The 72,089-nt window shown below is 39.7% G+C and overlaps 3 protein-coding genes, 1 long non-coding RNA gene and 1 other non-coding gene across 11 annotated transcripts; 2 read left to right on the top strand and 3 right to left on the bottom strand.

The window, feature by feature from the left end:
* Nucleotides 1-5,910: 5,910 nt before the first annotated feature.
* LOC148852941 (basic form of pathogenesis-related protein 1-like) lies at nucleotides 5,911-6,588 on the bottom strand. The gene has a single exon (XM_088946529.1). It carries the CDS (start codon nucleotides 6,565-6,567, stop codon nucleotides 6,079-6,081), a length of 489 nt encoding a protein of 162 aa, XP_088802655.1. The 5' UTR covers nucleotides 6,568-6,588; the 3' UTR covers nucleotides 5,911-6,078.
* Nucleotides 6,589-27,172: 20,584 nt separating this feature from the next.
* On the top strand, nucleotides 27,173-27,279 carry LOC148852940 (small nucleolar RNA R71). The gene has a single exon (XR_016100160.1). It is a non-coding gene; the product is annotated as a small nucleolar RNA R71 (small nucleolar RNA).
* An 18,001-nt stretch (nucleotides 27,280-45,280) lies between these two features.
* LOC148852939 (basic form of pathogenesis-related protein 1-like) lies at nucleotides 45,281-45,958 on the bottom strand. Its single transcript, XM_088946526.1, has one exon. The coding sequence runs from the start codon at nucleotides 45,935-45,937 to the stop codon at nucleotides 45,449-45,451; it is 489 nt and encodes a 162-aa protein (XP_088802652.1). The 5' UTR covers nucleotides 45,938-45,958; the 3' UTR covers nucleotides 45,281-45,448.
* A 14,576-nt stretch (nucleotides 45,959-60,534) lies between these two features.
* Nucleotides 60,535-61,941, bottom strand: LOC148852938 (uncharacterized). 2 transcript variants are annotated; one of them, XR_016099542.1, is made up of 2 exons: nucleotides 61,266-61,941; nucleotides 60,535-61,145 (listed from the first exon to the last, which is right to left on the bottom strand). It is a non-coding gene; the product is annotated as an uncharacterized LOC148852938 (long non-coding RNA). The 2 variants fall into 2 exon arrangements; XR_016099543.1 differs by having other exon boundaries at nucleotides 60,535-61,151; nucleotides 61,266-61,910.
* Nucleotides 61,942-65,556: 3,615 nt separating this feature from the next.
* Nucleotides 65,557-71,594, top strand: LOC148852937 (tropomyosin). 6 transcript variants are annotated; one of them, XM_088943395.1, is made up of 13 exons: nucleotides 65,762-65,787; nucleotides 65,901-65,987; nucleotides 66,273-66,403; nucleotides 66,570-66,703; nucleotides 67,258-67,316; nucleotides 67,407-67,461; nucleotides 67,558-67,608; nucleotides 68,066-68,105; nucleotides 69,529-69,569; nucleotides 69,644-69,757; nucleotides 70,280-70,327; nucleotides 70,726-70,845; nucleotides 71,218-71,594. In XM_088943395.1, the coding sequence occupies exons 4-13, from the start codon at nucleotides 66,611-66,613 to the stop codon at nucleotides 71,284-71,286; spliced, it is 690 nt and encodes a 229-aa protein (XP_088799521.1). In that variant the 5' UTR covers nucleotides 65,762-65,787; nucleotides 65,901-65,987; nucleotides 66,273-66,403; nucleotides 66,570-66,610; the 3' UTR covers nucleotides 71,287-71,594. The 6 variants fall into 6 exon arrangements, with proteins under 6 accessions (XP_088799516.1, XP_088799519.1, XP_088799518.1 ...); XM_088943390.1 differs by lacking the exon at nucleotides 66,273-66,403 and having other exon boundaries at nucleotides 65,557-65,787; XM_088943392.1 differs by lacking the exons at nucleotides 66,273-66,403; nucleotides 70,280-70,327 and having other exon boundaries at nucleotides 65,619-65,787.
* The last annotated feature ends 495 nt before the right edge of the window (nucleotides 71,595-72,089 follow it).

Genomic DNA, 72,089 nt, shown 5'->3' with positions numbered 1-72,089 from the left:
ATGAGCTGCCTAGGGGCAGGATGCCTGGTGGCAAGCTGCCTAGTTCCGAGCTGCCTGGTGGTGAGCTGCCTGGTGGCGAGCTGCCTAGTGGCGAGTTGCACGGTGCCGAGCTGCATGGTGGCGAGCTGCCTAGTGCTGAGTTACCTTAATGAGGTGTCGGGCTGACCAAGTGCCGAGCTGACCAGGTGTTGAGCTATCGGATGACGAGCTAGATTGACGAGCTTCCTTGCTCTTTAGAGACCTGCAAGGAACCAAATGTTAGAGGACCCGGGGTGGCTAACCCTTCGGATCATTCAGCTCGTGGGCCAACTTCCAAGGATCGTGGGAGTGTTAGGATATGCATGCCCAATTTTTCAGTGAGCACGTCTTGCAGGTCGCCAGATCGGTGCCTGTGCTAGGCCGCTAGATCGTGCCAAGGCCAGGCTTCCAGCTTTTGCCAGGGCCAGGCTGCCAGCTCGTGCATGTGCCAGGCTGCCAGCTCGTGCCAGGGCCAGGCCGCCAGGTCACACCTGGGCTAGGCTGCCAGGTCACGCCAGTGCCAGGCTGCCAGGTCACTCCAGTGCCAGGCTGCCAGCTCGCACCAGGGCCAGGCCGCCTGGTCACACAAGTGCCAGGCTGCCAACTCATGCCAGGGCCAGGTCGTGCCAGGGCCAGGCCGCCAGGTGGGACACCATCAACTTGGCTAAGGCAAGTTGTTGCCAGAGTGGTTTTGGGTGTCACCTAGTTGTTCTGAGGTGCCATGTGTCACAATATCACTAGAGGGCCAAATCCGCCCTCATCAATAATCATAGGGGGCGTTTTACAACATGAATACTTTTGTTTTAATTTGTTTTTGAAATTGTTACATTAACGAAAAAAAAATACAAATTAGAAAATGTTTTTGAATTCTACTCTTGTTTTGGAAAAGAAAAACAAGCCACTTGCTGTTGGTATGTTGCGGTCAGAATGTAGGACAGGTCTCTGACTTCTTCTATTAAGTCGAGGTTGGTTCGCAAGTCTTCCTCATCGAATGTCTCGGCCCTTAAGGTTGACACTTCTATCTCTCTCGGTATCATAGCTTCGGTCCCATATGTCAGGTAAAAGGGTGTTTCACCTATCGCCGTCTTGGTGGTTATTTGTTAGGCCCACAACACACTAGGCAACTCGTCCACCCACAAACCTTTAGCTCGGGATACCCGAACTTTCGGGGACGGCTCGAGTAAATTCTTGGGGTTCATGGTGACACAAAGGGAGATTGAGGCAAATCCAGAGAAAATATAAGCCATCCTCGACATGCAATCATCCCGAACACACAAAGATGTGCAATGACTCATCGGTAGAATAGTCGCCCTTAGTAGGTTCATGTCCAAATCCACAGACCAGTGTCTACTCTTCTTCAAAGCCCTCAAACGAACGAAGGACTTCCAATGGACCGAGGAATGTTAACAGTCCTTTCTAGAACTGTAGCGGTACCTAAGCTCACCGCCTCTCCTCACCAAGTTGAGCCCAGGGGATGAGCTATTGCTCTACCTCTCGGTCGGGGATGAGGTCATCAACTAGGTATTGGTCAAGAAGGAAGACCGAGTACAAAGGCCGGAAAACTCAGGCCATACTTTCGGGCCCACAGTATTCGAGTGCTCACAGACCAACCGCTTAAGCAAGTCCTCCAAAGGCCGGAAGCATCTAACTGCTTGATCAAATGAAGCATGGAGCTAAGTGAGTTCGACATCAAATACGCACCCCGACCCACAATCAATGCTCAGTCCCTAGCCGACTTCATTGCTGAATGCACATTCACCACCGAGGATCCTACTCCACCGCTGCAAGTATGGACCATGCATGTGGATGGCTCATCCAATCCGCAAGGGAGTGTAGCCAGCCTTATTCTCCTTGGGCCAGATGACATGGTGCTAGAGCATTCCCTCAGGTTCGAGTTTAAAGCATCCAACAATGAAATTGAGTATGAGACCTTGATCACTGGGCAAGTTATCTACAGAAGGTGCAAGAGCTCATCCACCAACTTGAGCAGTCAACATCCAGCAGATTCCTCGAGCCGATGCGCTATCCAAGTTATCTAGCTCCCCGAGAACCGACCTCGGCAAGACAACACAGTTGGACACTCTGGCCTAGTCGAGCATTGCATAGAAAATTCTCCTCATCCTCCTGGTACAACACAACCCATCCTGGATGGACCCCGTAGCACAGTACCTCCGAAAATGCACACTTCCATAAGATCAGGTAAAAGCGAACAAGCTCAAGCATAGATCAGCCCAGTATTGCCTTATCCAAGGTCAACTCTACCACCGGTAACACACTCTCCCTACCTGAAATGCCTCTCCCCATCCAAAGCAGACTACATCCTTAGGGAGATCCATGAAGGTATCTGTGGAGACCATCCCGACGCTTGCATACTGGTGCACAAGGCACTCCGGAAAGGCTACTTCTGGCCGACAATGAAACAAGATGCAACACATGATCCTATCATGAAGATATAACCAGATGTAGACTTTCTAACATCTAGATTGGATTGGAAATTGGAATCAGTATACCCCTGAATCTGTAGTGAATTACCATCGAATACTAGGCAAAACTCTTTTGTCCTTTGAAGGTATTTTAGTATGTTTTTCACAGCGGTCCAATCCTCCTGCCCTAGGTTAGATTGGTATCTGCTTACAACATTCACTGCTTGATAAATGTCAGGATGAGTGCAAAGCATAGCATACATGATGCTCCCTAAGGATGAGGCATAGGGAACTGGAGGCCTAGAAACCCGTGTAGATCTTCTAAATTGGTTATTTTCTAGAGCTAATGGGACATCTCCCACTACCTCGGGGCTCTCTTCATCAAGAACAACTTCCTTATGATGATTATCCAAGCTGTAATCTTCCTCTAGGAATTGGGCATTATGATTACAAAACACCTTTTGTTCTTTTGGATCATAGAACAAGTAATCTACAAAGCCTTTGGGGTAACCTACAAATAGAGAATGGCTGGTCTTGGATTCCAATTTGTTAGCACTAGTTGTTTTAACATGTGCTAGACAACCTCAAATCTTCAAGTGTCTCACACTTGGTTTCTTACCGGTCCATAGCTTATATGGAGTCTTAGGAATGGATTTGGTTGGAACCCAGTTCAGCACGTAAATCGCGGTCTCTAATGCGAAACCCCAAAAGGATGTGGATAATTTTGAATGGACAAGAAGTGATCAAATCATATCTAATAAAGTCCAGTTTCTCCTCTCTGACACACCGTTTAATTGTGGTGTAGCAGGAGGTGCCAGTTGTGATACAATCCCATTTTCTTTTAAATAGTCCTTGAATTCATCAGAGAGATATTTGCCGCTTCGACCTGATTGAAGGGTCTTAATTTCTCTCCCAAACTGTTTCTCAACTTACTTGTCTGAACGCGACTGTTACTGCATGCGCAAAGCCTTAAAAATCGATGCGACGACCTTGAAAAGCAACAGGTAGGGCATTAATTGCTCTAGTCCAACCACCAATGCAGGTGCTTGAGGTTCACCCAGGCCCACAGGGTCAACCAATACAAAGATGACAACCGCTTGAACTGAGGGGAGAGGATTGGGCGGATGCTGAGTTGTGCAAATTGTCACATAGGAGGTTGACGGCAAGATATAAGTGGAGGCCCGAAAACGTGGGTTTTGCGGTGCATTCGCACTGAATTTTCACACGTCCATCTAACCCTTAGGACCACTACATATATATTCGGATGAACCCATTGATTAAACGATTGTGATGGGTTCATGTATATCTTTGTCACGTTGTAGAGTTGACTTGACTGGAGAGAGAAAAAAAAAAGAATTTCAGTATAATCCTAGGGTGGAATTAAGATTTTTAGGGTTGGACTGAATCTTTACCGTTAATTGATGTTAGATCTATGGGCAGGATGAGGTTTATAGGAGGTATTAATTGATCATTTTCATAATGAAATAGATTTCAAATTTGTCTTGGTGAAATATTTCGAACTTGTGAAGTAGCTAAAAGTCATTGCTTGAACGTTTCAAAGGTTCTTATCTATCCCCCTTTTTCTTTGTCTTGGTCTCCATTAGTTTCTCATATTCTAAGTTTACATTATTCAATGTATTTACTAACATCAAAGTTGGGTTTCTTATCATGCACAGTGCAATTTGTTCTTTAAAAAGACATTTCTGTAGAACTTAGATCTTGCTTCTAGCGGTTTAGGAATCAAATGATAGCACGGTATTTTAATAAATAGTCTTTTTCATATTGAAATATATTTCGAATTTGTGTTCTTTTATTTGGTGACTTGTCAATTTGCAAAAAGTCATCGCTTGAAGTGGTGGGTGTAATATGTGGCCAATTTCATTGAGTCAATCATTAAGGCAATGTTTGGTTTGAAGGAAAAGGTAAGAAAAGAAAGAAAAAGACGAAAAAGTTAATACAAAGTTTGTAAAAGTTTTTCTACCTTTCCCTATATTTTCCTTCAAATCAAAGTTGGGTTTCTTATCATGCACAGTGCAATTTGTTCTTTAAAAAGACTTTTCTGTAGAACTTAGATCTTGCTTCTAGCGGTTTAGGAATCAAATGTGACCAAAAAAGTCACATTAGATAACATCCTAATGGTCCATGTACAGTGGAAATTTTCTTAAGTGGACAACTTTGACTTGGACTAGAAAAGCTCAAATCGACAAACACAAAGACTATGTCAAGAGGAATGAAGCGCCACCGGAGAAGATGTCAATCTAGAAGGTGTAGACTAACCATGTTCATTCTATCCCTGTAAATCTAGAGGAAGTAGGATTATTTTCAAGAAAACTGCTTATGAACGCCAACCATATCCCAACTGCTAATTAAGGTTGGACCCTAATTATGAAAATAGAAATTCAGAAAATTTCAAGGTTTTTAAAATCGAATTGGTCAGGGTCTGGTTTTCGGTTCGAACGGTCAGACTGTTTAAACCAAACGGATGGCTCATTCTGACAAAAAAATAAAAAATAAAAACTGACCAAACCGTTGAACGGTTCAAACAGTTCGACCACCCAGATCAGCGGTTTACTGGCCAAATCAACGGTTTTTGGGAAAATAATGATTCTGAGGTAAAACGGAATTGACCGATTCTTGGGTTTTCCGGTTCGACCATCTGGTCCGATCCTGTTTTGAAAACCATGGAAAATTTAGAAAACAATGCCATAAATGAGTGAAAACCCACTTAGATAATAATAAGTTTGGGGTTTGTTGAGCAGTCATAATAGTTCATCCTTCTACTCTGGTAGCTAGGATGGGTTTTACTTTCATAGTGGATAAGGCCACGTCTCCATGGATTTTGAAAATTTGAGAATACTGGATGGGTTGGTAATCAATTTAGGGTTTAAGGTTTCATTAATTAATCTATAAGCAACCCAATTGAATTAAATTTCTGGATGGGCTAATCTCCAAGGAAGTTTTTAGTTAGAACCCTCCAACAGAAGCTTCAGACACTGCTTGGGTCTGATTCTTATGCAGAACAGAGATGAAGATGGATGGTTCTCTCCACTATAAATTCACCAGGCCAATTTCGAATGATAATTCTCACCCCAGAAGCCAGAATCCGATGTTTCTCTCTTATTTAATTTCTATCAAACCAAACACCGTACAGACTAGAAGGACAGATTTTTGTAATGACCAATCAAACAAAACTAATACAGCTTCACATCCAAACAATGTATATGGATTACCCATGAATCAAAATACATCAATTGATAGAATTTCAATAGAAACAAGATATCAAACCGGTTTTGGTAATTGCATTTAATTAAAATGAAGAAGAAACATTAAACTAGAATATAAATTCCAAATATTTCTGGTAGTTCATACTTCACCTCCCCTCAGTTCAGAACAAACCTGAATAGTTGAGAAATATGAACTTTTAGAAAATAATATTTTCATCCATAGTCAATTTATGTGCAAGCAATTATGATCAGAAAGTCATTCGTATTTCCTTCATTTTAAGTATTAAGGATTGATACAGAAGATCTTCTCTAAAATTCCTCTCCTTCCATCTAATCTGATCATCATTTGAAATTTATTATGATGGAAGCTACATATCTAGACCTCCATTTTATTTTGGATGTGCAGGTAAAGACTAGTAAGGACGCTGCCCTACATAGTTGCCTCGAGGAGCATAGTTGCAAATGACAAAGTCCCAGCCATTGTTGCAGTGAACCTTAGCACACCCAAGACGAACTGAGCTTCTCCAGACCACCTGAGTGTAGTGGCCGCAAACTTTTCCGGCAGCACAAGAGTTGGAGTTGTAGTTGTAGAACTGTTTTTCGTTTACCCACATCTTCACAGCATTGGTCCCCGACAAGCTAGGCATAGCAGCGGCGAGGTTCTCGCCATAGGGTCCATTGGAGTGCTTCATGGCACAGTCGCCAATCCTCTGATTGGCGTATCTCTGAGCGTAGCCCGCCAGCGTATTGTCCCATGTCATAGGGCCAACCCCCACTGCTCGACGAGCTTCGTTGTGGGCATTTATGTAGTCCTGTGGGGAGTCTTGAGCTTCAGAGACATGGAGCAAGGCTAGGCCAACCATCATAATGAAGAGGGACGATTTAGCCCTACACAACGCCATTTTCGATACTCACAGACTAGGGTAGAGATCGTTGATGAAAAAATATAAGCGTAGAGTAGAGTATTTATAGCCCAAAAGAGAGGAATATCCACATCAAGGATGTAACGAAGAATATTCAAAACATGGGCTTCTCGACAGATCTTATCCACTGAGCCACGGGGATATTTTTATTGTGACATAAGCAAGTTGACGTAATCAATGCAGAGTTACATGACGTCACAATACTCATCAAGGTCTTTGAGTCAATGAATTATCTATAAACTCCCTTAAATTAACGAAAAACTAGGTGCAGGTTCAATGCAGATTTCTGATTCCTACTATAGAGCTATAAACAACCCACATTCTATACACTACACTAGGGGTGTCAATTGGACTGCATTTGGTCCAATCCGATCTGGTCCAATGTGAGTCCATTATAAATGGAGCAGGTCCAATCCAATCCAATTAATGAATGTTTTGGACCAATTTGGACCGGTTTAATTCAATGTTTGAACCGTCCAATCTGTTCAAATTCATTTTGATTTAGATTGCTTTCAACCCAAACCCGGTCCATTGACACATATATTCTTATCTTGTATCAATGGACCAGATATTGGATTAATCTAACCCAATTCAATATAAATTTGTTACGGATGGACTAGGTCCAATCCAATCTAATAAATATTGTGGATCAAATTAGTCCAATCCAATATGTCTTGTTGGTCCGTCCAATCCGTCCAAATTGATTTTCTTGCCATCGAGTTATAGTTACTTTTTTTTTTGCCATAGAGTTATAGGCATTGGGCTGGCTCTCGGAGCCAGTGAAGAAGCTCCCTGCCGAACCAGCTTCAGTCATATTAAGCCTTATTTTAGCGTAGCCTTATCTTCTGTATGAGTCTTATCTTTTGTATGAGTCTTATTTCTTATGTTTTAGTTGGTTTTGGTTTTTGTTTTCATTATTCTTTTAGTAGTTTGTACCTATTGGTTAGCCGAGATCCTCGCAAGAGGGAGTGAACTCAAACTTTGTATATATTCTCTGCAATCGTGTGCTGAAACAGAATAGAAAGAAAATATTTTCCTTCAACCTGAAGTTTCTCATGGTATCAGAGCCAGGAACATTCGACTGTCGCACAACCTTCTGAGTTTGCAAATTTTGATCATTCCTGATCTCTGTTCGAGGAGCAGATCTTTGAGGATTTTGTAGAGCCCTCTTTACTTCCAAAGCTGGTATCTGTGATATTCGATCATTCCTGATCCCTGTTCATGGAGCATATCTCTGAGGATTGTGTAGAACTCTCTTTACTTCCGTTTGTCGAAACTGGTATATGTTATTCGCTGAAACCAAGAAGAAAAATTGCTTTGACTGATCAATCATGGCGGATGGAAGAGAGAAGCGGAATGAAGGTGAGGGCGGAAGCAGAAAGGTAGTCTCACCATACTACTTGACTGCCAACGACAACCCGGGTAATATAATTACCCAAGTTCAATTGAAAGGAGATAACTATGAAGAATGGGCTCGAGCAATGCGGATGGCGCTCCGAGCCAACAAGAAGATCGGATTTGTCGATGAGACTATATCTTAGCCCACAGATGATTCATCGGAATTGGAAGACTGGCGGACTGTAAACTCGATGCTGGTTTCATAGATCCTCAACACGATAGAGCCGAGCCTGCGTTCTACGATCACGTATATGGAGGCCGTGAAGTATCTATGAGATGACATCAAAGAACGGTTTTTAGTAGGCAATGGGCCAAGAATTCAGCAACTCAAGGCAGATCTCGCGAACAGCAAATAGGTCGGTCTCCCAATCATGACATATTATGGAAAACTGAAACAAATCTAGGAAGAACTTGCTAATTACGAGCAAATTCCAACATGCGTTTGTGCGGGCTGCAACTGCAACATTTTTGCAAAGCTGAAGAAGAGACAGGAAGAAGAAAGAGTCCATCAGTTTTTGATGGGCTTGGATGACACAGTATATGGAACAGTGCGTTCCAATATTCTGGGCACCGATCCGCTGCCAAACATGAACAAAGCCTATGCCATTATGATACAAGAGGAGCGGCTGAGAACCGTGACCTGCGGCAAACAAGAAAAAAGAGAGGCGATGAGCTTTGCTACGCAAGCACAAGGTGGCATAAAAAGAACGGGACACGACACAAAAGAGAAATCTGTAGTGTGTACAAACTACGGACGAACAGGACATGAGGCTGAGAGTTGCTTTCAACTAATCAGCTACCCGGACTAGTGGGGGGACCAACCAATATCTACTGGAAGTGGGAAAGCTCGAGGCCGAGGAACACAAGGCAAAACTGGTCATGGACGTGGAAGCGTACAGAGAGCAAATGCTGCGCAAGCGGTAGGGCAAACCTTTGAACCAATTCACGTGACAGAGGGAGATCGTACAACATTCGATGGATTGACTAATGAACAGTGGTCCACTTTTCTTAATCTCTTGAATTCTTGCAAACCCAGCACAAATGAGAAGTTGATAGGTATGAATTGGATAATTGATACAGGACCCTCTCACCATATGACCCGGAACTTGAGTCACTTGCATGATACCGAGACTGTGACTGGTTGTCAGGTTTGATTGCCCGATAGAAAGCATGTCATGGCAATACAGGAGCTTCCTCGTTCGTATTGTAACCTGATATCTGTGTCGCAATTATTAGAGGAGTGAAATTGTTATATCCAATTCACTAATAAGTTTTGTGTTATACAGGACCACACTTTGAGGATGGTGATTGGTGCTGGTGAACTACGCGGAGGGCTCTACAGCTTCAAAGGTGTGTACTCAAGCAAGGTTCACAAAGCAGAGGTCGAAGCATCATATGAGTTATGGCACAAGATAATGGGTCATCCCTCCGAGAAAGTAAGTAAACTTCTTCCTGATTTGAACATTAGATGTGGTAGCGGAAATAGGATTTGTGGTGTTTGTTCAAAAGCCAAACAGACAAGAAGTACGTTTGATTCTAGCGAAAATGATGCTAAAGGGACTTTTGATTTGATTCATTGCGATTTATGGGGTCCGTACTCTGTACGGGCGTCTTGTGGTGCCTCGTATTTTTTTACTATTGTTGATGATTTCTCGCGAGCCGTTTGGATTTTTCTACTTAATGACAAAAGTGAAGTGGGCAAAAAGCTGCGGAACTTCTTCACTATGGTTAAACACCAATATGACAAATTGGTGAAGATAGTTAGAAGCGATAATGGTACTGAATTTACTTGCTTGAAGGAATATTTTTCTGAGCAAGGTATAATACATCAGACCTCATGTGTTGAAACACCACAACCGAATGGACGTGTCGAGAGAAAGCATAGACATATACTGAATGTTGCCAGAGCCTTTAGATTTCAGGCTAATCTCCCTATTGAGTTTTGGGGAGAGTGTGTTATGACAGCTGGTTATCTGATCAACGGGACCCCCTCCACTCTCCTTTTGGGGAAATCACCGTATGAGATGCTGTATGGGTAGAAATCAAGCTACAAACATATACGAATGTTTGGGTGTTTGTGTTATGCGCGAAGCCTAAATCATACCAGGGATAAGTTTGCTAGTAGAGCCAGACGTTGTGTGTTTGTAAGATACCCCTTCGGCAAGAAGGGGTGGAGATTTTATGGCTTAAAAAACAATGAATATTTTGTCTCTAGGGATGTGGTGTTTTCAGAAACTGAGTTTCCTTATGCTATTGAAGAAAAACAAGTCAAACGCGGACACAATGATGGTAATCTTGATTAAAACCAGGTAGCAACTAAAGTAAATGATGAGGAGGATAGTGAAAGTAAAAGAGGCAGTACTCGTGAGGTCATAAGAGAGGCAGAGCAAAGCGACAGGTGTGAAAATAATGAAGGGGAGCATGATGTAAGGGGGGGGGTTCTATGGAAGTTATGAATGCAGGGAATGAGCAGCTTGGACGAGGCCATAGAGTGAAGCATCTTTCCACTCGTCTCAAGGACTACGTCATACACACCACATAGTGTTCCAACCATAGTCTGAGCCCTTCTACTAGTTCATCTCGCCAATCTCACTCCTCAGGTACTCCCTATCCTATAACACATTATGTGAATTGTGATAAATTTTCTTTGCAACATTGCTCTTTCTTAGCAGCTATCACAGCTAATCATGAGCCCTAGAGTTATTCAGAGGCTGTCAAGGACTCTCGTTGGAGAGAGACAATGAGAAAGAAAATTGAAGCTTTGGAGAACAATAGAACCTGTACAGTGGAGGACTTCCCGCTAGGGAAGAAGGCTCTCGGAAGTAAATGGGCCTACAAAATAAAGTACAACTTAGATGGCACAATAGAGCGGTACAAGACGCGTTTGGTGATATTCGGAAGCAAACAGGTTGAAGGGATAGACTACAATGAAACATTTGCGCCAGTGGCAAAGATGGTTACAGTTCGGTTATTCCTTGCAATTATTGTGGCTAAAAACTGGGAACCGCATTAGATGGATGTACAGAATGCGTCTCTTCATGGAGATTCGAAAGAAGAAGTGTATATGAAGATGCCTCCTGGATTTGCTTCAAGACTACCTGGAAAGGTGTGCAAGCTGCATAAGTCGCTTTATGGTATGAAGCAGGCCCCTCGTTGCTGGTTTGCTAAATTCACGACAGCCTTGAGATAGTATGGCTTTACCCAGTCACAATCTGATTACTCTTTGTTTACGCTTCGACGGAAGCAGATGGTCCTCTGATGATAAAACTGGAGAATTACAGGAGGCTAGTGGGTCGATTAATTTACTTGACCATTACCCGTCCTGAATTGTCCTATTGTGTGCATGTGCTCACTCAATTTATGCAGAACCCCCGTGAAGAACACTGGGAGGCGGCTTTACGTGTGGTGCGATATTTGAAAGGTAACCCGGGACAGGGAATTTTCCTTCCAGCTGACAGTGATCTTCGATTATATGCTTACTGTGATTCTGACTGGGCCGGGTGTCCACTGACATGACGCTCTCTCACCGAATACTTTGTTTTATTGGGCCAAGCACCTATCTCGTGGAATACAAAGAAGCAACTTACAGTGTCCAGATCATTAGCTGAGGCGGAATATATGTCTATGGCAACCGCTGCATGTGAATTGAAATGGTTAAAAGGGTTATTGCATTCATTAAGAGTTGGTCATCCTGACCCTATGCGATTATACTGTGATAATCAAGCAACCTTGCATATCGCTGCGAATCCGGTCTTCCATAAGAGGACTAAACACATTGAAGTAGACTGTCACTTTATCCGCAGTGAAATCCATAATGGGAATATAGGGCCTTCCTACGTCCGGACTTCTGAGCAACTTGCTGATATGTTTACAAAGTCCCTGGACAGGCAACAATTCGAACATCTTCTTGCCATGTTGGGCATTTCCCATTTACATGCTCCAACTTGAGGGGGGGTATTAAGCCTTATCTTAGCGTAGCCTTATCTTCTGTATGAGTCTTATCTCTTATGTTTTAGTTGGTTTTGGTTTCTGTTTTCATTATTCTTTTAGGAGTTTGCACCCATTGGTTAGCCGAGATCCTCGCAAAAGGGAGCGAACTCAGACTTTGTATATATTCTCTGCAATCATTTGCAGAAACAGGATAGAAAGAAAACTTTTTCCTTCAACCTGAAGTTTCTCAAGTCAAGTTTCTAACATACCCACCTCTACCGTATTTCACATACTTAATCTATGGTTAAGTATGATTACATTAACCGGGAAAATTCCTGATCAGTACCATGTAGTTTCGGCTTATTGCCACTTTGATCCTCAAACTTTAAAATGGTACAATTCAGTACCCAAAATTGAAAAACGTAACAATTCAGTACCTATCGCTAATTAGCTGTTAACCAGCCATAAAGTGGCATTTAAAAAAGACACAAATGCCCTTCAAGTGTTAATTTTCTTTATCAACCATCTAAATGTTGACAAAAAATTAATGGTCCCAAATCCTTGTCTTTTCCGTTCAAGAAAGTTAGGGTCACATTTGAGTGGACATTCTGGTGACCCCAAATCCTTGTCCCAAATGAATTGTCTAAAAACTCCCTTGACTTTGACTTTACTGAAAATCCGTCCAATAATTTCCCCAACATTTAGAAGCTTGCAAGAAATTGCCTATAAAGTTTTACAAATTACATGCTTCTAGTAAGTTATTTATCTGGTCTCTTAAATAGAAGAAGGAGCATACAACGAGTTCAAATTAGGCTGTCATAATACCGCACCCCACAATGTACCACATCACATTCCCACCATGTATTAAGAACATCTCTAGATGATAACATCATCATTTTTTATACTATCATCGACAGAAATGTACGTTGTGAGGTGCAGTCTTGTGGGGGCCGATTTGATCTCTGCACACAACCCCTAGAGATAATTTCTAAATGATAAAAATAAAATTGATTTATCTGAGGTGAGAAAATACCTTACATGCACCGCTTGATTTATTTTTGTTGATCAATTTATTCAAATTGTCCTATTTATAATCCATTGGTATACTTTGAACTCCGTGATATTATAAGCCCATTTGGAATGACCAAAGGTTTGATTGAGTTGGTTTAATAGAGTTGGTTTGGAGAAATTAGCTAGGCTGCCTTTTGGGTGTGCTTTCCTTTGTAAACGGGCTTTTAAATAAGCTACTTTTGAATAAGTGCTAATTTACGTACATTGAACACTTGTAGCTAAATAGCCTATATAGACCTTTTCTTTAACTTTTTTGCCCTCTTCCTTTTCTTTAACTTTATTGCCCTCTTCTAATAGGGCCTTTCGGCATGGTTTTCGAACCGCGGTTGAATCGGACGATCGGACCATTCGGCCCGGGAACCATCCAGACAACCAGTTTTGTTTTAATCCAAACCCAGTCCTTTGCCAAAAACCATTGAAACAATCAACAACATGTTAATCCAGGCGGTCAAACTGCTGACGCGTTCAATGATTTTTGGCCAATTTTTTATTTTTAATTATTTTTTATTTTTATTTTTGTTGTCCGAACAGGCAATCCATTCGAATCGGACGGTCTAACTGTCATGGCATTAATGTTCTAGAGATCTCGAGCTGGTAACGCATCTTTGGGACAAGTCAGTGAGCTCTCTTTGCAGGTTGCCATAGATTCTTACGGCTCGGCCGGTCTTTCAGGCAGGTCACTATTGGCTGGGAGACCTGTCAACTCGGCCCGACTGAGGTGGAGGTCAGTCAGGGTAAGGTGCTTCTAGTTAACTTGCCAAGCTAGTTTGCTTACTCAGCGTGAGGTGTAATCTGTAGGCCACGTGTAGCAATGTGATTTGAAGGACCAAATTACCCCTCATCAGCTACCCCCACTCCTGAGCCTACGTTAGCTCAGCGAAGGGAGTAGTTCTCAGAAGGTAATTTTTCCGACTGGCTCGTAGGTCACCCAACTCACTCTCTTGACCCGGTTTAAGATTGTAAGGGACTACAGTGGATTTCAAATTTCAAATTCCATGGAAGTGTGCACTTAGTAGGCACTTGGTACTACTGATTTTTTAGCTCGGCTAATCTCTTTTTTCTCTTTTTTAGATATGGCGAGTATGGAGTCGATGTTGGCAGCATCCAAGAAAAAGGCTCCGAGGAAGATATGGCAAGTATGCTCCACCTGTCATCAACCTCGAGGGAGGTCAGGATCCAATGAGTACTGATCAGTACACTACCAGTCTTGTTGTCTCTCAACCTCAGGTTGGCCAAGAGGAACGCGAGGCCGACCCATACATCTCGGATATTCCTCGCTTCGTTCCTCATGTTGATGTCTCTGTGCTCGATCGTGTCACCAATCCTTACATAGCTCTTCGAATGGCAAGGGGTATGTTGCTCCCCGAGGATGGACGATATTTTCGCAGTTTGAACCCAATTGACGTTGAAGCTCAACTGGCTCACTGTATTGTTCAAGTTTGTTTTCTTTCAAAGTTTCTGGTTTTTGTATCTGTGATTTCTGCTCTAGTCATGCCTTTCTTCTTTATGGTAGGCGAACGCCACCGGGCAAGTTTATTGGATTAGGTTCATGTGGGCCAGAGGGAGAGAGGCGAGTTGCAGGCCAATATTGACGCGTTGTAGGCCCAGACGCGTAACATCTAGCTTGGTGTAGAGAAAGACCGAGGAAGACCGTCAACAGTTCATCAAGCTGAGCGGAAAGATGCAACATGAGTTGGCCAAGGCCCGAGAGACTAACATCACCCATTTCTACACACCAGTCCTGAAACTTAACGTCTTCAAACTATTTGTCATTGTCTGAGATAAGGACCTTAGGTATGTCGAAACAATATCATGATCCAATCTTGATCGCACATCCCCAGGAGATAGAGATCGAACAGGGTAGGGCGGCAAAAGCAGAGAGAGAGAGAAAACTAGAAGTAGAAAGTAGAAGAACTGTGTGTGTTTTCCAGTTTGCCCTCCTCCTTTATATAGACCTTAAAGAGTTAATCTCCTAATATGATTAGGAATTTCTTGATCCAAACCTTTATTTGGATCTGGACTCTTTAAGGGATAAGACTTATTCCTTATCTCACCTGCAGATGAATAGCAGTTTCTCCTAATCCAATTAGAACTTTCCTAATCCAAATATTTGTTTGGATTTGGACTCTTTAAGTGGATAAGAGTTATCCTCTTATCCTTATCAGTTCATCCATACCTAGATTCGCCCCTATTTAATTAATCCAATTAACCCAATTTGAAATGAGATTTCGGCCCATTAAGCTTTCAGGCTCACTTCCTTTAACGTTGGCTAACTTGGCTCTCTTTGAATGGCATGGGACCTTATCATTGATCTCCAAATAAGCCACATGGGTTCAACCTAGCCTCTGTTATAAGGCCTAGTCGAATTCACTACTGAATACAGTGATCCCTTAAGTCCATCAGTATGGGCTCTGAATGGGCCCAACATTTACACTAAATGGTCATTGGGTCCAGCCATCTTATGAAGGCCCAAGGACTGTGTGCAGATGTGAGATTAGCCCATCCAGTTTTTTATCCCTAAATGATCTTACACTTAACCTCTCAGCCCATAATGATCAAACACAGCCCGCAAGAGAGGACCTCTCCTTCGGTTGCAAGGTATAGTATTGCACTCTCCACTCACATGGATCTCGGGAATTAAAACATTTTTGCAAACATTTTGTGAAACCGTAATATATATGTATATCTCTATATAAATATATTTTGCAAAAATAAATTTCAACAAGTTTGAAATCAATTGTCAGGAATTTAGGTTTCGATTAGAGAGAGTGCATTCCCAGATCATTCACTTTTTCTGACAAAGGGGCTGATCTTGTCACTATGATCACCCACTCCGGTGAATTCTCAAACTGTCCCAACATACCCAGGTTTTGACCCCATCTAAGAATCTCACTGATTGGCATATCAAAGACAGCCCAATCCAACACCTAGTGCAATACCATAATCGAGTCTAGGGGTCAGGTGTAACATTCCAGTTTATCCCATCAATCTCCAAGGTCCAGGGTAATACTGAAATTTGGTCTGGTTTAGGGTTTCAAGAAAACCCACACTACATGTACCTCAGGTCTCACCCTGGCAGTTGAGACAAACCACCCCAACCAACTTGGCGATGCATCAGTCTCAGCCTTGGCAAGATAAATCTACCCAGATTTATCCAACAGCTGTGAAGATTATAAACTAACACGAGTTTTATAAATGTTCAGTTTAAGGGTATTACACAGAAACACACCAATATAACATGAATCAAATATGTACTTTATTCATTTATAATAAATGTCATAATGTACATCAAGCTAATTGGAGCTAAGGGCATACATTGTCTAATAGCTCCCACTTGCACTTAGATCCAACCGGGTACAGGATGGAGTCCCATACTTTCCACATGTTTCTCAAACACTTTCTGCGTCAGTGTCTTAGTCAATGGGTTTGCTACATTAGTCCATATATGGATGTTCCAACTCCTAGAAGCTTGCATTAGTCCATATATGGATCGGTTAAGTTTACATACCATGTGTTCCTGACCAGCAACTATAAAACCTTGTGGTTGCTTCATATAGATATCTTCAGTAAAATTTCCATTCAGAAACGTGGTTTTGACATCTATTTGCCAAATATCATAGTCATGGTATACTGCTACAGCTAGCAGTATCCTAATGGATTTAAGCATGGCCACAGGCGAAAATGTTTCCTCATAATCGATTCCCTCTTTCTAAGTGTACCCTTTCGCCACAGGATGAGCGTTATAGGTCACAACTTTACCATCGAGGCCCTTCTTCCTCTTATAGATCCATTTGCAACCAATTGCCTTTACCCCAAAGGCGGATCTACTAGAGTCTAGACTCCTTTGGTCTCCATTGAGTCCATCTCAGCTCTCATGGCATCTATCCACTTCAAGAAATCTATGCTCAACATAGCTTCCGAATAAGTCATGGGATCCTCCTCACTGGTCATGGCTTCCACCATGTAACTTTCTTGGTCATAACCGTAACGAAATGGAGGCCTAGAAACCCGTATAGATCTTCTAGGTTGGTTATTTTCTAGAGCTAATGGGACATCTCCCGCTACCCCTGGGCTCTCTTCATCAAGAACAACTTCCTGATGATGATTATCCAGGATGTAATCTTCCTCTTGGAATTGGGCATTATGACTACAAAACACCTTTTGCCCTTTTAGATCATAGAACAAGTAATCCACAAAGCCTTTGGGGTGACCTACAAATAGGCAATGGCCGGTCTTGGATTCCAATTTGTGAGCACTATTTCTTTTAACATGTGCTAGACAACCTCAAATATTCAAGTGTCTCACACTTGGTTTCTTACCGGTCTATAGCTCATATGGAGTCCTAGGAATGGATTTGGTTGGAACCCAGTTCAGCACGTAAATCGCGGTCTCTAACACGAAACCCCAAGAGGATGTGGGTAATTTTGAATGGACAAGAAGTGATCAGATCATATCTAATAAAGTCCAATTTTTTCTCTCTGACACACCATTTAATTGTGGTGTAGCAGGACGAGCCAGTGTGACACAATCCCATTTTCTTTTAAGTAGTCCTTGAATTCGTCAGAGAGAGACTTGCTACTTCGATATGATTGAAGGGTCTTAATTTCTCTCCCTAACTACTTCTCGACTTATTGTCTGAACTCTTTGAACTTTTCAAATGATTCAGACTTATGTCTCATTAGGTACACATAACCATACTGAGAATAGTCAATGGTAAAGGTTATGAAATAAATGTGCTGGTTATGTGTCTTAACATTCATGGAACCACATACATCAGTCTCTATCCGGTCAAGTGTGCCTATAGATCTTTCAGGATTTTCCTTAAATGGTCGCTTCATCATCTTACCCTGAAGGCAACGTTCACAGGTTGGAAGATCTTCTACAGTTAGAAAATACAAAGGAACATCATTTACAAACCTTGTGATATGATCTATGTTGATGTGGCCAAGCCGGTAATGCCACAAGCATTTAGGATTAATCATATCATGAGTTTTCTTCTTAGGGAATGCCACAGCCGGTAATGCCACAGGCATGTAGGATGATCCTTTACCAACCATTCATCTTAGTCTCCAGATATTGAGGACATTTCCTCTTCCAGTGGTTGGTCTGTTTGCAAAAGTGACAGGCATCCGATGCTTTGTCCTTCTTTTGCTTTTTCGGTTTGCTAGTCTTCTTCTGAGGCTTTTTCTTTGACCTCCTATTCTTCTTACCCGAATTGCCACTTTCAACAAGCATGGCTATCGGTTTATCCTTCTTGATCAGTTCTTCAGCCCTCTGCAACATATTGTTGAGTTCCTGAAGGCTAACATTTAGCTTATTCATGTTTTAATTCATGATAAATTGATTGGAGGAGGGAGGCAAAGAATTTATGATGGCATCAACCTGGGTGACATGATCTAGCCCTGACCTGAGTGCCTCTAGTTTAGTAATGTAACCCATCATCTTGAGACAATGGTCATGAACCATCTGGCTCTCGGTCATTTTTGCAGTCATGAACAGTTTCTAGACCTTCTGACAAGTAGAATGACTCTTCTCTTCAAACATTATCCTCAGACTATCCAGGATATCCTTGGACACTTCGAATTGATTGAATTGTCTCTGTATCAGATTATCGAAGGAGGCTATAATGTAGCACCAGGAAGCCCTATCACCCGGATGATCTGGAGCAAAGTTCTTAGCAACCTTGTCCAAGTTTTCGAACGTTAATACCAGCATAAGGTTATGGTACCAGTCAGCATAATTTGGGCCCTTAAGTTTGTTATCATCCAATAGCTTGGAGAATTGTCTGTTTGCCATTTATTATAAAAGGTAAGGTAGATTATTAGTCCACATCTTGAATTGATTCATATTTTCTACATAGATATGGCTTTTAATCTATACTCCATTTCCATCTATTCATCTCTGACATTTCCCTCCTATCTCAGTGACGGAGACTGTGAACTATGTCTCTAAAATGAGGGAAACCACATACAGTGCATGGAGCCAACTGTTTCAGCTACATAACCCAGTACCTTTTGTAAAGAAATCATATCCACTCATCCAATGAGCTTTCTGATGTGTGGCTCATTGTGACACTAGCAAGTGCACTAGCCGTTCAAGTAATAAAGTAGTGAGTGAAGTATCGTTCCCACGAGGATTTAGGAAACAATTACCAATACTAAATTGAGCACTTCTTATCTGATCAACAAATAAATTGATGTGTGGCTCATTGTGACACTAGCAAGTGCACTAGCCGTTCAAGTAATAAAGTAGTGAGTGAAGTATCGTTCCCACGAGGATTTAGGAAACAATTACCAATACTAAATTGAACATTTCTTATCTGATCAACAAATAAATCAAAACTCTAATGAAAGCTAAGAAATCCTAAATTAAAATCTATCTAAATCATTGGCCCAATTGCCTTCAAATCAGGTTAGAAGAGTAAGTAGTAATTGTCAATCTCAGAATTCAGCAATCTATCAATTTGGATCATTCGAATGAATCATGATTGAGCCTTGGTTTGGTGAAACCCCAAGGTCATGAACAGCCTCTCTCAAGCGCATGTTCATCCTATGCATGAGTGACGGTTCTTCTATCTCTAGCAAGAATCTAATCCCCATGCATGCATTTCTTCAAACACTTCTAAGGCATCAATTCAAATCTGAATTGATCACCAACTGAATTGTGCAAGTTATCTCTAACCTTGCACTCAATTCACTTGCTCTTTTTGAACCTTATTTTCTTGCCTTTTTCCTTCCTTTTCTTGGATTGATTATCCCTGAACTTATTCTTAGCATTAAGCTATATTAAGGCAAAAATTAATAAAACCGGCATAAAAATCCATGCTAAAGTCCTCAAAAATTATAGATAAATTGTAAGTTCATCATAAATCAAAACTTTAATGAAAGTTAAAAAATCCTAAATTAAAATCTATCTAAATCATTGGCCCAATTGCCTTCAATTCAGGTTAGAAGAGTAAGCAGTAAATGTCAATCTCAGAATTCAGCAATCTACCAATTTGGATCATTCGAATAAATCATGATTGAGCCTTGGTTTGGTGAAACCCCAAGGTCATGAAGAGCTTCTCTCAAACGCATGTTCATCCTATGCATGAGTGACGGTTCTTCTATCTCTAGCAAGAATCTAATCCCCATGCATGCATTTCTTCAAACACTTCTAAGGCATCAATTCAAATCTGAACTGATCACCAACTGAATTGTGCAAGTTATCTCTAACCTTGCACTCAATTCAGTTCTTGAATAGTAGATCTGAATTCCTAGAGTCTCTCTCAAGCACTCTAGGAATTCCAAGCTGTAGATTAATTCGCCCAATCTGAAAATTGCAGATCTGAATTCTCTTTCAAGCAATTCAGATCTTGCAATCTCAGATCTGAGAATTCAGATCTGAGTTTTGAAGGTTAGTTGGCCGAATTACTCTACAATAACACACTTATTCAAGAAACTTCAAGTATAATTCATGACCATTTGAATGAATCAAAAAGAATTAGATTGCTGAACTGAAATTTTACAAGCTGAAATACATCAAGGAAGAATGGAAACAAGGAGAAAGAAGAAAGAAAAAATAACAAAGAAACTGAATTCAACTCAAAAGAGAATGAAACTACAAATGATTTATTACAAAAGGTCTTTGAATCACAAACCCTCAATTCGAACTCACCTTCTTCTTCTAGCTTGCTTGTCTTGAACTTCCTTCAGCCCTTCTTCTTCTTCTTCCTTGCGCCTAGCCTTCTTCTCTTCTCTTCTCTCAAGGTGGCCGAACCTCTAAGAGTGGGAGAGCCTTCCTCTCAAGCAATTGAACACCCTCTCCCCTCCTAGAGGCCTCCTTATATAGTTTTTCAAGGGGGCTCTTGCCCCTTCTTGAAGCCTCTAGAATGGGGTGTATTACACCCCTCATGAACCTTCTAGAGTGCTCCCTCCTTCTCTTCAAGAAACTTCTAGGAGTTGCCGCCCCTAGCTCCCTTTGGGCTGCTATTTGGGCTACAACTTAGCTTGCTTTTGAGCTCATGTGGGCTACACTCTAGTCTGTTATTTGGGCTAAAAATGGGCTGGGCCGAATTTTCCTTCTTGCTAGGCTTCTTCCCTTGGCTTTTCCAAAGAGTTAGCTTGCACTTCTTGGGCCGAATGAAAACTCCCTTGCTCTCATGGCTGGGCCGGGCTGAATTTGATAAATTTTGGGCTTTCTTTTCTTGCTTTTGCCTTCTTTTTATTGATTTGGCTCCCCCTGAAATCTTTTTTGCAATCAAGCTATATTAAGGCAAAATTTAATAAAACCGGCATAAAAATCCATGCAAAAACCTCATAAAATATAGATAAATTGTAGGTTCATCAAATACCCCCACACTTAAGCTTTTGCTTGTCCTCAAGCAAAGACATCAGCCATAAACTTAACATTCCCCCCTTCTGTTCTGACCATTTACTTGGTGAACTTTTTAAGATAGAAATGCATTGAGTAGTCGGGGAACTTTTGTAAGTGCTCAACTCTTATTCTTGTAAATTACCATTTAAGATATGTATCAGATCCAAGGAAAGGAGAATATGAATTTCATCATAGTCTAGCCTTCACTCCTAATTCATATATAAATCAGCTCCTTAATTGTCAAGGTTAATAATCAAATTTCACTAAGTTTCACATCTGTAATTAAATCTCAATGAGAGTTCAACTTTAGAGTGCCCCTTTGAACCTCGGTTGTCACCACAATTACTTATTTCTAAGGGTGAGTGCATCTTATGCTCCATCTCACCCTTTTCTTTCTTTTTTTTTTTTTTCGGTGTGAGTGCATTTTATGCTCCATCTCACACACTTTTCTCTCTCTTTTACTTTTCTTTTTTTTTTTTTTTTTTGTGTGAGTGCATCTTATGCTCCATCGCACATTGGTCACTTACTTGAGGTAGGTAAATAGGACTCATGTTCTGAGCTGCTAGTTTTACTATTCAGCTCAAAATAGTGGAGTCAATTTGGGCTTTTGTCCTTCTTTGCAATTATTGAACCTCAAGAATCAACACTTCAGATGTGCACTAGCTTTCTTGACCATTAACAATGAAATCAAGGGCTTCCATACACATGAAGGAAGTTAGGGCTAGTCATGCTGAAAGGCATATTCAGCTCCCCTTTTCTCCTGCATATATCAAATTGGGTCATTCACAAGAATAAAAACTTAACAAGTACATCAGTCTCCCTCAACTCATTGAATTCCTTCTTAAAAAAAATCATCAAATAAATAGTAATGAACTTGAGGGGTTCCAGTCTTTTTTTTGGTTATGTCATTGCCTGCATATGTGTGTTGGGGTGCATGGTTTCAGCCCCCATACCCTAGCCTCGGGCTCACTCCCCCACACTTGAGATGAACATTGTCCTCAATGTTCGTAGTGTTAGGGGATCACACTTGCTAGAGCAAACTGAAGAAAAGAAAATGATGAACTGAGTCCTTAAAGAATTGGAATTTTGAGAAAAAGATCTTTATTTTACTAACTAATATTCTAAAAAGATAAATGACAAAAAAGATTCCTTAACTTGTTCATGAGCAAGCATAAGAGATTATTGGTTATCAAGATAAACAATTGATGGAGGGGGTACAGTACCGCCCATTAAATATGGTTTCAGGCGCTGACCATTTACTTTAAACGTGCCCTGAACCGGGTGGGTGAGTTCTATAACCCCATGGGGAAAAACCTGTGAAATGGTAAAGGGTCCAGACCACCTGGATCTCAGCTTACCTGGAAACAAGCGGAGACGGGAATTATATAACAATACCTGTTGGCCTACATAAAAATCCCATCTCAGCGAGTTCTTATCATGCCAGTTTTTTATTCTTTCTTTATAAACTTTGGCATTCTCATAGGTGGTAAGTCTGAATTCATCCAATTCATTCAATTGCAACCGCCTTTTAGCCCCTATGGCCTGAATGTCAAAATTTAAGAATTTAAGAGCCCAATAGGCCTTGTGTTCCAATTCAACTGGTAATGGCATGCTTTACCAAAGACCAATCTGTAGGGGGACATGCCAATGGGTGTCTTAAATGCAGTTCTGTATGCCCATAATGCATCATCTAATTTGATGGACCAATCTTTTCTGGCGGATGCTATGGTCTTTTCCAGAATTCTTTTGAGTTCCCTGTTAGCCAACTCCACTTGGCCACTGGTTTGAGGGTGATAAGGGGTAGCTAATTTATGTGTAATTCCATATTTCTGCATTAACCTCTCAAATTGGCTATTGCAGAAGTGAGTTCCCCTATCACTAATTATAGATCGCGGAGTGCCAAATCGGGAGAATAGCTTCTTTAGGAAGTGTACCACCCTTCTTGAGTCATTTGTGGGTAAAACCATGGCTTCTACCCATTTGGATACATAGTCAACTGCAACGAGGATGTACTTATTCCCAAAAGAATTTGGGAAAGGTCCCATGAAATCTATACCCCAAACATCAAAGATTTCACAGATTAAAATATTGGAAAGGGGCATTTCATTCCGTCGGGAAATGTTTCCCGATCTTTGGCATTTGTCACATGTGGACACATACCGATGGGCATCTTTGAAAAGTGTGGGCCAATAAAAACCTGATTGCAAAACCTTGGCTGCAGTGCGACTAGCTCCAAAATGACCTCTTGCTTCTTTATCATGGAAAAATTGGAGTACCGACTCCATCTCCTCCTCGGGGACACATCTCCTTATGATCTGATTTGCACACAATTTATACAAAAAGGGTTCCTCCCACAGATAGTATTTTACATCAGAAAGGAATTTCTTTTTCTGTTGATATGAAAGGTTAGGAGGAAGGACTTGTGCAGCTAGATAATTAGCAAAATCAGCATACCAAGGATATGAGTATTTCTGTATTGAGTACAACTGCTCATCCGGAAATTCTTCTCGAATGTTGTTGGTTATCTCCTCTTTTGAGCTTACCGTGTCCAACCGGGAGAGATGGTCAGCAGCCAGGTTTGCAGCACCCTTCAGGTCTCTAATCTCAATGTCAAACTCTTGCAATAAAAGGATCCACCTGATCAGTCTTGGTTTTGAGTTTTGCTTGGTAAGCAAGTGCCTTAATGCCGAGTGATCTGTGTGGACAACAACCTTGGATAATATCAGATATGAACGAAACTTATCAAGTGCAAATATTACTGCTAGCAGCTCCTTTTCTGTGGTGGTGTAATTGAGTTGGGGTCCAGTCAAGGTTCTGCTAGCATAGTAAATTGGCTGAAAATGTTTGTTCATTCTTTGTCCTAAAACAGCTCCTATAGCAAAATCACTTGCATCACACATTAATTCAAATGGGAGGGTCCAATCTGGTGCTACCATGATAGGTGCAAGGATCAATTTGTCTTTCAAGATGTTAAAAGCATGAAGGCATTCAGTTGAGAATTCAAAAGGCACTTCTTTCTGAAGCAAGGTAGATAATGGCTTGGAAATTTTTGAGAAATCTTTAATAAACCTTCTATAGAATCCGACATGTCCTAAGAAACTTCTCAAAAAACGAACAGATGTTGGGGTTGGCAATTTTTCAATTGCCTCCACCTTGGCCTTGTCGACTTCTATACCTCTTTGAGAGATCTTGTGTCCAAGCACTATGCCTTCTTGCACCATAAAATGACATTTCTCCCAATTCAACACAAGATGTGTTTCTTTACATCTAGTAAGCACCTGTTCCAGATTATTCAAACATGCATCAAACGAAGAGCCAAAAACTGAAAAATCATCCATGAAGATCTCAATAAATTTTTCAACCATATCAGAAAATATAGACATCATACACCGCTGAAAGGTTGCTGGGGCATTGCATAACCTAAAGGGCATCCTTCCGTATGCAAAGGTTCCATATGGGCAAGTAAAAGTGGTCTTTTCTTGATCTTCTGGTGCAATTGGTATCTGGTTATATCCTGAATATCCATCCACGAAACAATAATATTCATGCCCGGCTAGCCTCTCCAACATTTGATCCATAAATGGGAGAGGGAAATGGTCCTTCCGGGTGGCTTCATTTAATTTTCTATAGTCAATACACACACACCATCCGATAACGGTTCTAGTAGGGATGAGTTCATTTTTCTCATTTGGAACAACAGTCGTACCCCCTTTTTTTGGCACAACTTGCACAGGGCTTACCCAAGAACTATCAGAAATAGGATAAATGATCCCAGCATCTAACAACTTAATTATTTCAGCCTTTACCACTTCTTTCATGTTGGGGTTCAGGCACCTTTGGGGCTGAACGGAAGGCTTGCTGTCCTCTTCCATCAAAATTCTGTGAGTGCAGATTGATGGATTAATGCCTTTGATATCTTCTACCTTCCAAGCTATAGCATTTTTGTGTTCCCGCAGCACTCTTAATAATTTTTCTCCTTGTAAGGGATTCAACGCTGCGGAAATTATCACGGGGAGATCTGATGGTTCCTCAAGGAAAGTATACTCTAAATGGGATGGTAATTGCTTCAGTTCAAGGGTGGGGGGTTCTTGGGGTGATGGCTTACCTGATGGTCTAAACAATTTGCCTAAGTTCTCTAATTTAAGAAACCCCTTTCCCTTGAATTGAGGCTTATCGTTCAGGTATGCTATCATGAGGTTTATTTTTTCATTTTCTCCTTCTTCAAGTTCTCCCTGCTGGAGGCAGAGTTCAAGAGGATCAGTTATTCTACTTACCTAGAAGCATTCATCAATTGTCAATTCAATGGCATCAATCATAAAACAAGAATCATCACTAGAGGGTGCATGTTTCATAGCATTAGACATTTTAAAAATTATCTCCTCATCTTGTATCCTAAGGCTGAGTTGTCCTTGTTGGACATCAATCATTGCTTTCCCGGTAGCCAGGAAAGGTCTCCCTAGGATAAGTGGAACCTCCACAACTTCTTGCATGTCTAACACAATGAAACCAACTGGAAAAATGAATTTGTCAACTTTAACTAACACATCTTCTATGATCCCCCTAGGATGTCTAATGGATCTATCAGCCAATTGTAATGCCACTCTAGTGGGTTGGGGTTCATTCAACCCCAATTTCTTGAAGATAGAATATGGCATTAAATTGATGCTAGCTCCCAGGTCACAAAAAGCTTTTTCAATTTTTAAACTGCCAATGGTACAAGGAATAGTGAAACTCCCTGGATCTTTTGAGTTTCTGAGGCAGCTTGTTCAGAAGGATAGCAGAACATTCCTCATTTAATGCAACTGTAGCCACATCTCCCAGTTTCCTTTTGTTTGCCAATAATTCCTTCAAAAACCTTGCATAATGTGGCATCTGGGCTAAAGCATCAGCAAAAGGAATATTAATATGTAAACTTTTAAATATTTCAAGAAACTTACCAAATTCCTTCTCCAATTTTTGTTGCTTCAGCCTGTTAGGGAATGGAACTTGTGGTTGTTGGTGCATCCCTTGTTGTGCTTCTGATTGTTCCGTCTTCTGTTGTCTGGTCCCAAGGCTTGTTTCTGCCTTGGGTTTAGCCCAATTCTTCTTTTCTACCTCAGGCAACTCTTTTCCACTTCTTAAGGTAATGGCTTGCACCTGCTCTCGTGGATTCACTTCAGTGTTGCTTGGAAGAGTTCCCGACAGTCTGGAAGAGATTAATTGTGCCAATTGCCCCACTTGGTTTTCCAGGTTTTTGATTGAGGCTTCCTGGTTCTGGAACCTAGTTTCTGCACCTGCTATAAATTTTGTCATCAGTTCCTCCAAATTGGATTTTGGTTCAGGCTGATGATAAGTCTGGTGGAACGGCTTGGAAATATGCTGATTTGGCCAGGACTGGTTTGAATGTCCCCTCCATCCTGGATGAAAAGTATGGTGACTCTGATAACCCTGCTGTCTTGACGAATTGCTGACATAGTCAACTTGTTCAGTAGATGGTCTGAACTGATTGCCAACTTGGCAGTCTGTACTGATGTGGCCTCCCCCACACAATTCACAATTAAGAGGCTGCACATGCATGGCAGCTATCTGCATTTCATCTATTTTCTTACCGAGTGCTCCTATTTGTGCAGCTAGTGCTGTATAAGTGTCAACATTATGCAAGCCTTGCTGCTTCCTAGTTTGAGTTCTTTCCGAATGCCATTGATAGTTGTTGGCTGCCATTTCCTCAATAAGTGCATGGGCAACCTCAGGAGTTTTATTATTTATGGATCCTCCGGCTGCAGCATCTAATATGGTCTTATTTGAGTCAGTAAGACCATTATAGAAAGTCTGCACTTGCAGCCAAATGGGGAGGCCATGGTGAGGAACTCTCCTTAACAGCTCCTTGTAACGTTCCCATGACTCATATAAAGATTCCCCCTCTTGCTGGAAAAAAGTAGTGATGTCATTCCTCATTTTAGCAGTTTTAGAAGGGGGAAAATATTTAGAGAGAAAACGGCTGGCCATTTCATCCCATGTGGCTATAGATCCTGCCGGTAATGAGTTCAACCAAGCTTTGGCTTTATCCTTCAAAGAAAATGGGAATAACCTCAGCCGGATGGCATCATCACTTACCCCATTGTGTTTGAAGGTGTCACAGATTTCCAAGAAGTTAGCAATATGGGCATTCGGATCCTCATGGGCCATACCACAAAACTGAACCGTGTTTTGTATCATTTGGATTATGGCCGGTTTAATTTCAAAGTTATTGGCAGCAATAGTTGGCCTGATAATGCTGGAGACAGTCCCGGTGAGGGTGGGCTTGGCATAATCCATCATAGTTCTTTGTTCAGCCATTTCTTGTGCTTCTTGTCTGACTTGCCTAGCAGCTCTCAAACGGACACGGAGAGTCCGTTCAATCTCCGGGTCGTAAAGGATCTCTTCCAGTTCAGGTCTGCTTGTCATAAACTATTAAAGTCAAAGCAATAAAAATGCCAATATTCACAAAAGAAAATAAATAACTAATCCTATCACACTGAAAATGTAAAGTGAATTATTGGAATACAAAAACCTACATCCTATCATGAATAAATGAATCCGATTATACTAAAAGCATATTTAAACCAATCATCTTATTCAAGGTTCCTTTATCTACATCCATCGATTGCAACATCTGAATTCAGACCCAATTTAGTTGAGTTCAGATCTACAAGTCTTTAGTATTGTTAGTCTAGAGAAATTAACAAATAATAATTCAGATCTGAGCTGTATATCTCATACACACTCATTGGTATACACTACAATATACATCCATTAAGGTTGGAATCAAATCTGTAATGCTTTAGGGCTGAAATCAGATTTGATCTGAAAAATAATTTAAAAGGATCTGAAATAAACTAAAACCAGTCCTGAGTTAGGCTTGGGTTAAAGATTTCAAACTCTACAATTGAAGCTCAAACCTGTATAGCTGATGCATATCAAACACTTGCTAAGACCAGAAAATTGGGTCTGCAATGTTTGGTATTGCAAGCTATTCGGTACATACAACTTTTGTAGAAATCTGAAATCAGGTCTGCTAACTGTTGCACTATAGCAGCCCTGCTACAGATCTGAATGCTAATAGAAATACTTGGAAAGTGCTAATTTTTCTTAAATATCTGAGGCATAACAATTATTCAATCCAAACATACACCTCCTTAGCTAATGTAGCTCAGTTACAAGTGGATAAAGCAAATGTTCAAGTCACCCAAAAATCCAAAATGTGCTCTGTATCAATTCAGTCTTCAACTATAGTTCAGATCTGTATCAGTTCAGATCTGAATTTTCTTTTTCATTCTTTGCTATCCAATTACCTTTGGGGTATGTCGGATTTATCATAGGGTGAGTTGGGGTGATGATGGCACCCAATTCACCTTAAACTTGTATCAGTTCAGGTCTGAGTTCATCTGAACTCAGATCTGAACTAAGCAGTTCTGCAATAGCAGAATTCAGATCTGAACTCAAGTCTGAGTTTGGATCTGAATTCTCAATTGCCTTACCTTCAGTTATTGCTACCAAATTGTTTTGGGGGAATAGCAGAAGTGCCCTAGGGTGAATTGGGGTGGTGAACTCAAATCTGAATTCTGATCCGAATTCTCAATTGCTCCTCTTGTTGTTCAAAAGATCTCCCCTTTTTTTTCATTTTATATATATATATATATATATATATATATATATATATATATATATATATATATATATATATATATTTTGTAATGAAAGAAAAAAAATAATAATAATAATAAAGTCTGAAACACAAGCAACTCTTTTCGGCTGAATGCTGCAGATCTGAAATCTGCTGATCTGAGTGCCGAATGCAACTCAGATCTGCAACACTCATGTTTTTGTGAATTTTTTTTTCTTTTTTTTTCTTTTTGAAGGGAACAACACCAAGATTGAATAGAAATCAAATATGCCTTTATTAAAATGAAACTGAAACCAGAAAAAGAAAGTAATCTACTTAAGAAAGAAGAGACATAACTACAGTAGTACAACAGTTGCAGTCCAAGCTGAAATGAAAAAGTTAGCAAATTAACCCAACTATGAATGCAATGCTGAATGAGATCAGATTAAGAATGCTCAATGTTTCCTAATATTGCTTCTATAAATCCGCGGCAACGGCGCCAAAAACATGATGTGTGGCTCATTGTGACACTAGCAAGTGCACTAGCCGTTCAAGTAATAAAGTAGTGAGTGAAGTATCGTTCCCATGAGAATTTAGGAAACAATTACCAATACTAAATTGAGCACTCCTTATCTGATCAACAAATAAATCAAAACTTTAATGAAAGCTAAAAAATCCTAAATTAAAATCTATCTAAATAATTGGCCCAATTGCCTTCAATTCAGGTTAGAAGAGTAAGCAGTAAATGTCAATCTCAGAACTCAGCAATCTACCAATTTGGATCATTCGAATAAATCATGATTGAGCCTTGGTTTGGTGAAACCCCAAGGTCATGAACAGCCTCTCTCAAGCGCATGTTCATCCTATGCATGAGTGACGGTTCTTCTATCTCTAGCAAGAATCTAATCCCCATGCATGCATTTCTTCAAACACTTCTAAGGCATCAATTCAAATCTGAACTGATCACCAACTGAATTGTGCAAGTTATCTCTAACCTTGCACTCAATTCAGTTCTTGAATAGTAGATCTGAATTCCTAGAGTCTCTCTCAAGCACTCTAGGAATTCCAAGCTGTAGATTAATTCGCCCAATCTGAAAATTGCAGATCTGAATTCTCTTTCAAGCAATTCAGATCTTGCAATCTCAGATCTGAGAATTCAGATCTGAGTTTTGAAGGTTAGTTGGCCGAATTACTCTACAATAACACACTTATTCAAGAAACTTCAAGTATAATTCATGACCATTTGAATGAATCAAAAAGAATTAGATTGCTGAACTGAAATTTTACAAGCTGAAATACATCAAGGAAGAATGGAAACAAGGAGAAAGAAGAAAGAAAAAATAACAAAGAAACTGAATTCAAATCAAAAGAGAATGAAAATACAAATGATTTAATACAAAAGGTCTTTGAATCACAAACCCTCAATTCGAACTCACCTTCTTCTTCTAGCTTGCTTGTCTTGAACTTCCTTCAGCCCTTCTTCTTCTTCTTCCTTGCGCCTAGCCTTCTTCTCTTCTCTTCTCTCAAGGTGGCCGAACCTCTAAGAGTGGGAGAGCCTTCCTCTCAAGCAATTGAACACCCTCTCCCCTCCTAGAGGCCTCCTTATATAGTTTTTCAAGGGGGCTCTTGCCCCTTCTTGAAGCCTCTAGAATGGGGTGTATTACACCCCTCATGAACCTTCTAGAGTGCTCCCTCCTTCTCTTCAAGAAACTTCTAGGAGTTGCCGCCCCTAGCTCCCTTTGGGATGCTATTTGGGCTACAACTTAGCTTGCTTTTGAGCTCATGTGGGCTACACTCTAGGCTGTTATTTGGGCTAAAAATGGGCTGGGCCGAATTTTCCTTCTTGCTAGGCTTCTTCCCTTGGGTTTTCCAAAGAGTTAGCTTGCACTTCTTGGGCCGAATGAAAACTCCCTTGCTCTCATGGCTGGGCCGGGTTGAACTTGATAAATTTTGGGCTTTCTTTTCTTGCTTTTGCCTTCTTTTTGTTGATTTGGCTCCCCCTGAAATCTTTCTTGCAATCAAACTAAATTAAGGCAAATTTTAATAAAACCGGCATAAAAATCCATGCAAAAACCTCATAAAATATAGATAAATTGTAGGTTCATCACTTTCCCTTTGGCCTCTATCAGACAAGGTTCATTACCATTTTAGGTTAAACCTTTCTGTCCAGTAGAAGCTTACCCATCATATTCGTGAACGCCAAGGTACCGTGAAAGAGTCTTCCATTTTAGGATAGGCCCCTCCCACATCGGTCTCTGACGCCCTATCATCTTATGAAACAATCCAACACATCCAACGACAAATGGATAGCCCAATTTTATGGTGCATCTCCCTTTAGAGAGTTCATCATATGAATCTCCCTATCACATGCACCTATATTTTTTAAGAGGGAATAAATAATTATGCCCTACTTTTATTTAGGTCAAACCAAAGTGGCTCCCACTGACTTTCATAAAGCCAGATTTAGATGGGCCCTAAACAGTTAGGGTTCCACACGGTTCCTCTTGGGGAGGAAGTTGATGTGGGGCCCATCATGCAGGGAGATCATCCAATGATCTTAAGGACACCATGTCAATGATATGCAATCAGCCATGGGGTGTTAAAGAGCCATTATCGAATCAGCATGGGCCAAGTGCTTATGGCCCATTGACGTAGCACCTCACACATCCATACATCACATGCACGAAATCCATAATTGATCCAATCAACTAAATAACTATAAAACCCATAAATAAATCCCATTTAACTCCATAATATTACCAATTAATATTATCTAAGTATATGGGTTGAACTGCAAAGAGCAATTCGACCCATATAGAATTTATCCTGAATTGGGATAAAGCAGTTTTAACAGATTAAAATCGGGTTTTACAGATGTGGGATGAATTGGACATTGCAATTAATCATCAATCCCTTGGCCCATGAAGGAAATTTTAAGGCTGAGAACATCCCCCATTGAACCACAGATTCGGTCCAACCAGTTTAGTCTAATCTAGTTTGAATGAGTCTAGGGCTTGATTTTTAATTCAAGAAGATGATCTGAAATTAAATAACTGATAAATGGCATTCAAGAATTATCAAGCAAACACAAGAGGGGGTAGTTCGTAAGGCTGCAACCCTACAAAACAAGAAATTATTTTGCAGATTTTAGTTTCCATTACTGCAATTCGCAAATCGCAGATTTCTTATCTGCGCAAGTCTTCTCCTACACATGAACCGGCTTCATCTTCCATGAAATAAAATAGAGAAAACTGAATTCTTTCTATTAATATTACATCAGAATCAAATCCAAAACATCCTGTATAAAAAATAAAAAAAAATTATTTATAGACCAAGAATGAATAGAATAAATCAGCAAGTGCGCAAATTTCTTGTGCCAATAAAAGAATTCAATATCCACCATACGGACAACCCAAATTTCAAGATATATAAATAGAATAGTTATAAATATATTAGAGAAAATAAAATATTTAATTTCAGATCAATCGCCCAAAACTGGGAACCGATTTCCCAGAAAAAAAGCTAAAGGGATGAGAACCTGGCTCTAATATCACTAAACTAGGAACAGTTCTAAATCCAGATCTAGTTTTATTTGGTTCAAGATTTGAACCTGGCTCTGATACCACTAAAGGGATAGAGATCCATCATATGGATGGCTAAACCCTAAAGGAAGGTTGGGTGAAATTTCAAAAATTTCTCTCTCTCAAATTTGGGAATCACATTCCCTATTTTAGAAAACTACATTTTCAATGATCAATCTAGAACCAAAACGAACCAGATCTGAAACCAAAAAGGAGGAGGCAAATATACTTGATACAAAGTAGCAGTAACTCCCAATAAAGGTGTTCACACCCAAGGAGAAAACCAAAACCCGCTTCCACTAAAAATGCCATAGCATGTAGTGAAGCAGGATCAGTAGGATGGCTCTTCAACAAAAACCGAATTCTTCAACAAGAATGGAGTAGAGGGCTGGTGAGCGCGACTTCAGATTGCTTCTTCCACCAAGAAGAAATATCAAAAACAATTCTTGTTCACTCCCACAAGTGGAGATCGAATTAGGTAGGGGCTGTAAAAATAGCGAAGAACTCTACAGATTGTTGGGTTGTCTTATGTATCACTAAGGAATTCACCCCCTTTATTTTTAGCCTTCTCAGGATCAACCTCCTAATCTAATTAGGAGAGAGTTCCTTAATCCAAATTTGATATTTGGATCTAGATTCTTGAATAGATTAGACTTATCTTATCCTTCAGCTAATCCTAGTCAGATTATAAATCCTATCTTGCCTCCTTTTAATTAACTAACTTAAGTCCAGTTCGAATTGGGCTTTAGGCCCATTAAGTTTATGTGCTCACTTAACCTCTTAACCTACTGCCCAGTTGGCTCTATTCATATGGCATGGGACCCAAATATTGATCTACACATCAGCCAAATAGGTTTGGCCCAGCCTTTGTTACAAAGACTAGTCGAAATCACTGTAGGAGATAGTGAACCCCTGAGTCCATCACGATGGGCTCGTAATGAGCCCAACATTTACACTAAACGGTCCTTGGGTCCAGCCACCTTATGAAAACCCAAGGACTATGGGCAGATGCAAAATTAGTCCATCAAATATTACCCTCAATGGTCTTACACTTAACCTCTCAACCCATAAGGAGCAAACACTACCCGACAAGAGATGACATCTCCCCTGCCTGCAAGGAACAATGTTGCACTCTCTACTCTTATAGATTCTGGGAATTAAAACCTTTTCCAAACATTTTGAAACCATAATATATATATATATATATATATATATATATATATATATATATATATATATATGTATATTTTTATATAAATATATTTTGCAAAAACAAATTTCAATGATTGAAATCAACTACCAACAATTTAGGTTTCCATCAAAGAGAGTGCATCCCCAATCATTCACTTTATCCAATAAAGGGGCCAATTCTGTCACTATGATCACCCACTCAGATGAGTTCTCGGGCTGTGCAAACATACCCAGGTTTTGACCCCCTCTAAGGATCTTACTAGTTGGAATATCAAAGACTGCCTAATCCGACACCTAGTGTAGTACCATAATCAATTCTTAGGGTCAAATGTAATATTCCAGTTTTGCCCATCTATCTCCAAGGTCCAGGGCAATACTGGAATTTTGGCCCGGTTTTAGGTTTCAAGAAAACCCACACTGCATGTACCTCATGTCTCACCCTGGAAATTGAGACAAACCACCCCAACCAACTTGGCAGCACATCAGTGTCAGTCTTGGCAAGATAAATCTCCCCAAATCTATCCAATGATTGTGAAGATTCTAAACTAACACGAGTCTTATAAGTGTCCAGTTTAAGGGTATTACATAGAAACATACCAAAACACAGGAATCAATTATGAACTTTTATTCATTTACAATAAATGTCATTAAGTACATCAATTTGATTGGAGCTAAGGGCATACATTGCCTAACAACCTCATTCTCTACAAAGTCATAGTGCCCATGCTTGGAGAAAGAAAGCTTGGACCAAACTGGGAAGGGCCGTATAGAGCCACCAAGGTTCCTAGTTCAAGCACCAACAGGCTCGAAGACTTGGATGGCCGACCAATATTGAGGAGTTGGAACACAGGAAAGCTTCGGATGTACTACCAATAACTCAGTATTAATAAAGGGCACCTTATTCAAGCAAAACGTTGAGCACCTGACACACCACATGCGCACACACCACACAAAACACACATGCCACTACACGACCGTGCTACACGACCACGCTACATGACCGAGCTACACGGCCACACATGTGTAGATCGGTATAACCCATTGACTCGGCTGACCCCCGAACAGCCCGAGACCACAATGCATAGCTCGGCAGCGTATTACCGATCGACTCGACTCAGCTGACCTCCGACAGGATTGATCCCACAACGCACAGCTCAGTAGCGTATTACTGACCTACCTGACTTAGCTGACCTCCGAATGGCCTGAGCCCACAATGCAAAGCTCGGTAGCGTATCGCCAAGCTACCTAACTTAGCTGACCTTCGAAGGGCCTGAGCCTAAAGTGGAAAAGAACGCCCCCACCCCTCAAGGCCTAAGGGCGGTCAACCAAAACATGCCTACCGTATAAGTCGGCCAGAGCTTGTCGAGGAACGGCTAGCCCTCGAAGGGCCCCAAAGGCTCCCGAGACTAAAATCTAAGCATCCCAAAGATGAGAGCTCAGAATGCACTCCCGCTTCACTAATCGGGGGCTAAAGATCTCAGCCAAACCAAACCTCAGCCAAGGCAAGGCCAAGAAAACCAAAAAGAAAATATAAGTTTCACACAAGTTTGGAACAAGAAAAATTCATTAATTTAGAGCAACCAATACATTAGGCGAAAGCTCGGCATACCGAGCCATTACAAGAGGAACAAAAAGAAAAAGAAGGAACCCTTGATAGTTCAATCCACAGAAGGGAAGTTGATGGCCTCGTCATCCTCATCTTCATCAGCGTTGCCGCCTCCACCTTCCTCACCAACAAGCTCATCTAAGGTCAAGGCGTTTTATCATCATAGGCTAGCTCGGGACAGAGGCACAACACTCTCTCTTGGAAAACATTAAAGCCTGCTTCTTAGGAAGCTGAAGCATACTCATCCATGTCCTGTTGAACTTCCATTGAGTTCTTATACTGCATCACTGCCTCCTCGGCGGCCTCTTGCTTTAGTCATTCCCTCTCTTCCTTGAGTTCGGTGATCTCATGCTTCAAGCCATGGACCAACTCTACTTGCTCGTCCAGTCGAGCCTTCAACTTGGCCACCTCCTTCTCCAATGTAGTAGATCGCTCCCAAGCCACTTAAAGCTCAGCCAATTCTGCCTTCAGCTGCAAGTACACAGAATGCTCCTTCTCGTACCACCGCCGCAACTCACGAAGGCAATCAACCATAGCAATGGTCGAGCATGCGTTCTGCGGACACCAGAAGCAATGTTAGCACAAGGAGACACACTTAAAACAATGAAGGAACTTAAGTATGAGCTTACCTGAGCCGCAGCTCGAATGAGTGAGCACTCTAATGCGCTACTCCCAATACTCTCGGCCTCATCAATGATGTAGGTCATCACCATTCTGCAGAGCAGCTGTTCGGGAACTCCAAGAGCATCTGGCCCGTCCCGACTTTGAACTATCTAGCGCGGCACATGGATGTTCAAGCTACTACTCCCCACCTCGACCTGCATAGGGAAAGACGTCTGACGAGCTTCCCCGAGTTCCATGACCACCACGTCTCCGTTTCCCCACCGCTGAGCTCTCTTTTGCTAGCAAGGTGCCCTCTCGAAAGACTCGGGGGAGGAACTACCATAGCTCAGACCTACGGTACCATGCCAACTCGATTCTGCCTCTAGCGATTCTCCTTCGTCTGGGGTACGATCTCCTCTTCATTCGCCATTTCTACACCTGTATCACAGAAGCACAACAGTAAGTACAAGAACAAAGAAGCAAAGAAAGTACAAGAAGATAAAGCAACAAAATGGACAGACCAGCCGCCCTACGTATCAGTTCGTCGAGCATCAGCATCTCTGAGCATGTATACACAATTACATTTATCTCGTGGATCATGATCAGAGCCGACCCTTCCTCTCAAGTAAGCGCCGACCATTGAGGTTGGGGCACTCTCATTCTTGGCTCTTGTAGCATGGTCGTGAAGGGGAGGCCCCTATAACAGTGGACAAATAAGAAAGTCTCCTTCCAGTGCTTCACAGAGGAGGAGCCCTGACCAACACTTTGACGTTCTTCCTAGTCAAGAAATAGTAATAGCCCTGCTGGTGAGGTTTGAGCTGAAGAAGGAAGCTCACCATACCCAAGGTCAACTCGATATCACAGACGGTGCAGTAGGACAGAAGGCCGAGCAAAAATCTAAAGGAGTTCAGCATCAACTGCACTGATAGTACTCAGAACAATGCAAGTACCTCGGCAACCCCTTTGTTCAGAGGGAACCTCAGCAACCCCTTTGTTCAGAGGGAACCTCAGCCTGACTTCCAAATTGTTCTCGTATAGACAAAGTTCATCAGGCCGAGCACCGGTGGCCATCTCACCCTACTGCGGGCACCTCATTCGAAAGTCCTCAGGGGATTTCATACATAGCTCAAATCTGAGCCATATCCTCGAGGTCCAACACATAGGGTGTTGTCCCAAACCAGCGACCAGCCCGCAATGGAAGCTCAACTTCTACACTAGAGGTACCAACCTCGGCCTCCTCAACCTTAGACTCATAATCGGACCCACTAGAACCAGAAGAAGAATGGGAAGATAAGGAAGACATCTTACTGAGCTTAAAGCCGAGGAATAAAATAAAAATAAAGTGCCAATCAACATTGACAACACCCCTCCAGCCCTTCTTATAGCCTACAGGAACATGAACCAATGCCAGATCTACGGTTGAGATCAAGCGCCGCCCTGACAATGCCCAGGAAGACCAATCGACGCGACTGTTACGCATGCACAAAGCCTTAGAAATCGATGCGAACACCATGAAAAGCAACAGGTAGGGCATTAATTGCTCTGGTCCAACCACCAATGCAGGTGCTTGAGGTTCACCCAGGCCCACTGGGTCAACCAATTCCCCTGATTTCCATGGGACGCCCAACAGCAAAGGAGGCCTCGCTCTGTCCCAGCCAAGCATCCCATTCTTTGACTTCAAAATTGGGGGAGTGATGCTCGGATCTTGAAATTTCAAGTACAAGTTCCTCAATCAAAGAGCATACCCTCAACTTTGAAACTTGACAAACCACAACTGAACCTCAAAATAGGTTGGCACCTGCAAAGCCCCCAACTTTGAAGCTCGATAGACCACAACCGAGCATCATAATTGCTCTGCACTGGCGAGGCCCTTAGCTTCGAAGATTGGCAAACCACAGTCAAGCATTGCAACGGCCTCAGTTCCACAACTCGGCACCCCCAAGGGAGTTGAGAGGGAGTGTTGTGGACTTAACAAAATGGGCTTGGGCCCATTATATTTCTATTATGTATTTGTTTCTTATTACTACGTTTAATGGGACTGGGCTTATTATGTCACCTAAGCAAGGGCACACTTGTCAATCCTTATATTTATGTAATGTTTTTTTTTTTTTTGATCAATAACAATTTCATTAATTCACCAAAGAGATCACATAAGGAAGAAAAACACACTTATCTTTCAAGTACAATCAAGAAAACAAAAGAATAGGTAGAGCCAAAAAATTACAACTTAGCCAAAAACATTGAATCCCTTTCTGCTCCTTGTTTAGCTAAACCATCAGCTAGAGAATTGGCTGATCTTTTGACCCAACACATTTTAACTTCCATCTCCCGCACCAGCCACTTAAATTTCCTCCTCTGATTATTGTACCTCCATAAACCACTTTTGTCTGCATTTAGCCACCCTATCAGCACCTCCAAATCCCCTTCAATTAAGAGTTTTCTAATGTTCATCTCCTTGGCTTTCTAGACTCCTTCCATAAATGCAAAGATCTCAGCTCTAAGGGAGTCACCCACTCCAATTGGGCCTGAGAACAAGGCAAGAATGACCCCATTCTCATCCCTAAAGACACCCCAATCCCTGATTGTCCAAGGTTCCCCTACTACTCCCATCAAAATTTAATTTCATGAACCCAGCAGGTGGAGGTGTCCAAGACACACTATTACTGACTTGGTCTGTGTGCACTTTGCTATTTCACACCACTTCCTCAACATGTCATCTAGTGTGTAACCTGTGAATAGTTCCATAGATTTTAGCCACTGTACAGCCCTAAAATGAATGATAGCCTATAGTTCTTCCACCCCTCTCTCAGCCGCTAAGAATATCCGGAAGTTTCTTTCTTCCCATATTGTCCAAGATACTGTAGCCCTCAAACCTCCCACCTAGTCCTTCCCCTTTTCGTACACCACCTAAAGACAGAAGGAGAAAAAAGGCCTTGCAGATCTGATGGAGGGTTCCATCTACACCAAAAGAGGGAAAAGCCCATTCCCAAATTGACCTCGCAAAAAGGCAAGACACCAGTAGGGAAAAGCCCATTCCCAAATTGACCTCGCAAAATGATAGAGGGGACCTCATGAGGAGGACTAATGGGGTTTTATCTGAATTGAAAGTAAAGTTGGTAGAGCTACTTATTCTGTTAGCTCCCTGCATAATCTTTGATTTCATAAAAAATGGAAAGTTTAAAGGAGGAGAAATTAGCTTTTTGTAGTGATTCCCACAGACGGCGCCAATTGATGAATCAATTTTTATTGATGTATCGATTTTTTGGCTACGTACCTCGTCAGTGGCGTATGCTCCCAAGTGGCCTGTGACTGAGAGGCTGAAGCGGAGCTCCCTACAAGTGAGTTGTCTGGTGGTGAGCTACCTAGTGGCGAACTGCCTGGTGGTGATCTCCCTGGTGGTGAACTGCTTGGTGGCGAACTACCTTGATGAGCTGCCTAGGGGCAGGATGCCTGGTGGCAAGCTGCCTAGTTCCGAGCTGCCTGGTGGTGAGCTGCCTGGTGGCGAGCTGCCTAGTGGCGAGTTGCACGGTGCCGAGCTGCATGGTGGCGAGCTGCCTAGTGCTGAGTTACCTTAATGAGGTGTCGGGCTGACCAAGTGCCGAGCTGACCAGGTGTTGAGCTATCGGATGACGAGCTAGATTGACGAGCTTCCTTGCTCTTTAGAGACCTGCAAGGAACCAAATGTTAGAGGACCCGGGGTGGCTAACCCTTCGGATCATTCAGCTCGTGGGCCAACTTCCAAGGATCGTGGGAGTGTTAGGATATGCATGCCCAATTTTTCAGTGAGCACGTCTTGCAGGTCGCCAGATCGGTGCCTGTGCTAGGCCGCTAGATCGTGCCAAGGCCAGGCTTCCAGCTTTTGCCAGGGCCAGGCTGCCAGCTCGTGCATGTGCCAGGCTGCCAGCTCGTGCCAGGGCCAGGCCGCCAGGTCACACCTGGGCTAGGCTGCCAGGTCACGCCAGTGCCAGGCTGCCAGGTCACTCCAGTGCCAGGCTGCCAGCTCGCACCAGGGCCAGGCCGCCTGGTCACACAAGTGCCAGGCTGCCAACTCATGCCAGGGCCAGGTCGTGCCAGGGCCAGGCCGCCAGGTGGGACACCATCAACTTGGCTAAGGCAAGTTGTTGCCAGAGTGGTTTTGGGTGTCACCTAGTTGTTCTGAGGTGCCATGTGTCACAATATCACTAGAGGGCCAAATCCGCCCTCATCAATAATCATAGGGGGCGTTTTACAACATGAATACTTTTGTTTTAATTTGTTTTTGAAATTGTTACATTAACGAAAAAAAAATACAAATTAGAAAATGTTTTTGAATTCTACTCTTGTTTTGGAAAAGAAAAACAAGCCACTTGCTGTTGGTATGTTGCGGTCAGAATGTAGGACAGGTCTCTGACTTCTTCTATTAAGTCGAGGTTGGTTCGCAAGTCTTCCTCATCGAATGTCTCGGCCCTTAAGGTTGACACTTCTATCTCTCTCGGTATCATAGCTTCGGTCCCATATGTCAGGTAAAAGGGTGTTTCACCTATCGCCGTCTTGGTGGTTATTTGTTAGGCCCACAACACACTAGGCAACTCGTCCACCCACAAACCTTTAGCTCGGGATACCCGAACTTTCGGGGACGGCTCGAGTAAATTCTTGGGGTTCATGGTGACACAAAGGGAGATTGAGGCAAATCCAGAGAAAATATAAGCCATCCTCGACATGCAATCATCCCGAACACACAAAGATGTGCAATGACTCATCGGTAGAATAGTCGCCCTTAGTAGGTTCATGTCCAAATCCACAGACCAGTGTCTACTCTTCTTCAAAGCCCTCAAACGAACGAAGGACTTCCAATGGACCGAGGAATGTTAACAGTCCTTTCTAGAACTGTAGCGGTACCTAAGCTCACCGCCTCTCCTCACCAAGTTGAGCCCAGGGGATGAGCTATTGCTCTACCTCTCGGTCGGGGATGAGGTCATCAACTAGGTATTGGTCAAGAAGGAAGACCGAGTACAAAGGCCGGAAAACTCAGGCCATACTTTCGGGCCCACAGTATTCGAGTGCTCACAGACCAACCGCTTAAGCAAGTCCTCCAAAGGCCGGAAGCATCTAACTGCTTGATCAAATGAAGCATGGAGCTAAGTGAGTTCGACATCAAATACGCACCCCGACCCACAATCAATGCTCAGTCCCTAGCCGACTTCATTGCTGAATGCACATTCACCACCGAGGATCCTACTCCACCGCTGCAAGTATGGACCATGCATGTGGATGGCTCATCCAATCCGCAAGGGAGTGTAGCCAGCCTTATTCTCCTTGGGCCAGATGACATGGTGCTAGAGCATTCCCTCAGGTTCGAGTTTAAAGCATCCAACAATGAAATTGAGTATGAGACCTTGATCACTGGGCAAGTTATCTACAGAAGGTGCAAGAGCTCATCCACCAACTTGAGCAGTCAACATCCAGCAGATTCCTCGAGCCGATGCGCTATCCAAGTTATCTAGCTCCCCGAGAACCGACCTCGGCAAGACAACACAGTTGGACACTCTGGCCTAGTCGAGCATTGCATAGAAAATTCTCCTCATCCTCCTGGTACAACACAACCCATCCTGGATGGACCCCGTAGCACAGTACCTCCGAAAATGCACACTTCCATAAGATCAGGTAAAAGCGAACAAGCTCAAGCATAGATCAGCCCAGTATTGCCTTATCCAAGGTCAACTCTACCACCGGTAACACACTCTCCCTACCTGAAATGCCTCTCCCCATCCAAAGCAGACTACATCCTTAGGGAGATCCATGAAGGTATCTGTGGAGACCATCCCGACGCTTGCATACTGGTGCACAAGGCACTCCGGAAAGGCTACTTCTGGCCGACAATGAAACAAGATGCAACACATGATCCTATCATGAAGATATAACCAGATGTAGACTTTCTAACATCTAGATTGGATTGGAAATTGGAATCAGTATACCCCTGAATCTGTAGTGAATTACCATCGAATACTAGGCAAAACTCTTTTGTCCTTTGAAGGTATTTTAGTATGTTTTTCACAGCGGTCCAATCCTCCTGCCATAGGTTAGATTGGTATCTGCTTACAACATTCACTGCTTGATAAATGTCAGGATGAGTGCAAAGCATAGCATACATGATGCTCCCTAAGGATGAGGCATAGGGAACTGGAGGCCTAGAAACCCGTGTAGATCTTCTAAATTGGTTATTTTCTAGAGCTAATGGGACATCTCCCACTACCTCGGGGCTCTCTTCATCAAGAACAACTTCCTTATGATGATTATCCAAGCTGTAATCTTCCTCTAGGAATTGGGCATTATGATTACAAAACACCTTTTGTTCTTTTGGATCATAGAACAAGTAATCTACAAAGCCTTTGGGGTAACCTACAAATAGAGAATGGCTGGTCTTGGATTCCAATTTGTTAGCACTAGTTGTTTTAACATGTGCTAGACAACCTCAAATCTTCAAGTGTCTCACACTTGGTTTCTTACCGGTCCATAGCTTATATGGAGTCTTAGGAATGGATTTGGTTGGAACCCAGTTCAGCACGTAAATCGCGGTCTCTAATGCGAAACCCCAAAAGGATGTGGATAATTTTGAATGGACAAGAAGTGATCAAATCATATCTAATAAAGTCCAGTTTCTCCTCTCTGACACACCGTTTAATTGTGGTGTAGCAGGAGGTGCCAGTTGTGATACAATCCCATTTTCTTTTAAATAGTCCTTGAATTCATCAGAGAGATATTTGCCGCTTCGACCTGATTGAAGGGTCTTAATTTCTCTCCCAAACTGTTTCTCAACTTACTTGTCTGAACGCGACTGTTACTGCATGCGCAAAGCCTTAAAAATCGATGCGACGACCTTGAAAAGCAACAGGTAGGGCATTAATTGCTCTAGTCCAACCACCAATGCAGGTGCTTGAGGTTCACCCAGGCCCACAGGGTCAACCAATACAAAGATGACAACCGCTTGAACTGAGGGGAGAGGATTGGGCGGATGCTGAGTTGTGCAAATTGTCACATAGGAGGTTGACGGCAAGATATAAGTGGAGGCCCGAAAACGTGGGTTTTGCGGTGCATTCGCACTGAATTTTCACACGTCCATCTAACCCTTAGGACCACTACATATATATTCGGATGAACCCATTGATTAAACGATTGTGATGGGTTCATGTATATCTTTGTCACGTTGTAGAGTTGACTTGACTGGAGAGAGAAAAAAAAAAGAATTTCAGTATAATCCTAGGGTGGAATTAAGATTTTTAGGGTTGGACTGAATCTTTACCGTTAATTGATGTTAGATCTATGGGCAGGATGAGGTTTATAGGAGGTATTAATTGATCATTTTCATAATGAAATAGATTTCAAATTTGTCTTGGTGAAATATTTCGAACTTGTGAAGTAGCTAAAAGTCATTGCTTGAACGTTTCAAAGGTTCTTATCTATCCCCCTTTTTCTTTGTCTTGGTCTCCATTAGTTTCTCATATTCTAAGTTTACATTATTCAATGTATTTACTAACATCAAAGTTGGGTTTCTTATCATGCACAGTGCAATTTGTTCTTTAAAAAGACATTTCTGTAGAACTTAGATCTTGCTTCTAGCGGTTTAGGAATCAAATGATAGCACGGTATTTTAATAAATAGTCTTTTTCATATTGAAATATATTTCGAATTTGTGTTCTTTTATTTGGTGACTTGTCAATTTGCAAAAAGTCATCGCTTGAAGTGGTGGGTGTAATATGTGGCCAATTTCATTGAGTCAATCATTAAGGCAATGTTTGGTTTGAAGGAAAAGGTAAGAAAAGAAAGAAAAAGACGAAAAAGTTAATACAAAGTTTGTAAAAGTTTTTCTACCTTTCCCTATATTTTCCTTCAAATCAAAGTTGGGTTTCTTATCATGCACAGTGCAATTTGTTCTTTAAAAAGACTTTTCTGTAGAACTTAGATCTTGCTTCTAGCGGTTTAGGAATCAAATGTGACCAAAAAAGTCACATTAGATAACATCCTAATGGTCCATGTACAGTGGAAATTTTCTTAAGTGGACAACTTTGACTTGGACTAGAAAAGCTCAAATCGACAAACACAAAGACTATGTCAAGAGGAATGAAGCGCCACCGGAGAAGATGTCAATCTAGAAGGTGTAGACTAACCATGTTCATTCTATCCCTGTAAATCTAGAGGAAGTAGGATTATTTTCAAGAAAACTGCTTATGAACGCCAACCATATCCCAACTGCTAATTAAGGTTGGACCCTAATTATGAAAATAGAAATTCAGAAAATTTCAAGGTTTTTAAAATCGAATTGGTCAGGGTCTGGTTTTCGGTTCGAACGGTCAGACTGTTTAAACCAAACGGATGGCTCATTCTGACAAAAAAATAAAAAATAAAAACTGACCAAACCGTTGAACGGTTCAAACAGTTCGACCACCCAGATCAGCGGTTTACTGGCCAAATCAACGGTTTTTGGGAAAATAATGATTCTGAGGTAAAACGGAATTGACCGATTCTTGGGTTTTCCGGTTCGACCATCTGGTCCGATCCTGTTTTGAAAACCATGGAAAATTTAGAAAACAATGCCATAAATGAGTGAAAACCCACTTAGATAATAATAAGTTTGGGGTTTGTTGAGCAGTCATAATAGTTCATCCTTCTACTCTGGTAGCTAGGATGGGTTTTACTTTCATAGTGGATAAGGCCACGTCTCCATGGATTTTGAAAATTTGAGAATACTGGATGGGTTGGTAATCAATTTAGGGTTTAAGGTTTCATTAATTAATCTATAAGCAACCCAATTGAATTAAATTTCTGGATGGGCTAATCTCCAAGGAAGTTTTTAGTTAGAACCCTCCAACAGAAGCTTCAGACACTGCTTGGGTCTGATTCTTATGCAGAACAGAGATGAAGATGGATGGTTCTCTCCACTATAAATTCACCAGGCCAATTTCGAATGATAATTCTCACCCCAGAAGCCAGAATCCGATGTTTCTCTCTTATTTAATTTCTATCAAACCAAACACCGTACAGACTAGAAGGACAGATTTTTGTAATGACCAATCAAACAAAACTAATACAGCTTCACATCCAAACAATGTATATGGATTACCCATGAATCAAAATACATCAATTGATAGAATTTCAATAGAAACAAGATATCAAACCGGTTTTGGTAATTGCATTTAATTAAAATGAAGAAGAAACATTAAACTAGAATATAAATTCCAAATATTTCTGGTAGTTCATACTTCACCTCCCCTCAGTTCAGAACAAACCTGAATAGTTGAGAAATATGAACTTTTAGAAAATAATATTTTCATCCATAGTCAATTTATGTGCAAGCAATTATGATCAGAAAGTCATTCGTATTTCCTTCATTTTAAGTATTAAGGATTGATACAGAAGATCTTCTCTAAAATTCCTCTCCTTCCATCTAATCTGATCATCATTTGAAATTTATTATGATGGAAGCTACATATCTAGACCTCCATTTTATTTTGGATGTGCAGGTAAAGACTAGTAAGGACGCTGCCCTACATAGTTGCCTCGAGGAGCATAGTTGCAAATGACAAAGTCCCAGCCATTGTTGCAGTGAACCTTAGCACACCCAAGACGAACTGAGCTTCTCCAGACCACCTGAGTGTAGTGGCCGCAAACTTTTCCGGCAGCACAAGAGTTGGAGTTGTAGTTGTAGAACTGTTTTTCGTTTACCCACATCTTCACAGCATTGGTCCCCGACAAGCTAGGCATAGCAGCGGCGAGGTTCTCGCCATAGGGTCCATTGGAGTGCTTCATGGCACAGTCGCCAATCCTCTGATTGGCGTATCTCTGAGCGTAGCCCGCCAGCGTATTGTCCCATGTCATAGGGCCAACCCCCACTGCTCGACGAGCTTCGTTGTGGGCATTTATGTAGTCCTGTGGGGAGTCTTGAGCTTCAGAGACATGGAGCAAGGCTAGGCCAACCATCATAATGAAGAGGGACGATTTAGCCCTACACAACGCCATTTTCGATACTCACAGACTAGGGTAGAGATCGTTGATGAAAAAATATAAGCGTAGAGTAGAGTATTTATAGCCCAAAAGAGAGGAATATCCACATCAAGGATGTAACGAAGAATATTCAAAACATGGGCTTCTCGACAGATCTTATCCACTGAGCCACGGGGATATTTTTATTGTGACATAAGCAAGTTGACGTAATCAATGCAGAGTTACATGACGTCACAATACTCATCAAGGTCTTTGAGTCAATGAATTATCTATAAACTCCCTTAAATTAACGAAAAACTAGGTGCAGGTTCAATGCAGATTTCTGATTCCTACTATAGAGCTATAAACAACCCACATTCTATACACTACAATAGGGATGTCAATTGGACTGCATTTGGTCCAATCCCATCTGGTCCAATGTGAGTCCATTATAAATGGAGCAGGTCCAATCCAATCCAATTAATGAATGTTTTGGACCAATTTGGACCGGTTTAATTCAATGTTTGAACCGTCCAATCTGTTCAAATTCATTTTATAAGCACACAAATCACACAGTCCCACGAGCTGGATTCTCGATGAAATAAATAACTCAATAAGTGGAAAAAATTATTTGGGGTGATATTCCAAGACACTTAACGTCCCATGCACTCTTGAAGACTTGGAATTATTAATTTCTTCCCAAAATTCATTTGGAGTGAGCATCGGTCTGCAATAATTAATGTTGTGATTGGAATTATCCGCTTGACGTTGACCGTGACCTCCCCCAAAAGTCATCGAAGCACAAATATAAAAACCGAGATTGAGTAGGCTAATTCCCTGCTTTTAATTTAACGCGATCATCGAGTATGGAGATGAGGTGTTGGTGTTGGTGTTGGTGTAAGAAGATGGTGAGGTTGTATGCTGTCACCGTCCTCCTTCTTCTCTCTAATTACTTTGGTGGTGGATTATTTTGCCAAGGCCAAGGCCAAGAAGGCTACTCCTACTGTTTGGAGGAGGAAAGGATGGCTCTCTTACAACTCAGACACTCGCTACTCAATAACAACCATCCTCCACATCCATCCTCCAAAATGTATTCGTGGGTTGGAGACAATTGTTGTGAATGGGGAGGGGTGGAATGTGATGAATCCTCGGTCGTGATTCGAATTGATATTTCTGGTGAAAGGGAATACGCTACAGGTGTAGTAGGAAAATGGTACCCAAATGCTACCATTTTCACTCACTTCCAACACCTGCAATTCCTAATTCTATATGACAACGGCATTGGAGGCTGGATTATGCCACAAGGTAATTACTAATTAATATTATTTTGCTTCTCCTACTCCCAGTAAGTAATAGAATTGAAGTATATAATACTCTTGTGGGTTTAATTAATGATCGAACTTTCCATATTCCAGAACAAATAATGCTTAATTTAAGGATATTTATAAATATTTGCATGGCTTGCACAGCATTGTGTCAACTACGCAATCTTAAAGAATTAGATCTGAGAAGGAACGGTCTTGGCCATGATGAACTCCCTGGCTGTCTAGGGCGTGCTCTCCCTTCCTTAGAAGCAGTATCCTTATCAATTAATCAACGTAATATGTCTTCATCATCACTATTAACAGGTAAGTAATTATGCATTAATTAAGTATTGATTCACAATCATACTCGATTTGCTTAATTAATTATATTTAATTTGTTTTTGGTGCATGATGTATGTCTTAGCATTATGTGGAGCCAGGAATCTCTCGCTATATCTAGATGTAACCGAACCAAGTGATAACAACTTACCCCCTTGCCTTCTATTCGACAAGAATGTTGGTTCACCATCATAATCAATTCAAATTCATCTCGATTTATCTATCACTAACAATAACATCCAGGGCTGGCCCGGTGACCTAAACGGTATGTTTATATTTATTTATATAAAGAGGAATTATATAAGAAAAATACAATGATAATTGATGATAATAGCTTTAGTTCTATCATACATTAATATTAATTCAACATTTGTTTTCATTGCTTGCAGATGTATGCAAAGCCACCAATGTCAAAGAATTGGGGCTATGGGGAAATGATGATGATATTGGAAGTGAACTACTACTTCTACCAGCAGGGTGCCAGTTATTCCATAATCTTGAATCACTTGATTTAAGAAATCTCAATCTCAATGCCTCGTCACTTGTTGTAATTAATGGTATGGTATAAATTAAAATTTATATATTAATTTGATCTTAATTGTGGGTTCATATATGCATTGCATTGGGATATAACACTACTACTAGTCATGTCTTTTATTGCAGCACTATGCCAAGCAACCAATCTTAAAGAGTTGTACCTCTTTGGAAACAATTTGGGTGACGATGATATTGGAAGTAATAGCAAAGCATTACTATGCCTACGTAATTTGACGTTGTTGGAAAGGCTTCATGTATGGGACAATAATCTCAAAGCTTCCTCAGCATTTCTAAAGGGTATAATTAATACACGAACAAGCATGTATTCCCCTTCTTTATATATCTTGGATCCTTAATTAATTGCAAATGATTTTAATTATACACTAATATATGAATTTCAATTTACCGGTGCATTCATGCTATACATCAGCAATATGTCAAATCAGCAACCTTAAAGAATTGAGATTGGATTCCAACAATCTGGGCAGCAATGGAGAACTTCCATGGTGCCTACTACATAATCTCACTTCCTTGGAGATGCTAGATTTATCAGACAATAATCTCAAAGGCTTACCGGCTATTCCCAAAGGTACGTAGTTACAGTAATTAATAAGAATATTCTCTTAATTAATTAAATTATGGGATGTGGATTGTTAATAAATAAATTTTCTTATTTAATTAAGCCCTGTTTACGTAGTGTAGTTACAATAATTAATATTTAATATATATGTGGTGCATTTACATTTGCAGGATTGGGTGGACTGAAGAATCTCAAGAAATTGGATCTAAGTTATAACTCTCTAACCAATGAAGGCCGACCCTCAGGCCTTTTGCATAACCTCTCTTCACTGGAAGTGCTCGACATGTCAGAGAACAAGCTTACAAGTTTACCAACAGGTACCAATTATATCAATCTTACCTACTCTTTATTTGAAAGTTTCTTTTATATATGCAAATTGGTTTGAGTGAGACCAAGTTCGACCCAAGCATTATCCTTTGGTTTGGTTATGTATTGTAGGTTAATTTATTGTAACTTTATTATTTTTATCACCTTCTATTAATTTTAGTAATTAGTGCTATTAGTTTTTAACTAGTCTTTGTTATTTTATAATTGATTTTTAATTTTATTATTTTAGTGGATTTTATTAAATATTTCTCAAATATATTTAATATTATTAATTATCATTCTATTTTATATATTATTATTTTATTATTTCAAATAAAATTAACTGATATGGAATTGTAAAACTAATTTTCAGACAAATAAGTCTTACAATTTCAATAATTTCTAAAAATTTACCCATAATTAAAAATGATTTACTGTTAATTATTGGAAATAATATAATGAAGGTCATTTACTGATAACAATTATTGTAAATTTTACACATTTTGAAATTTGAATAATTCTTGAATAAAAAATACTGTAATTACTGAACTTTCCAATAATTATCCAACTATTAAAATGACAAAAATATTAAAAATTACTATTATTATTTTATAATTTTCAATAATTTTGAAATTATCAAGAATTTCTATGGAACCTGTAATTGTAGTATTACTATTAAATTACTGAAATAAAAAATTATTGAATAACAAATTTTTTCATAGGCAAAAGATTATTTTAATCATCACTAATTGTTAATAATTATCAATAATTTTTTTATTATAGCAATTATTTAATGATATGTATGGTAAATTAAAATAATTATGGTCAATTTTTGTTAACACCTGACACCACGTAACACATAATTTTTCAAAAACCCAATTTCACCCTTCGTCCCTCTCCCTCTCCCTACTTTGTCAAAACCCAATTTTGCCACAATGACAACAAGCCAATTTGTTGGTAAGACGACCGATTTGTGGCTCCTGGTGAGGAGCGTTTTCACATGACATCGAGGGAGACCACCAGAGATCGAGAAAGAGAAAGAAAGTGGGGAGGAGAAACCTTCATCTCTAAAGAACGCTATCGTTGCCTCTCGGTGCTCAAAGAAGAACAAAGCCTTGGATCATCATGGTCACACGCTTCCAATCCCAACTTGCAACCGTCGAATTCAAATTAAAAACAGAAAGCCTTGTCTCGGCTTTGTGACCATCTCTCAGAGAAGAACAAAACCTACCTAAAAATCCTTATCTCAGCTTTGTGACCATTGTTTAGAGAAGAACAAAACCTTCCTCAAATGCCTTGTCTCAGCTTTGTGACCATTGTTCAGAGAAGAACAAAACCTTCCTCAAAAGCCTTGTCTCAGCTTTGTGACCAAATCCCAACCTACAACTCTCGAATTCAAATTAGAAACAAAAATCCTTGTCTTAGCTTTGTAACAAGTCTCACTGGCTAAAAGAAAACAATTCTATTTCGAATGATAAAAACCTAGGTCAACGAGCGGTTCTATTTCAGATTATAAAAGAAAAGGTTACGCTGGTTAAAAGGAAACACATCGAGGGATTTGAGAGTATCTTATATACCAGCAACATTTTATCTCAGAAATAGTAAGGATAATGTAAGACAATAGTTAAAATAATAAGATTTATAATTAGGGGTGAGCAAGAAAAACCAAAAACCAACCAAAACTGAACAAAAAATTCAGTTAATCAAATTGGTTGGTTCAGTTTCGGTTTGATATTTTTTAAAACCCAAAGATATTGGTTCATTTACGGTTAACCAAAATAGTAAACCGAATCTAACCGATATATATATATATATATATATTACGTACATCTATGTATATTTATATATATTATAAATTAATAAATATGCATTATATATGAATATATATTTATAACATATAATATATTATATATTATTTAAAATATAACATTATATATTTCTAGTTTTTTATTATATATTTATATATTACTTTATAATATATTGTAAATATAAGAACTGAAAAACCGTTGACTCGAATCGGTCAATCGGTTAACCGGTTTGGCTTTGGTTGAATTTTGGTTACTTGTTTTCCAAAAACCGATAACCCCAGTTCAGTTTCAAAAATAGGCCCACGATTCGGTTAATGAACCGTGAGCACCCCTAGGTACAATTTGACAAGTAGCTAAATAGTAGGGGTAGTTTAAGAAATTTATCCTAATAATTATGAATAATTTAAATTTTAAAATTATAGATAATTATTCTCAATAATGACTAATAAATTGATAACAACAATTATTGAAATTATGAAATTATCCTTATGGTTTAGTTATTTATCCATAATCAATATTTTAAAATTATAATTACTATAAAAGTAATGACTATAAATTATCCATAATTATTAGGACAATTTTCCTAAGCTACCCTTATAGTTAGTTAATTGACTAGCACTGCCCTTATTGTTTACATATTGTCTAAAATACCCTGAAGTTTTCTAACAATTATCTAAAACCTCTCTTACCGTTAACTTTCCTCACACTCCTTCACTTCAATTGCAATATCAGGTGACCGTTACTTTTTTTTGGAAAATTCTGAAAAAACCCTTCTACCTCTATTTATATGATTGTCCATCACACTCCCTGCCATAGGTTCAGTAGGCAGAGACCCATTACTTTTTGATGTTTGACGAAGGAGGGCAGCCAGGTGGGTTCACGTGTGGACTGATCCCGTGAAGAAACTAGGAGTAACTCTGGTTGAAGAGGAATTGAAGGAGGGATCTGTGAAGGTGGAGGCCGATTCGTCTTTGTTGTTTGTAATGGTTGAATCACTGTATTCATAGTTTTGATTGCAGAGAAATCAGTTTTTTTTTCTGTCCTAATTAGCTACAGTTGCAGAGAAATCAGTTTTTTTTCTGTCCTTCCATCAGTTGCAGAGAAATCAGCTTTTCGCTTCCTTGCATGCTGACCTTGAGCGTGCTTTTTTCTAGGTCATAATGAACCCACTACTACTCGAACTAGACTTTCTTCCGCTACCACGACAATGAGAAACTGGGCTCCATATGAATAACAACCGCATCTATTGAAGGCAATTTCTGTTTCTTACTTACTTTACCTGTGGTCGTGGATTAAAATCTCCGATTAATCCAAAAGGAGAATTTCAAAGGCAACCGCATCATTCGATTTCTCTCTTTCGAAATACATCAGGCAACCGACCTTCTTCTCTCTTTAGATTCTTCTGTCTATATCTGGTAGGGTTTCTTAGGAGGCAAAAATGGTGTTTCAGATCTGTAGTTCCCTCTTTTTTTCACTGTTGCTTTTTGAATCCAAACAAGTTTGAACTCCGAACTGGAATCTCCCTCCATCTTTCTTGTACATTCTGTGATTTTAGCGCCACAATAGCTATGTTCCATGGCTATCTGGCTCTCAAGGTGGGGGAATGTCGCCCGACATCTCAAAGGAAAATGTGTTCATTGAGCATTCTCAGCCACAGATTGTTGAGTTATCCAGCATAATCCTTTACCTACCTCACAAATTGAACAAAATTTCAGAAACCCAGTTGCATTTCGTAGTAATTCCGGGACCCCTTTCTCCATTCACCGTTTTGAATCCATCCAAGCCGAAACACAACATGATTCACGCCACGGTACGATGAACATGGAAATCAGGTACAAATTTGACGTAGTTGATTCCGATAGGTTAAACAACCACTGGTCCCACCTGATATTTGAATTCTCGGCCGAAAGAGCTGGATGACGAACACTGGCTACTACCAGATGCGTTGCTCTATGTGCTTTGACTTCTGGCATCAATCGCCTTGTTAGGGTCCACTTTGACAGATTGTTTCTAAACACTGGTAGCTAGGAGAGAGACGCCATTCCATTTGTAAACCTCTTGCTCCGACCGAGTAGACTACAAACCACAAAAGAGGATTTGAGGCTGATTTGAGGTTGCGTAGTCAAGCTAGGTTTATGCTGCTTCGTCTTTTTTTCCATTTTGAAAAAAAAAATAGAAAGTGTGATGGTTGTTTCCATTTTGAAAATTTGAGGAGGATTGAAGGGTAAAATAGTCTTTTCAATTTTCTTGTTAATGATAACCAACGATCGTCAATTGTCCAAAAACTTGGGTATAGGGGTGGATGATTAAATTTACTAAACCTGTGATACTTTAGGCTTAGTTTGGAAGGAGTATAAATGCAAATATGTAGAATACAAAACCTTATATTTTATATTATTTTGTATGCATTTGCATTGTACATATTTGTATTTGTGAGTCTAAGAAATTTGCCCTAATATCAATAACATCATGAAAATTATTATTGAAAATATAACATTAATAATTTGTAATTCAAAATAATAATATTATCAAAATTGTTATTGTAAATTTGACATAGTTTTGCAAATTTTTAAATAATTATTGAATAATAATTTACTGTAATTAGTGAAATTCTCTTATTGATCAAATTAATGAAATAACAAAAAATAATTAACGAAATTATTGAATAATAAAAATTATTTAAAAAAATTGTAATCACTTTTATCATTTAATTTTGTAAACTTTTGTTGTTTAAATTATTGTACTTAATATGATTATTTAATAATTGTTATTGTGTTTATTTAAAAAAATTATTATTATTACTATTCAAATAATACTTGTTATTATTACTAGTTTTCTCAAATTAATAATTTCCACCTTTTATTTTCAAAAATTACAGCTAATTTCTAACAATTTTAACTGAATTACTACTAATTATTAGTAATTCATGAACAAGATTAAGAAAAGAGTGCAGGCTAGAATTGACTGAATAAAATAACCGGTCTAAAAAGTAATTTCTGTAATCTGATCAAGAAAACAATCTAGACGAGAGTTGATTGGATCAAGAAAATTGTCTAGACAGCAAAGGATAGTCCGATCTGGATCAGATTGTACAAGACCCAAGCATTTAATTAATAACCATTAACAATTTCACTAAAAGTTTTGACTTGTCTCTTCACTAAAGTCCACAAAACAATAATTTTCTTTCACCTAGGCCTTCTTTTTATAGCCAACTTTGGAGATCTCCTGTTCACTTGTTTGTAAAGCACCTATTTGAGTTTGAACTCTGCACATTCACATGGGTGGTTTGGTTTCTAGATATATGTTTTATTGGGAATAATATCTCAAAGAAAGAGAAACTTAGAATCAGTTTGAGGAAAATATGATGCAAGGATGCTTTGTTGCCAAGCTTAATATATTATGGTATCAAGCATAGGAAGAAAGAGAAAATGGATTATTGAACTTCTAAAATTACTTTTTTTTTTCTTTTAATGAATGCCATGCCATTTAGTGAAAGAAATAGTTGATTGAGAAATGCTAGCTTGTTATATGAAATATAGTATAATACATCTTCATACTTATGGATACGTCTCTTAAATTCTCTTTACAGGGCTCTGTCAATTGAGGAACTTACAAGGATTGTATCTTTCTTATAATCAAATTACAAGCAACATTGCTCCTTGGATTTTCAACAACCTAACTTCACTAGAGTCCCTTTATCTTTCAAATAACCAGTTTTCTGGAGAGCTCTCCTTCTCTATCTTTGCTAATCTCTTCCAATTAACCAATATTGATCTTTCCAACAATTATAACTTGGATGTTGATACTGAGTCACCATATTGGATTCCATCTTTCCAATTAAATTATTTAAATCTAGACAATTGCAACCTCAATAGGAAGAGTCGTAATGTCATTCCAAATTTTCTCTTCACTCAATACAAGTTAACATAAGTGTCTTTAGCTCATACCTCTCTTCAAGGAACCATTGCTCCCTGGTTGTTGTACAATAATACTTCACCAAAACACTTGTCGTTAAGGGGAAACCATTTAGTTGGCCAACTTCCAAAAATGCCTTTCCAAAATGAAACAGCAAGACTGTCCTTTCTTGACATTTCTGACAACCAAATCAAAGGCCAGCTTCCTACAAATATCGGTGACTTCTTTCCCGACCTACATTTTCTTAACATGTCAATGAATAAACTTGAAGGCAAGATTCCATCTTCCTTCGGTAGGATGTGGCAATTACAAATGCTGGACTTGTCTAACAATGCCCTAACAGGAGAAGTATCCGGTGGATTATCCCAAAACAAAACCATGTTATCTCAATTAATCTTATCAAACAACAAGCTGCATGGTATGCAAATATTTTCCAAAATGGATAGATTAGTTGATTTACATCTTGGAGGAAATTGCTTCACAAAACCCATCATAATCAATGCATCAAGTGCCCCATCTCTTTACATGTTGGATCTAAGTGGGAACTATTTGCTTGGCTATCTTCCAAATTTGGGTGTTCTTCACTTAAGAGGAAACCATTTTTTTGGCCAAATACCAGTCATTATGCCAAATGACACAACTGCACACATTAGATCTTTCAAATAACCAATTGTCAGGAAGCATACCTTCTTGTCTCAACAACATTACATCATGGAAGGAAAAACCTGAACTTCAAGAGTTTCTCCCTTATTTTGTTCTAGAAGACGAAATGGACAGTGAAGTCAAATTTAATGTTTTCACAAAGGGTAGCATGCACACATACGAAGATAATCCTCTAAGGTACATGATCGGAATTAATTTGTCAAAGAACCAACTAACAGGTCAAATTCCAACAGAAATAGGAGACCTGAGAGAACTCCACTCATTGAACCTTTCCAATAATTTTTTGGCAGGCCATATCCCTGAATCCTTTCAAAATCTAGAACAATTGGAAAGTTTGGATCTTTCCCACAATAGACTTGAAAGAAGAATCCCACATCAAATAACCAAACTCAATTTTCTTTCGACCTTCAGCGTGGCCTTCAATAATCTCTCAGGCAGGATCCCTTATGAAGATCACTTCATTCCTTTTGATAACAATAGTTATATTGGTAATGATGAACTCTGTGGACCACCACTGCAAATGAATTGTTCCTTGTTCGAGAACAAGCCACCAAGGCCTAAAGGCAATGACTTTGGAAGTGGAAAGAAGAAATTGTTAGCCAAGGTCATGGATGAAGACTTGTTTTTCTATTCATACGTGGCTATTTGTTATGCATTGGGTTTTTGGGGTGTTATTATCCCGCTGATTTTGAGCAAGAATTGGTGCCGGAAGTACTACGGAGTCGTTAATGGGTGCATTGACAGGTGTAGGGAGTGGTTGTTAGGATTTTCATTTTATGTACATAATTATTTTTAATTTCCAATGTAGATGTTTATACTTTATTTGGTGATAAGAAAACATCCAAACAAGATGGATATTTATATTTCTTGAAGTAAAATTATAGTAGTTTTTACATAATCAAATGTAAAAGAATCCTTGTTAAGGAGGCTTTAAGCCTAAGTTTGACAAGTGAAACACTTCAATACTCTACAATATTTCATTTAATTTCATTTCATTTCTTTTCTTTTCTTCTGTTTTTCTTCCTTTTTTTTTTTGACAATGTCCTTTTCTGTTACAGACCCTGGAACTTCTTATACAAGAAAGTGTCAATACCTCTGCCAAACTGAAAGAGAAGAAGTAATATCAACCTGTGAACCATAAAGATGGACGTCAATTTAGATTATGTTTTAGAGAGCCAAATAAATTTGCTATGCTGTATTGGTGCAGAACTTATTATGCCAAGATCATGGAGGGCATGAATGCAAAGTTACAAGAACTTATTATGCCAAGATCATGGAGGGCATGATTGCAGTGGACAATCAAATGACCCGCTGAAGTGAGCTTTTCCCAATGCTGAAACTACCTTCTAGATGTCCATTGCAACTCTTGGGTTGGTTTTAAATTAAGTTAATCAACAAGAGATGGGGTCTTTTATTCTGGTCATTTAGGTGGTGTTCTGTTCATTGTTCTAAAAAAGAGCCTCAAATCTGGTTTTTCTGAATCAAGATCAAAGTATTTGAGTTCATTTATTAGAGAAATTTTATATTCTACTTTGTATGGTCTTATTGTACTGTAATTACTCTCTTCATACAACTTGTGCTTCTTTTCACCAATTATTTATTTCTTTTATTTTAAAGTTTGTTTCATGAAGCCTACTTATGTGTTACAGATAAAGAAATCTATTGAGCAATTGAAATGTAGGACTGCTAGCTTTCCGGTCAGTTAACCTTTCAGTTCATACTGATTGTTTTAATATTTTATCTTGTAGTTTTGAGATTATCAATATTAATGTAAGACGATACTCCTCTGATAGCACATTTTAGAAATGTACAGCACAACTCACACTGTCACTTCCAACCATTTGTGGGGGAAAACAAGTACGTTCTAAGTTAGACATAGGCACAATACTTCTAGTATGATGACCTACTTCTCTGTGTCTTGTACTCTTCTTACAATCCAGTGAAATAATTCAGAAGATGGGGCCTAATCCTTGCAAAACCTGCCATCCATCCTTGCATCCTGGCAGTGTTCCTTCAAAAGGATTATACTAAAATTTACTGCTTTATGTTATTTTATTTTATTTAATTATAGATTTGTTTGGATGGTTGGCACCAGCCAAAGTTGATAACAATGGACATGAAGGCATTGAAAGAGGAACACAAGGCTTTGTTGTCTGATAATGCTGCAGAAGTAGAGTATTTGCAGTGTCTGCAGCACCGAATTGAACAATTGAAGGTGAGAATGCGTAATGGCTTCATTATTGAATTTGCAACCCTATTTTTCAGCCCAAAAGATCCTCATACAGAAGGGTTTGACTATGATACATGAAAAACTTGTAACCAAATCAACCGGTATCATAAAATTGGTAACCAATCAGGTGGTGGTTTTTTATCAAATTCACAGGAAGGTTTTGATTGGTCAAAACCCTCTGCTATCAGCAATAGATTTTTTAAGCATTTTGCTTAATACAGTGGTTGTCAATGCTAAATTCCTGATCAGATGACTGTAAAAACGTCTACTGCAGTACCATTTTGTTGATGTTTTCCATTTAAATCCATAGAAAATATCAATAGCTAAGAGACTCAGATGCCTTCAATTTGTTACAGGGAATTTCTCATGTGCTTAAATGCCCTTGTGGAGTGGAATACAAGGTGGAGTTGGAGAATAGGGGTTAATCAAACCCAAGGCTATACAAGACATAATCTTGTATTCAAAATGGGAGCAGAGATCTTGCACAAGCATGGATATTATAAATGAAACTACAGAACATGCAGATATGCAAAGAGAGATGAACATCCGTTAAATCCAGCGAGGTGACACAGACAGAAGATAATGGGTGAACATCTAGAAAGTAGAAACCTATGGACGATATTTTTTTTTGGTAAAAGTAAAACATTGGAAGAGCACTAACAGAATCCGGGGATAGTGCATCCCACAAATCTTCTAAACTGATCTTTTCTATGAGAAATCCTCACATTCAACATGTCCACTTGGCCATCCTGTCCCAGCTTCGCAAGGAAGTCAGCTAGCACATTAGCTTCTTTTAAGATGTGCTTGAAAGTATGGTCTTAAAAACCAACCAAAAATGGAACTGTCTTGGCCACCAGTTCCTGGGTCAAACAGTCCGACCATCTGGTTTGAAGCCCAATCAGATGGTTTTGCATCTCCAAAGCACCGACCCGTAGCCATATGACTGGAGGGGGATCACTCCATTTGTTGCATCTCCAAAGCACTCCAAACTACTACTCTATCTGCCTAACACCTCCACCACTGACCTTCACTGAACTAATGTACTCACTCTCTGGCAGCATGTAAACCCATAAATCTCTTACCCCACACTCAACCACAAGGACATCACCCAAAAAATATGATGGAAAAACAAATTATTCAGAAAGACAATGATGGTGGAGGCCTGAAAGGAGTGCAGGAATGGAGTTTTCACAGTAAAATCCTATTACAACTGTTCATTGAGAAATCAAGTAGAAATCTCAAACTTGAAACTTGAAAGACATTTGGGGGATTTTGATTCCACCTAGGGTGGAAGCTTTCACATGGTATATTGATTTGGATAATATTCAGACCCAAGATCACCTGAAAAGTAGAAGGCTACAAATTGTAAACAGGTACTATGTGTAGACCTGTTCACAGGCCAGGCTCCAAGCTCGACCCATGAACACTTTACACTGCTTTGAACTAGGGCTTCAGACCAGACCAATTTGCTGATTCAAATTTTGGCAAAAGCTAGGCCAGACGCCAGCCAATGATCAGGTCTAGTTAAATGTGTGGTGAAGCAGACGAGAATGCCCATCTTCTTGTGTTATGCAGATTTTCATCTTGTATTTGGGGTAACTTCTTTAGGCTTTTTGGCATGATTAGAAGGAGTCCTAGTTGCCTAAAGGATATATTTGCATGCTAGTCAGATCTTAATGGGAATAAGAAGGCAAAAATAGATTCGCCTTGTGTTCCTTTTATGTAGTTTTAGAAGATTTAGTACGAAATGAATAGTAGGCTCTTTGAAGACAAAGCTAAGTCAAAAAAATTATGTTCAACTATTGGGAGAAGATTTCTGGATTGGATTCTTGTTCTTCCTAAATTTTGATGGGTTCTGAGAAAGACTTTTGGGAATGGTTTTTGGGCATGTTTGGATACAAGTGAAAGATCTTGATGTACTAAATGCAGCTGCAATAGAAGGGCATGATAAAGCCTTGAATTAGGAAAACAATTTATACAACCACATGTCTAATACATGATAGAGAACTGCTTCAAGCTACATCTTCCAAAAATTTTCGTATATGTAGCCTCCCTTCATCCATAAGATAAGGGCAGGAATGTGTCCACGTTTCTGTCAGCTAACCAAAGGAGATTGGTGAATTTCATTTTGCTTCAATTAGACTATAAATTTGTTTTATGATTTAAAATCGTATCCCTCCAAAAAAAAGTAAAATAAGAAAACACAAATAGACCTCCTTCAAGGCCAAAAAAATAATAATAAAACAACAATGAGTGACAGAAAAATCTGGAAAATGGCAACATGAATGCCTCACTTGAGATTCTTCGGTAGAACAATACTAGCAATTAAGATAAACTCAGGAGAGGAAATTAACAAAAATATGGAATTCTATATCATAAATGCTAGTATAATACAATGAATCCATACAAAAAAAAAAAGGAAGAACAAAAAATGAAGCATAAGAAGTCAAAGCTCGATTGACTCAAATATATTTAATGGTTCAATTGATCAGTTCATGATCGAATGCAAAAACACACAGAAAAAAGTTGCAAGAATAGGGCGGGTTATTCCCTCCTTCTCATGACCTTAAGATTATTATGTTAATAGGTTAACAATGCAAAGCTTGTGGAAATATAGAATGCAGACTTGAGGGCGGTAGTTGAAATAACAAATGGCGTTGGAAAAGTAGATCAGGAAGATTATCATATTTTTCAGATGCAGCTGATGTGGTAAAGAAGATAGACAAATCAGATAAATTACTCTTCATAAATTGAAAAACCTCTATTAGAATGGAATTAGTAGGGTGTTTTAAGACTTTTTGTGTTAGACATGTCAATAGAATAGTAACACGTTACCTCAACAGAAATCAATAATATCTTCAAATTCTACCCCAATGATATATTAACAGAAATGGAAGACAAACCCAAAAGTTCAATAAAAAATAATTTTTCGATTCTCGTTTGTGTCCAGATTATCAGAAAACCATATAGATTTTATATTAACCGTAGAGGTTAGAACACCGTAAGACATTAAAATTAAAAAATCTGATAGAAATAATTCTCTGATACGAAGTTCAAATAAACCCAGAAAACAGGGTCCCTTTAAAACAGATAAACATGCGAAATTGATAAACCAATTTACATCTTACATTGAAGAATTGAAGAGGTCTATATCGTTCTTCAAGAAGGAATTAGAAGGAATTAGTCTCACCATCCTTGGAACAACAACCATGATCGGCGTCAGCATTGCCGTGGGCACCATCTTTGTTATGACCATTCTTGTTTTCATCATCGTCGTCGCTGTCGTCTTCGTCAAAGGGCTTCTGCTTATGGAAGATACAACACTTCTTAGAGTTCTTGTTGTTAAGGAACTCGTTATCGACCGTGCCTTCCTTCCATGTGACTTTCTTTTTGGGCCGCGAAAGGCGAAGAACCAGGGTTTGTTGTTGTGGCCTTTGCGCAGATGAGGAACTAGGGTGGTTTTCTAGGGTTAGGGTTGTGGTGATAGATCCATGGAGCCTAGTACTCAAAGGTCTCGCCATGGATAGTAGGGTATCGCTATTGAAATCGCCCAAACACAGATCTGCGACTAGAGAGAAAAGGAGAGTTTCAGAAAAACACAAAAAATAACCTCAAATCGATGGAATATAGAAAAACAAAGATACGAGTAAAACAACAGGTCTGTCGGTCGTTTTTTGTTCACCTTCAAACGTCGCCGGTGGACCTTCAACTGACGCCGTCGCTGCTTGATATATTGCAGGATTTCGAATGGAGGTGGAGGATGATAAACTCGCATGAGGGTATTTTTGTCATTAAAAAAATGAAGAACTTCTTAAAATGTGCTGAAAAAATCCACACGTAGTTCACTTTTTTAAGAAATGCTAACTTCTTCGGTTGAGGCCAACCCTACCCCCGATACTAACCCTAACCCAATCCGACCTACCCAACCATAACCATAACCTACAGCGGAACAAATTCTCCCTACGCAGTCTACCGAGTGTCAATACTCAATAGCTAGTGCCACTAGCACCACCCTTACTGGTATACAAGTATATAACCCCCCTCCCTCCTCCTCTAAAAAGACTAACACCGTAACAAACACAACGGCCTACCCTATTATGGTGTGATGATAAGCCTGAGGAGAATTAGAGGTTGATGTGAAGGATTTCATTTCGGCGTCGTGTATCAATTCTCAAGGGGGAGAGATAGACAGATGAAGATTGACTCTCTCCCAAATCACCACTAGTTAGCTCTTACCAATGCTCTAAAAGCCATAATTGACAGATCGAATGGACGAGACAACCGTGTGGAAGCTCTCAAGACACCACAAAAAAAAAAAATAATGAATATAGTGGTCGCTATCCAATTACCTTGCATTTTTCTCTCAAATTAGAAGGTAAGATAGAAATCAGATGGCGCAAAGTTTACATACTTGGTTCTTGTGGGATAGGGAGCCTTTTATAACCACTTCATGCACTCACTCTAAGTCTTTTGTCAGGTCGGGTATGATTACTTCTGTGCTCTGCCAGTTCAGGTGTCATCCCCTCTGCTAGGACAGAACTGCCACTGCTCCTTGTCGGAGTCGTCTCTGTAACTGGAGATGGCGGTGGCAGGTGGCCGTTTGAAGTGCGGCTGTCAAGGGTCAGATCCCAAGTCAGTCAGGTGCGTCGCCCCTGGATACGAACTTCCTCGGTGTCAGGCATGGTACGGTTGTTTAGTTCAGCGTCTTGGAGGCGAAGAGCTGGAGTGGTGAGCAAGGTGGTCTTGAGTTCGGATAGAGGTGTGTCCCGAACTGCCATGGGGCAGGCCAGTTCGGGCTCTTTGTAGGGAGTTTGGGCTCCTAGTAGGAAGCAAGGACCACCGGTAGGGAGTTCAGACCGCCGGTTCCTCCCTTTCATGCTTGCTCCTAGGGTGCGTAGTTGTGTCGAGTTGTTGCCTTGCCTTGTTGCGTAATTACGAGGTCGGGCCAAATCTTCATCAATTGCCCCCCACTCGTTTCAAGGGACTTGCCTTGGTGCGAGGAGTTCGCGAGGTGGCAAGTGGATTTGTCCCGTACTACGAACTGTTTTTGATTGAGCACGAGGTGTTCGTCCGGATTTTTCAGGTCTGCCAAAGAGTCGGGAAGCACAGCAATCTGTTTAAAAATGCTGACAGATGTGATAGTGCACAGCAATCTGTTCAAAAAAGTGTGCCGCTGGGAGACGTGACAGTGGGTCTTTTCAAATTTGAAAAAACGCTTTGTGTCGTTTTTAATGCGAGGAGACGTGCGTCGACGTTCTATCAGTTTCAGAAAGACGTGTGCTGACGATCTGCCAGTTTCAGAAAGACGTGCGCTGGCAATCTGTCAGTTTCAGAAAGACATGCGTCGACGATCTGTTAGTTTCAGAAAGACGTGCGTCGGCGATCTGTCAGTTCCAGAACACGTATCCCGAGTTCGATATCTGTGCCATATTCACTTCACACATAACTCAAGAGATGGCCAAATGCTGCTGATGGTGAGCCAGATTCCGAGGGCGATGCAGGACCTTCGAGTATGATTGAAGTGCCTTCTGATAACGAAGAAATAGCTCCGGGCCTGTGATTTTTTTTTCAAAATGTGCATTCCCTTATTCTGAAATGAAATGACCGGTTGTTCTTTCTCTCGAACAGACCGTATTTGTCGAACTGATCATATGCCTGATCTCTTTCTTGCCCGGGTTACTACACTCGCACGACCTGTTTTGATGTTTAATATTGTCTCCGCTTCGCCTGATCTCCGACAAGCAAACAGTCAGACAAGTAATGAACAGTTCTATGGGCTCACCGAACTACGGAAAAAAACCGCCACTAAAGCGGTAATCCCAGCAGAAATCGAAATACATACACTACGACTCGAAGCATATGACGATCAAACAAACGGAGACAAGTTACGTACCAACCTCGACCTACTGGATGATGTAAGAGACCTCGCGTACATCCGGCCATCGACCTACCAGCAAAAAGTAGCTCGGTACTACAATGCCAGAGTAAAGAAGCAGAGCTTCCGCATCAGTGACCTTGTTCTCCGTAAGATCATGGTGCCCGAACCTGGCGTAAGATGAGAACTTAGCTTTTTGTAAGATGGGAACTTAGCTTTTTGTAGCTAAGTACCTCCCTATTTGACCCGATGGTGATGTGCCTGGTGGCGAACTATCTGGTGGCGAACTGTTTGGTGGCGAACTGCCTGGGGGCGAACTGCCTATGGCAAACTGTTTGGTGGCAAACTGCCTGGTGGCGAACTGTCTGGTGAAGAACTGCCTGGTGGCGAGCTACCTGGTGGTGAACTGGGCTCTCTTCATCAGGAGCAAGAACAACTTCCTGATGATGATTATCCATGATGTAATCTTCCTCTAGGAATTGGGCATTATGACTACAAAACACCTTTTGCTCTTTTGGATCATAGAACAAGTAGTCTACAAAGCTTTTGGGGTAACCTACAAATAGGCAATGGCTGGTTTTGGATTCCAATTTGTTAGCACTAGTTCTTTTAACATGTGCTGGACAACCTCAAATCTTCAAGTGTCTTACATTTGGTTTCTTACCGGTCCATAGCTCATATGGAGTCCTAGGAATGGATTTGATTGGAACCCAGTTCAGCACGTAAATCGTGATCTCTAACGCGAAACCCCAAAAGGATTTGGGTAATTCTGAATGGACAAGAAGTGATCGGATCATATTTAATAAAGTCCGGTTTCTCCTCTCTGACACATCGTTCAATTGTGGTGTAGCAGGAGGAGCCAGTTGTGATACAATCCCATTTTCTTTTAAGTAGTCCTTGAATTCGTCAGAGAGATACTTGTCGCTTCGATCTGATTGAAGAGTCTTAATTTCTCTCCTTAACTGTTTCTCGACTTATTTGTCTGAACTCTTTGAACTTTTCAAATGATTCAGACTTATGTCTCATTAGGTACACGTAATCATACCGAGAATAGTCAATGGTAAAGGCACCGTGAAGATTCACTCACCTCTTCAATGTGTTCAGGAAAATCTTGTCCCAAGCAAATTATCACTTTAGGTGGATCCCTAGTGAATTGATTAGTTTGGCAAATGCTTTAGGCTTAGTTTGGAAAGATTACAAATACAAATGTATTTACAATACAAATACATATAAAATAATACAGAAAACAAGGTTTTGCACTCCACATATTTGTATTTGTATTCCTTCCAAACTGAGTCTTCATAAAATCTGGGGTGGGTAGGGACTAACTTGTATGTTATCATTTCATATGTGTGGTTAGGTAAATGTGACAAAAAATGTATTGTTACTGAGTCTTCATAAGACAAGGTTTTACACTCTCATAGTTTTTATTGCAATCATACATTAGGAATATTTTTGAATTTATATATTATCATTCATGGGAAGATGTCTTCAATGCACAATTGGATATGCTGTGAGGTTGGTGTGAGAAGTAGATGTAAATTAAAATTTTTACATATATTATTGGATCCTACAGGCAGATCCAAATACATGAATACAACACATCTGCACCCCATACAGGGCGCCCCACAAACGCCCCACTTTCACATCCCCGAAGTTGCCGGTGAGAGATGTTCTCGATACACGGTTGGAATATGTAGGCGACCTCCGTGGGGCGCAGACGTGAATTCGGATCCATATCTAATTTGATTATAGACAGATTGGATTGAATTCGAATTTTTGAATTTGAAACTGCATAATATTCGAATTTGGAACTGCATAATGGGATACCCTTTGCACTATTTCAGTGTCCGGTCCAAAATCCGAACTCATAAAACAGATTCGTATTTGAAGTCTGACTAATTATACTAAAATTATAAAATATTAAAATGTTTAAAAAAATCATTTAATTGCTTATAAATATACAATAAATTTATATGAATTTAAAATATTCAATTTAATGATTGTGAATTATATATAATACTTTTTTTTTGCTAGAAAATTATATATAATATTTAATGGAATCGGATTTTAAACGGATCGGATGTCAATGGATACCGGACTTTCGGAATTCGTTGAGTCGTTGACTGGCCTACCTATTTTCCTCGCTCCCAATATCCAATTTCCCTCTCTCATAACTCAAACTCAAACTCAAAACTCAAACTCTACTCTCTCTCTCTCTCTCTCTCTCTCTTGTTCAGAACCCTTTTCCTTGCAGAAACCAAGGAAAATCTACCAGAGATGGAGGAGTATCTCCAGAACCTGAAGATCTTTCGATCTCAAATGAACGGTATATAGTTCTGAAGTTAATTAAAACAATGTGATTTTGGAGATCTCGGCAATTTCTAACTCCAATTAGTTTCGCCGTTTCTATTTCTAAATTCGGCATCTATCTATTCGCAGAGGTGGAGGATCAAGTAACGAAGATCTCTGTTGAAGAGCAAATGCATCTAACAACGATCCGCGCCATGGAGAAAGACCACGATCTAGGTATCGGCTTCTTTTTAATTTCCTTCTACATTTTTTTTCTTCCTTTAAATTTGTTCTTGCCTCTGAAGATCCCTCTGTTTGCGGTATCCGCATTTTCCGGTGACTTCGCCGGAAATTCTAAACGACGATTTAAAGGAATTAATATAATGTGCGCGGTGTACGCTAGCATGAGTGTTCGACGACTCCGCTCGGGGCTGTCGAGGCTCCTACTTTGTTGCTCTTCGATTGGAGATTTCTTTTCTCCTTAGTCTTTCATTCATTTGATTGGGATAGTTTTTATTGTAGGGGTTGTTCTTATAGACTGGATGGACTTCACGACCTGGGATTGATTTAGCTCTCTTCAGTAGCCATTAGATTAGAATATTTTTCGTGCGGCATTTATGCTACAAAAACCTCAGCTTGTGTGTTGAAATCTCGTGAGAACATGTTCCAATCCAACGCTCTAGTGGATCATTTATTTTTGTGTAATGATATTATTAAATCATGTTCCGTATTGTTACTTCGCGCCATTTTCTTTAGCCGCCAAGACTTTAAACTACTTGCCAAAACTGTGCTTCTACTGTTCCGTGGATATTTTTGCAGTAAAATCTGACACAAAACGTCTCAAAGAGGAGACTGAACGAATGATGAAGGCAAAGGGCCAAACATGCTCAAAAATTTTTCATAAGCAGAAGAAGATTGCCTCCCTACACAATGATTCCTCCACTCTTTCTCAGGTTTGCTATTAATTTCCAAATTACCCATTTGAATTAAGACGGTAGGGAGGTTGGGAACCGTTTAGAGATTCTGCATTTGAAATGAATCCACATTGTATTTTTTTCTCTTTAATTTTTTCTATATCTGTTTCTGATCACAAGGTTGGTATCCATGCTCAAAGGGTTGCATAGAAAATAAGAATGTTGTAATTTTTTCAAGTTCTACTTTAAAGAAGCATGATTAGTGTGTGAAATTTGTAGTTTGCATGGTAACTGGTTCCAAATCGATCTTCATACTCTAACCTAATTATGTAAGTAGATATAAGAGATGCTTTGAATGTTTGGGGTTGTACAGGAGGAATTTGTTGTGCACGGTATGCAAATAATTGGAGGATTTTCTTGCTTCTGATTTCCGAAGGAATACAAGTCAGGAATAAAATAAGATATATAAGTGGGGAATAAAAAAATATCGCTTAAATTTTATGAAGTGAAACACTTCAATACTCTACAATATTTAATTTAATTTAATTTAATTTAATTTCTTTTCTTCTGTTTTTCTTCCTTTTCTGTTACAGACCCTGGAACTTCTTATACAAGAAAGAGTCAATACCTCTGCCAAACTGAAAGAGAAGAAGTAATATCAACCTGTGAACCATAAAGATGGACGTCAATTTAGATTATGTTTTAGAGAGCCAAATAAATTTGCTCTGCTGTATTGGTGCAGAACTTATTATGCCAAGATCATGGAGGGCATGAATGCAAAGTTACAAGAACAGCAGGTTAATTAAAAAATATGTAATTTCATAGTGGCTCTGCCGATCATTTTCCTCCTTCCAATGACTTGACAAAAAGTGCATCTTTTCTATTTTGAGCAGGATTGGATCAATTCTCACAAACTCAACACTAATGCTGGAAAACTAGGACTGGTATATCTGTAACTGATACCTGCTTTTATCTTTCTATTGCCTGGGATTTTGGTTGCTGGTGATAGGCCATCATAATTAACAAAGGCTCAGTAGTATCTGCATTTCGTTAGTCTGATTTCTGTAAATAACCTGGCTTGACTCTTTCTACACAAATTTAAGCCCAATTTATTCAATTTAAAAAGCAAGAAGGACAAAATGAAGGGTTCCAGAGAAATCTTTTACAGATGGTGAAACAGTCAATTATAGACCAAGTCTGACATGTGATCTAAGTCTCTTTTATTTGCAGTAGATGTTTATTGCCTAACAATTTGATCATGTTAATCTCTTTAAACCCATTATCTTACATGTATCTGATTTTAAACTTAGGGAATTGTATCTTCACAATACGCTGCTCATACTTCCATTTTTGTAGCTTTATGGAACTTTGCAGTGATCCTAATTGTTACAACTTTTACAGGTTGAGACAAAAACCGGTGCCCATGAAGGAGATATAAGAGGTATGACCTATTAAAACATGTTTCAGTGTTTCCAGTTCTCTTTTGATGTATTTTATGCAACATGATTAAGTCTTTTTTTCTGGTCCAAATGCTTAATACATGTCACCTAAAATTAAAGACTAGATTCTGAATTCTGAAAGATTCAGATGTGTTTTTCAAACATGTTGCAAGGAAGGAAAGTGAAATTGCTCACATAACAACAGTTACAGGGTTTAAATATCAAGACAATTAATTTTTTGTCTCCTCACACCTAGTTACAGGAGTGGATTAATAAAATGTCTTTATAATCTTTAGTTTGTGTCTGCTAGTAATCCTGTTTCCTAGATGCTTTTTCCTGCTATGATTTCTTTAATGAAAGATCTTTTATTTGGAAATAAGAAACAGTACCAGAAACTATACAATTTGCATAGGAAAATTATATTTCACTCCTAACTAGGAAGCAGGTAGAGGCTGAACTGTTGTCAAGGATTAAGTAAGCACCAAGTATGTTGAGTTATGACTATTGATATCTTCTGACCAGATTAACATATCTTTGATTGAGGAACTCATACATTGTGTGGCCTTAGGGAAGGCTTATTATGGATAAATTATGTGTAGTACAATGAGTAGGACCAGTCATCTGCAATACCAGATCTCTAAGATTCTTTGATATATATGTTTTATCAAATAAAGATCTGACACAGATCGTCTTAACCATTCATTCTATTATACCAATTTCAGGAAACAAGTCCATACACCACTTCATTACATTCATTTAATTATAGACTTGTAATTGGCATTGGTAAAGCTCATTAAGGTTAGGCTTGAAAAATATGAATACAACTTCACTTCTAGTTGTGTTACCCGAACTCAAATTGTCTTTGTATTTGAATGTATAAATATCATATAAATATGTTTGCATATAATGTAAGTATACATTATAATGTATACAACTATGCGTTTCATGAATATATGTATATATCATCAATTTTAAGTTTAAAAACAAAAAAAAAATTCTGGTATCACATAAGTATAATACTTCTAATGCACCATAATTATGTTTTTGTACATGTGTTTTTTTTTTCTTTTTTTGAGCAAAGGTAAAGTATCATAAGTATAATACTTCTAATTATGTTCTTGTACATGTGGTAATGCCAAACTGAGTTGCTAATCCTTAGGAAATAGAAGGGTTTTAGCAACAATAACTGAAATTATTGGGCCAACCCAAACGAAAACCAACCCAAAGTCATTTTGTTGGATTTGTGTTGGGGGTTCAACAACTTGGGTCAGGTTAGGGTTGGTTCTCAACTCAACCTAACCTGGCCTGAATTGCACCCATACCCCAAAAGTGATAATCTGCATGCTGAACTGATGTGTAAGCATTAGTAGTTTAACTTTGCATTTGAAACATTTATTCTCTCATATATTTACATTTTATTTGCAGTCAAAACTAGCATTGCAATGGATCCCAAAACACACAGGATGGTATAAACATTTTCAGCAATGAGCAAAGTTATTTGGTTTTCATAATTATTTTTTGATTACCTTCAGAATGGCAGGATCAAGAAACAAATGAGAAGTACAATGACGTAATGACCAAGTTGGATGGTTCAAAAGCTAAGCTTGAGGAGATAATGGCAAATAAATCCAAGCTTGTTTTGGAGAATTGCAAGGTACAAGTATTATATAAAAAGCATCTGGCAGTGTTAGTAACTGTAAATTAGGGTTGTCATGTTCCTGTATATGATAGAGGAAATTGGGGTTGAATTCCTCATGAAAATGGGAAGTGCAAAGATTTTGCAGTGGACAATCAAATACTCCAAAGTCAATCATTTTGAATAGGAATAGAATGACCCGCAGAAGTGAGCTTTTCCCAATGCTGAAACTACCTTCTAGATGTCCATTGCAACTCTTGGGTTGGTTTTAAATTAAGTTAATCAACAAGAGATGGGGTCTTTTATTCTGGTCATTTAAGTGGTGTTCTGTTCATTGTTCTAAAAAAGAGCCTCAAATCTGGTTTTTCTGAATCAAGATCAAAGTATTTGAGTTCATTTATTAGAGAAATTTTATATTCTACTTTGTATGGTCTTATTGTACTGTAATTACTCTCTTCATACAACTTGTGCTTCTTTTCACCAATTATTTATTTCTTTTATTTTAAAGTTTGTTTCATGAAGCCTACTTATGTGTTACAGATAAAGAAATCTATTGAGCAATTGAAATGTAGGACTGCTAGCTTTCCGGTCAGTTAACCTTTCAGTTCACACTGATTGTTTTAATATTTTATTTTGTAGTTTTGAGATTATCAATATTAATGTAAGACGATACTCCTCTGAAAGCACAATTTAGAAATGTACAGCACAACTCACACTGTCACTTCCAACCATTTGTGGGGGAAAACAAGTACGTTCTAAGTTAGACATAGGCACAATACTTCTAGTATGATGACCTACTTCTCTGTGTCTTGTACTCTTCTTACAAACCAGTGAAATAATTCAGAAGATGGGGCCTAATCCTTGCAAAACCTGCCATCCATCCTTGCATCCTGGCAGTGTTCTTTCAAAAGGATTATACTAAAATTTACTGCTTTATGTTATTTTATTTTATTTAATTATAGAATTGTTTGGATGGTTGGCACCAGCCAGCGTTGATAACAATGGACATGAAGGCATTGGAAGAGGAACACAAGGCTTTGCTGTCTGATAATGCTGCAGAAGTAGAGTATTTGCAGTGTCTGCAGCACCGAATTGAACAATTGAAGGTGAGAATGCGTAATGGCTTCATTATTGAATTTGCGACCCTATTTTTCAGCCCAAAAGATCCTCATACAGAAGGGTTTGACTATGATATATGAAAAACTTGTAACCAAATCAACCGGTATCATAAAATTGGTAACCAATCAGGTGGTGGTTTTTTATCAAATTCACAGGAAGGTTTTGATTGGTCAAAGCCCTTCTGCTATCAGCAATAGATTTTTTAAGCATTTTGCTTAATACAGTGGTTGTCAGTGCTAAATTCCTGATCAGATGACTGTAAAAACGTCTACTGCAGTACCATTTTGTTGATGTTTTCCATTTAAATCCATAGAAAATATCAATAGCTAAGAGATTCAGATGCCTTCAATTTGTTACAGGGAATTTCTCATGTGCTTAAATGCCCTTGTGGAGTGGAATACAAGGTGGAGTTGGAGAATAGTGGTTAATCAAACCCAAAGCTATACAAGACATAATCTTGTATTCAAAATGGGAGCAGAGATCTTGCACAAGCATGGATATTATAAATGAAACTACAGAACATGCAGATATGCAAAGAGAGATGAACATCCGTTAAATCCAGCGAGGTGACACAGACAGAAGATAATGGGTGAACATCTAGAAAGTAGAAACCTATGGACGATATTTTTTTTTGGTAAAAGTAAAACATTGGAAGAGCACTAACAGAATCTGGGGATAGTGCATCCCACAAATCTTCTAAACTGATCTTTTCTATGAGAAATCCTCACATTCAACATGTCCACTTGGCCATCCTGTCCCAGCTTCGCAAGGAAGTCAGCTAGCACATTAGCTTCTCTTAAGATGTGCTTGAAAGTATGGTCTTAAAAACCAACAAAAAATGGAACTGTCTTGGCCACCGGTTCCCGGGTCAAACAGTCCGACCATCTGGTTTGAAGCCCAATCAGATGGTTTTGCATCTCCAAAGCACCGACACGTAGCCATATGACTGGAGGGGGATCACTCCATTTGTTGCATCTCCAAAGCACTCCAAACTACTACTCTATCTGCCTAACACCTCCACCACTGTTATGGTGTTAGAACCTATAAATTTTGAAGAAACATTTAGGATCCTACCGTAACATTCCCTTGCCACCCATCCAATGGCCTTAACATGCTCTTGATTAATAGAAGCATCAGATAATCTCTAAAATCTCTTGAACTGGTCAATAACATTCTCATTTATTCTAGGAATGAATTAATGGATGCAATGAAAATAGATGCAAGTATTGAG

Source organism: Nelumbo lutea, chromosome 5 (genome assembly GCF_056320005.1).
Source record: "Nelumbo lutea isolate HS-2025 chromosome 5, American lotus-T2T, whole genome shotgun sequence".
Classification (NCBI taxonomy): domain Eukaryota; kingdom Viridiplantae; phylum Streptophyta; class Magnoliopsida; order Proteales; family Nelumbonaceae; genus Nelumbo; species Nelumbo lutea.
Note: the sequence above shows the minus strand (reverse complement) of the source record. Positions and strands in the feature narration are given on the sequence as shown.

Bases quoted from the DNA above. Each gene is read 5' to 3' on its own strand.
- LOC148852937 (XM_088943390.1), top strand. From the start codon at position 65,739: ATGGAGGAGTATCTCCAGAACCTGAAGATCTTTCGATCTCAAATGAAC. The intron at 69,570-69,643 runs GTATAAACATTT...TCAGAATGGCAG, and splicing joins ATCCCAAAACACACAGGATG to GATCAAGAAACAAATGAGAA. The intron at 70,328-70,725 runs GTCAGTTAACCT...GGTTGGCACCAG, and splicing joins GTAGGACTGCTAGCTTTCCG to CCAGCGTTGATAACAATGGA.
- LOC148852939 (XM_088946526.1), bottom strand. From the start codon at position 45,937: ATGGCGTTGTGTAGGGCTAAATCGTCCCTCTTCATTATGATGGTTGGC.
- LOC148852941 (XM_088946529.1), bottom strand. From the start codon at position 6,567: ATGGCGTTGTGTAGGGCTAAATCGTCCCTCTTCATTATGATGGTTGGC.